Genomic DNA, 58,040 nt, shown 5'->3' with positions numbered 1-58,040 from the left:
AAAAACTAGTTAAGTGTGTTTGAGGGAGGTAGCATATCATCTTCTCTAACTTCACAAAGAGAAGGAAAGAATGTCCATCAGTCCAATTCTATGAGGTCGCCTTTCCCCTCCCCCCATTATTTTAATTAATTTCAATGAACATTTACAGAGATTTTGGATTTCTATTCATTCATCCAAACCCTTTTAAAACCAATGCTAACATCAAAGCGTCCCTCCGTCAGCACTCTCAGCATCTTTATATGTTTGGTCATTCATTGTAATGGCCACAGAAAACTCAGTTACAGAGTAAATTTTCTAGAGAAATTGTTGCTATGAGCAATCAAGTCAGAACTGAATCATAAGGAACCCTGCAGTGGGTTTTTAGAGGCTATCCTAAATGGAGAACAGATCATTCAGGAGGCTTGACTTTATTATGAGGAGGAATGTGATATCAGGATTGGAGGAAGGCTTGTCAACAACTTGCATTATGCAGATGACACAACCTTGCCAAAATCAAAGAGGATCTGAAGCATTTGCTTCAGAACGTCAAAGACTGTAGTGTTCAATATGGATTAGAGCTCAATATCAAGAAGAGTCTCACCACTGGGCCAAGTGGCAGCACCATGATAGATGGGGGGAAAACAATTAGGTTGTTAACAATTTTAGCTTGCTTAAATCCACAATCAATACTCTTGGCATCAGCAGTCAGGAAATCAAAAAACAAATTGCACTTGGAAAATCTGCTGTCAGGGAACTCTCCAAAGTGCTAAAGAGCAATGATGTCAGCCTGGAGACTGAGGTTTACCTAATTCAGGCCATAGTCTGTGCAATTACTTGCTGTGCATCAGAGAGCTGAACAATGGCTAAGGATAACAGAAGAAGTGATGCCTTTGAGTTGTGCTACTGGAAAAGAATATTGAATGTACCATGGGCTGCCATGAGAAAAAACAGGTCTATCCTAGAGACAGTGAAACCAGGCTGCTCCTTGGAGGCAAGTATTTTCAAGTTCTATCTCACATACTTTGGACATGTTTCCAGAGTGGAAAAGTCTTTGGAAATTGATATCATGTTTGGAAGAGGGGAGGTACAGGAGAGGAAGACCCTGGATGAGATGGATTGACTCAGTTACTAGGGTAATGGGGGCAGGTGTGTTGGAGACAGTAAGACTGGGTCCAGATAGGGCTGGGTGCAAAACTGTTATACACAGGGTCGCTATGAGTCACAGGTAACTTGATGGCACATCACTGCAACAACAACAATAATTATGCCCAAGTAATCACTAAGGTAGACTGATGTTATCTCTGGAATGCTTCCTGAAACTTCTGTCACTGCTCTAATTTAAGCCCTCCTTTCGTGCCTTAACCAATGCAGCATTCCCTAAAATTTTACTGGCCTCATTCTCAAAATCTTTTATACAACCATAGGATAGGGGTGTTAAGGATGAATGAAAACACTGTAAACTTACTTAAAATTACAAAAACTAGTTGGAGGGAATAAGTCTACCCCTACTTGATGATTCTCCAGTACCAAAGCTGTCAATATTGGTTTTCAGTGTCTTCATGGATTGATCTAAATGTACCATTCAAGTTTGAACACCTTTTATGGAAACTACCCCCCTGAAATAACAATGTAATTCCTTGAACATGTTTGTGACCATTCTGCTCTATTGGATATATCCTATCTTTTTTTGTTAGGGAAACCCTAAGATGTGGAAAGCAAGTCAAACTTCTCAGCTGAATAAAGTAAACTTTACACAAATCAATGCCTTTTTCCTCTACAGTGTTCTGCAAATCTATGGTAAAACATCAAAGAGATAGACTACTATTCCAGAGATTTTTGTTTTCTCTTGGGTGTACTACTGGGGAGCTGTTGTGACCTAATGGGTAAGAGTTTGCACTGCCAACGCAAAGGTAAGCAGTTTGAAACCATTAGCGGCTCCACAGAAGATGGACAATTGATTAACAGTCTACTCCTGTGCGATTTACAGCCTCTGAAAAACCGCGGGCGAGTCAGCTATGAGTCTGTTCTTACTCGACGACAATCATTGATGCTTAAACTGAGGCTCAGTCTGGGAGTGCCATATTCTAGATATTTCCTAATTTTATCTGTTTCAGACTTCCTCAGCTGCATGAGTACTGGAAAGCTGCTCCCGGTTTCGGGAATTTGTGTTTCGGCTTGGAGGAATCCGAAGTGTCAAAAGCTCACACGTTGCGCTTAGAAGACAGATTAACTTCTGTTGTATACACCGAGTCAACAGTGGGTTTTCAGAGGCAGTAAATCGCACGGGCGCAAAGTACCCATCTTTCTCCCAGGGAGGGAGAGGGTGAGCCATTAGAATAGCGTTCCCTTGGGTTCTTTGGGCAGCTTCTTTCTCCTCGATCGCAGTGTCTGCCGGCGGGGCACGCTGGGAAATGTAGTCCTAAACTCCGCCACCTCATGGGAGTTGTAGTTCACCAATCTTTTAGCATTCCCCTGAGGACAGAGTAAAAGTAATTAATCCAAAAGAGAGGAAAAAAAAAGAGGGCTGCCGAAAATACCATGCAAGCGTCCTAGGCGAACTTCTCCGGCCCTCGAGCAGGAGGTGAAGCAGTTAGGACACCGATCCGGAAGGGCGGGGAGACGTTACGTTGACGCCAGCGTGACACTACCCTGTAGAGGGTTTGGCGGGATTTCCGAAAGCCGTAGGCCAGGAGCGTGTTGGGAGACCTGGGCAGAGCTGCGGTGTCCCCGAAGCCTTGTAGTTGAGACCCTCGCTCTATCTGGGTTTTACGCAGAAAGCTTGACAAAAGTGTAGTGCAGTGCAACGGACGTGAGGTCGTCCGGGGGACACCAGGGGGTCCGCGGACGGAAGTCTGAGCGCGAGGTCCGCCTGAACGAGCTGTGCGGAAGGCTGAGGTGAGTGTGTAAGCGGCGGACCCGGTCCCTACCCTCCGCCTTGGACCCTCCCTGCGCAGGATCGCGCTCTTCCTGTGCTGCGGTCCCGGCGAATGCTTCTCCGCGCCGAGGAAGTCGGTCATGGCCGAGCGGGGACATGTCGGGACAATCGTCTTCGGCTCCTCGTAAACAAGCCCACCCCTATCTTCAGAACTGGGAAGAACTTTAGACGCCTTCATATCCCACATGCATTTTGTGGGTCGGGAAGCAGACACAGAGGTGTACCGTGTACACGACTGTTTAATGTCAGAGCAGTTTTCCGGATTCCTCTTAAGTCTTCCTCCCATTACATCATGCTTCGTTTACAGAGTACCAGCCTCTTGTTTATTAAGTGTCCTAGAGTCGAGTGCGACCCATCGCACCTCTGTGAACAACAGATCTGAACCCTGTCCTGGCCTCTACCAGCCTTTAGTTGCCAAAAAACTCAACACAAAATCCCATTATTTGATAAGCAAGAATGCTCACGTGATGCCTAGGGATTGATCCAAAGCTAGATTTTCCATTCCCCATCGTTTTCTGACTGGTACAGGAGGAGGTTTTCCCTCCTTCTCCAGCAGAGCATCTGCTGGATTCGAACCGTGGATCTCGGGGATTTCAGTGCTGCTTCTTGCCACCAGACCCCGCCTCCCCTATGTTGTTGTTGTTGTTTAATGCTGTCGAGTCGTAGACGACTCATAGCGACCCTATGAACAAACAGCCTGAGCACTGTTCGTACATAGTTTCCAGAGGCAAGCCATTTTGGAAGTGGATGCCGCTCCTGCTTCCAGGCTTGTTTTAGTAGGGAAGCTTCAGCCAACACTGTCCACCATGGGTGCCCATTACCACGATTGCACTGTCACAGGCTTCAGCATCACAGCAACCATGAGTTACCTCTGTACAGCAACGCACAGACCAGTGCTATACCACCTAGAAGAATGTTTGACGAGAAGACAATTTGAACCTGGCCGAGGGCCACAGATGACAATCGCCTCCCCTATAGTTTTTCTTTTTTATTTTATTTTAATGAACATTTACAGAAATTTTGGATTTCCATTCATTCATTGCTGCACTTCTCTCCCCGCCCAGCCGCCCCTCCCCAGTTCGCTGGTATCTTAGAAGAAACTATAAGAACATGTAGATCACAGGGATTTACAGATCTGTGGATTTGTGAAAAATGAATGCTTTTATGATCACAAACCAAAAATCTGTCCAGTTATCCAGTTATTTAGGTGATGAGTAACTCTCAGTAATAGGTATGTAGTTGGTTGTACAGGTCAGTAGGTCACTCAAACATGATTCCTCTCTCCACTTACTAATTGAATATTTCATTCTGCCACCGGGCACTTCCCTGCTGGTCAGAGAAGTGCAAGAACTGACTCATAGCTGACATTCCAGTAGGTTTTCAGAGGCAATAAATCGCATGAAAGGAGATTGCCCATCTTTCTCCTACTGAGCAGCTGGTGATTTGAACTACTTACCTTTGCATAGGACAGGATTCAGATCTCTGTTCATAGGGTCGTTTGTGACTGAGGCGATGGCACTTCATAACAAAAACAACCACCTTGCCAGTTGTCCATATGCACCAATTATTTTTGGTGACTCTGTGTAGTGCTTCTGTCTTCTTTTCATGTTTCCTGCATTGTTCAAAATTTTGCCCTTGGACTCCTTCAGCAACTTGAGACTTGAATTTGTCTTTCAATTCTTCCAGCTTGAAAAAGAATTGTGTTCTTTTCGTTTTCTGACTCTAGGTCTTTGAACATTTTATCATAGTACCTTTCTTCTTGAGCTGTGTTTTGCCAATTTCTGTTCAGCCCTCTTCATTTCTCTTCCGTTGCTCTAAATTGAAGAGCAAGTTTCAGAGTCTTTCTGACCCACCTCCTCTTTGGTCTTTTAATGACTTTTTGCTTTTTTAATAAATTATGTTCTTGATATCCTACAATTTGTCTCATAATCAATTGTTATAGTATTCAGTGCATCAAATCTGTTGATTTTTAAATTCAGCTGGAATAAGCTTAAGATCACATTTGTTTCTATGAACTTTAATTTTTTAAATGTCCATATATAAACTTGCATTTGACTTCTTAAAAGAAGGAAATGAAAATATGCACCTTTTACGACAAGTCAAAGAAAAGCCAAAATTTTAGCATTTTAATTGATCTGCAAAAAACAAATACTTGGAAGTACAAACTATGCTTCAGCAGGTCTAAAAGAGATATATACTGTAACACAGTCATTTTGAAAAAATTAAAACTGATTTCAAGATTACTTTTTTTTTTGTTATTATTATTTCTTGTGTGTGTACCGTCAAATCAGATCTGACTGGTACAGGAGGAGATTGTTCCTCCTTCTCCAGCAGAGCATCTAGTGGATTTGAACTGTGCACCTCTGGGATTGCAGTACATCTTCTTGCCACTAGGCCACCAGAGCTTGCCAAGATTACTTTTTATATTTACATTTATAGGCTCTGACCAATTTACAAATATTTGCATAAATCAAAAGCAACCTGAATGTGACCTTTGTAGCAGCCACTTAGAAACGAAATACTAAAAAAAAGATATGTTTACAAACATTAAGCTTTTATGTATAGTAATTTTGGCATCTTATTTAAAACTATTTTGTAATGCCTTGTGGTCTAAAAATTCAAGTTTAGATTATAATCCTATAATTGTACACAGGGAGGAAAAAGGATCTGATACTATAAATAGGATATAATCTTAACATCTGATATTTTCATTTCTGTTGCCTCTTGTCACAGAAAAATAAAGAAGAAAGCACAGGGTTAGCAAAATTGCACTAAGCTATTGTAAAGCACAGGTACTTAATCTCTTCAAACTGACTACACTGATTCTTTAAAATAGTTCACTAAGAGCTGTAGGATACAGAGTTAAAGCTCATATTAAAGCAATGCAAAATGTTTCATTGTTTCAACATAAAATTTAAAGTTGTTGTTGTTGTTGTTATGTGCCCTCCAGTGTTTGCAACTCATAGCGACCCTATGCACAACAGCCCTAAATCCTGCTCTCCCTAAATTGTCGCACTGCCTCCGACACACCCATCCCGATTACCCCAGTCACCAAATCAATCCATCTCATAGTGGGTCTTCCCCTCCTGCGCTGTCCCTCCACCCTCCCAAGCATGATGTCCCTCTCCAAGGATCCGTCCCTCCTGGCAATATGTCCAAAGTATGTCAGATGAAGCCCCAGAATCCTTGCCTCCAAGGAGTAGCTTGGTTTAATCCTCTCCAAGATGAATCTGTTTGTTTTCCTGGCAGTCCATGGTACATTCAGTACTCTTCTCTAGCACCACAGCTCAAAGGCATCCACTCTCCTTCTGTCCTCCCTAGTCATTGTCCAACTCTCTGATGCATAACAAGCGATTGGAAAGACCATGGCCTATATCAGGTGCACCTTAGTCTCCAGAGAGACACCGTTGCTCCTGAGTACTTTAGAGAGGTCCCTAGCAGCAGACTTTCCCATCGTGATAGGCTTTTTGATTTCCTGACTGCTGGTGCCAAGAGTGTTGACTGTGGAGCCGAGCAAACTGAAGCTGTGAACAATCTCAATCTCTTCGCCATCCATCCTGACGCTGCCAATTGGTCCAGGGGTGAGAATCTTTGTCTTCTTGACATTGAGCCTCAGTCCATACTGAAGGCTGCAGTCCTTGACCCTCTGCAGCAAGTGCATGAGGTCCTCCTCAGTTTCAGCAAGCAGGATTGTCACATCTGCATAACGCAGATTGTTAATAGATCTTCCACCAATCCTAATGCTACAATTCTCTTCATAGAGCCCAGCCTCTCGGATAATCTGCTCTGCATACATGTTGAAAAGGTATGGAGACAGGATGCATCCCTGGCATACACCCTTCCCAATTTTGAACCATGCAGTGTTACTCTGCTCTGTTCTGACTATTGCCTCTTGGTCCAAGTATAGGTTTCGCATTAGCACAATTAAATGTTCTGGGATCCCCATTCTTCTCAGAGTCAGCCACAGTTTGTTATGATCCACAGAGTCAAATGCCTTTGCATAATCAATGAAACACAGATAGACATTCTTCTGGTATTCTCTGCTTTCAGCCAAGATCCATCTAACATCAGCAACAATATCCCTAGTACCACGACCCCTTCTAAACCCAGCCTGGACTTCTGGCAGTTCTCTGCTGATGTGCTGTTCTAATCGTTTTTGGATAATCTTCAGTAGAATCTTGCTTGCATGTGAAATCAGTGTTGTTGTTCTGTAGTTTCCACACTCAGTTGGGTCACCCTTCTTTGGAATGGGAACAAATATAGATCTCTTCCAGTCAGTTGGCCAAGTGGTTGTTCTCCAGATTTCTTGGCACAACTTGGTGAGCACATCCAGGGCAACATCTCTATCTGAAGTACTTCAACTGGTATACCATCTATTCCTGGGGCCTTATTTTTTGCTATTTCCTTCAAAGCAGCTTGAACTTCTTCCTTCATCACCATAGGCTCTTGCTCATATGTTATTTCATTAAATTCTTCTGTATCTGCCAATTCCTTTCTATATAATGACTCAGTATATTCCTTCCATCTTCTTTTAATACTTCCTGGATCATTTAATATTCTGCCGAAAGCATCCTTGATTATAGCAACTCTAGGTTTGAATTTGTTCTTTAGTTCCTTGAGCTTGAGAAATGCTGAGTGAGTTCGGCCCTTTTGATTTTCTGACTCTAGCTCCTCGCACATTTCATTGTAGTATTTTGCTTTGTCATTCCGAGCTGCCTTTTGGAATCTTCTGTTCAACTCTTTAGTATCTTGAATTCTTATATCAAAAGCTTATGAGATATAAATGAAATACTAATATAAAGAGACATTCAAAGCCTCAGTCTATCCCAGTGAGTCAGTTATTTTCTAACTGAAAGTTTATAAAGAACTTGGGTTTCTAATAGTTCATTATTGTACATTTTCCTCCCTACCTCCCTAATTGCCTTTTTCTTTGGGAAAAAAGTTCTTTCATTGTTATACAGTCTCTCTCCTCAGACTACTTTACTATGCAGCTCTTATTCTGGACTCTTGTCATGCCAGTAATACCTAATTATATATTCCTTTTATACAGTTCTCTCCCTCGTCTGTCTCAATGCCATTTAGATTATTTATCCTCTCTTCTTAGTTTCCCTAGACCCTATGTCAGTCCTGTTTTATTACAGTGGCATTATGCTGTATTTATCTTTTTGTGACCAAGATATTTCACTCAGTATAATGTCTTCCAGGGTCACACATTTTGTATAATTCATGAGTTCCTTGATTTTCAAAGCAGCATAGTTAATGTACCATCGCTTCTGTATCTGTTTGCTGATGGGCACTTATGTTGTTTCCAATTCTGTGCTATTGTAAACAAAACAGCAATAAACACAGGTGTGCATATATCTACTTGGGTGGCAGTTACGGTTTCTTTAGGGTAAATTCCCAGTCGCGAAATTGCTGGGTCAAATGATATTTCTATTTCCAATTTTTTTGAGAAAGCGCCATTTTATACTCCCACCAACAGTGAATAAAGGTTCCAGTTTCTCCACAACCTCGCCAGCATTTGTTATTTGCTGCTCTGTTAAATTTTGCTATTCTTACTGGGGTGAGATGATATCTCATAATTGTCAAAACAGTGTTAAAACTTGGCTGAGCCATGATGCTTATTGGTAATTATGTAATAATATAATTAAGCACTATGATGTCAATTTGTTGTAAAGAGATTGGGATGGAATGCAACACATTTAATCCAGTCATAACCCTCATAGGATGTAAGAGGAGTTTTCCCTAGAGTGTGTCCTTTTATCACTTTTGATCTTATAAAAGGTAAAAAGATTAAAAAGCAAACAAGAAAAAGAAGAAGGGAAAAAAAAGCAAACAAGAAAGGTGAAACCTACTACCAAGAATAAGAGTGAAGGAGTGCTGGGAACTTCTGACACCTGGGAGAAGAGTAATTAGTACCAAGATACATGACAATCTCCAAGGTGTACACCACATCTACAAATACTGAAAGACGACACACAGAACAGAAAGAAAGCCTTCTGCTGGAGCATACACTCTAAATTCAGACTTACGGCCTCTTAGAAGGGAGCATTTGTGGTCTAGTGGGTAGAGAGTTGTGCTGTCAGCCCAAAGACACATGGTTCGAATTCACCAGCTGCTCCACGACAGAAAGATAGCCAGTCTCCTCCTATGTGATTTAGTCTCTGAAAACCTGCTAAAGGATCAACTATGAGTTAGTTCTGATTTGATGGAAATGAAGTTTATTTCATTAGAGTCTCTTAACTGGAGAGAATAAAATTTCTTTGTTAAAGTTACACACTTGTGGTATTTCAGTTCTAGACATACCAGGAAACTCAGTGTCTAAAGGATTATTTACTAGGTTTTTAGTCTAAACATTGACCTATTCATTGCAGGGAAAAAAACCCCAAACCTTTCACAGCCTCCTTCATCTATGCAGGCAGCTAACTGGTTAGTTTTATCAGAAAGACTTCAGAAGAACTAAGACATCCTTGCTTCTTAAAAATGTGAGCTTAACTGACTATTCCCCCTTACTCCCTTGCTTTATATTCCTTGAGAATGGGAAGCAAGTTTTATTTATTTTTTATATATATTCCATTGATAAATAATAAATATTAGGTGTTTGGTAAATGAGTGCAGATTTTGAAGGATTCTACTTTGAGAATTATGATTACTGTGTGTGAAAAAAACCATTTATCCCTAGTCGCAGCTTCTAAGCGAGCACCATCTCAAGGGATATTGACACAGCAGCCACGTTCCTTAGGGCTGGAGCTGCCATGGTTGGAGTAGCTCACTCTGGAGCCAGGATTCGGACTGTGTTTGGGAGCCTCATCATTGGTTATGCCAGGAATCCTTCACTGAAGCAATAGTTCTGGGCTTTGCCCTCTCAGAGGTCATGGGGCTCTTTTGCCTGATGGTGGCCTTTCTGATCCTCTTTACCATGTGAAGGAGCCATCTCCATCTCCCATAGTTTGTTGGTTTTCTGCCCCCATGTCTCGTCTACCCTATGTGTTCCTTTCCCTGTAACTCCCCAGGCAGCCTGGGAAAAGTGATTGGCTCAGGGTTTTGACTGAGGAAAGATGAATACTGTTAATAAGCTAAAAAAACAACAACAGAAAACAAACATTGTTTTGGAAGACAATTCATGAAAGACATTTATGGCTAAACTTACATTTACAGCTCTGTACTTGATATTTATGTAGTGTTTCCTGATGGCCCCCTTTATTTTTCAGAATAGAATATTCTGTATAATGGCTATGCAGATGCAACTCGAAGCAAATGTGGATACTTCAGTGGAAGAAGAAAACTTTGGCCCGCAGCCTATTTCAAGGTTAGAGGTATGTGTTTTCTCAACAATTTGAGAATTATGTTGCTGGTCTAGAGTCTTTTCATGATGGAAGCAAGCAGCCAGTGTGTAAGCAGTTGCTTTTCTATAAGGTCATGACATGAAATAGAGTTAGCAGGAGATTTGTAAAGGATCTTGTGGAAAGGCTAAGGTAGGATCCAAACATATTTGCTAAGACTTTTTTTTTAAAGATATTTTTTTTTGTAACTTATAATTTTTCTTTCTCAAAGCTTCATTGACAGAAGCTAATAAGTTCTAAAATAGTAGAGTGAGTCCTCTGCTGTCTGTACTTCACATAAAAGAGCTGTTCAGAGAATTCTAGTGGCATTGGCCTGTTGAGGAGAGAGGACTAACTTTCCTCTATTGACTAGATGTGTGCTCAAGTTCCTTACAAGATGGCTGTCATAGACAAGGAGAAAGGGGAAGGGGAAAGCCAAGCTCTAGTCTTGAATTCTACATAACATCAGGCTCTAGAGCTAAGGTCTCACTTTTTTGGGGGGCAGGGGGGTAAAATATTAAGGATTTATTACAAAGTTACATCTCCGAAGGGGTGGACTTCCCTCCTTGAAATGTGGAGAGGAGACCAGTCTCACTCTTTTTACAGTGGCTGCAATGTATTGCTGACTTGGCCTGAAACAAATGTGAGGGAAAGTAGGAAAAGATTTGATTCTTTTTTATGACTCTTTATATTCAGAGTCATAAAATTGGGAAACACTGTACTTAAGTAGGATTGCTGTAAGTACAGTCAGTTCAATGACAGTGAATTGGTTTGGTTTATTTATTTTTTTAGGACACAGATTTTCAAAACTTACTTAGAGTCACAGTCATAAAAGTTTGGAAATTACCAATTAAATCCCAATGCACAATAAAATTCCATTTTCACAGACATGGCTTTATGCTAGTTAAAAACTTGACTTTTACAGTAAAAAGTTGATGGTTTATTATTTATCCATATGGTCAAGTCAGTTTCAACTCATAAGGACAATAGGATGGAGTAAGATCCCATAGAATTTCCAGGGGTGTAAAATGTTTGGGAGGAGACTGCCGTATCTTTGTCCCAAGGAGCAGCTGGAGGAATTTGTTATTAAATACACCACACATAGGAGTATACTTTTCAAAGTTTTGTGTATATCACATTTCTTTGAAGCAACTCTATAGTAGGCAAGACATAAGAGAACTAAAGCTTAAGATAACCTAAAATTTTCCTTTCCCTGTAGCAATGTGGCATAAATGCTAATGATATAAAGAAATTGGAAGAAGCTGGGTTCCATACTGTTGAGGCTGTTGCTTATGCACCAAAGAAAGAACTAATAAACATCAAAGGGATTAGTGAAGCCAAAGCTGATAAAATTTTGGTAAGTACAACACGTGTTGGGAGGCGCTAGTAGGAATAGCGCCAATGGTTTTACAGTGAAAGGTGGTCCTCTTTCCTCTGTCCCTTGTTCTCTTGCCATGTTGTTCCCCTTTTCAGAGATAACCACAGTTAGTAGTTTATTATCATTCTGTGAACCTCCCTTCATAAGTTAAATTTTATTTTTTTTTCAGAAGAGTATTTTTTACATAGAGACATGCTCCAGATAAAAGAAAGTAGGCTATCATTGATTTGTGTAGCATTGGTGGTATAAAGTATTATGCTAATAACCAAAAGATTCTATTAACTTTTCTTTGGGAGAAAGATAGACAGTCTCCATTAAGATTTACAGATTCAGAAACCCAAAGGAACTTTGTTTTGAGTCAGAATCAGCTTGTCAGCTGTGGATTTCTTAGGCATATCTATGGCTTAATTTTGTTTTAAAAGGTGGATATGTATATTGGGCATATCTACTCCAAAAGACCTCTTTAGAGTGTTAAAAAGCTAAGATGGCACCTTGTGGACTCGAGTGCCTCTGACCCCAGCCATAGTACTTTTAGTCCTCATGCATATGAAAACTCGATAGTGACTAAGGAAGACCAAAGAAGAATTAATACTACTGAATTCCTGTGTTGACAAAGAATATTTAATACACCATGGATTGCCCGAGAACTGAACAAATCTGTCTTGGAAGAAGTACATCCAGAGCCAAGGATGGCAAGACTTCATCCTTGTACTTTGGAGAGATGTTACCAGGAAGGACCAGTTCCTGAAGAAGGTTATCATGCTTGGTAAAGTGGAGGGTCAATTAAAAAGTGGACAACCTCAATTAAATGGATGAACACAGTGCTTGCAGCAGTAGCCTTATATATAGCAAAGATTTTAAAACTGGCTTAATGGTGAGAATGTTCTGTTATATGAGGAGTCATGTAGGAACTACTAGATGCTAAATCAACAGGACATTCTCTGTGTGAATAGAACATAAATTGGGGATAAATGTACTGAAATAATTTACATTGTTAATTCTGAATGGTGGCAATGTAAATAATTTTTCTTTGCCTGTATATTATGAACTTTCTACATTTCCTATATTACTTTCAAATAGAAAACTAATTTTTATTGTTTCAGTATTAAAATTCTATATTAAGCCCTCTGTATAGTGCATCAGTCAGTTTATCACAGGCAGAATTCTTTAATAATGGTAAGAAAATGTGATTTCAGATCTTGCATGTTTTTGTTTTTATTTAGACAAAATTATACCAACTCAAGTGAATATGAAGTAATGAGTTAATTTTTTTAAATTTTTTTTCTACATTATAGATATGAAATCTCACTTTCACATACATTCTCACTTGACCTTAATGATGCTGAGCCAGTATTATCTCTTATTTTACAGCTCAGGAAACTTAGGCACAAAGGTTCAATTATTTCTCTAAAGTCATGCCAATAATGGCAGAACAAAGACTAGAATATAAGTATTTTCATTCTGTTATACTGTTATTCTTCCTCACCCCTTTCCAATGTTTAATAACTACTATTTTTCTTTCAACATATATTCATTTTGCACCTAATTTCCCAGGATTATACTCCCTTATAATTAGATTTACCTCTAACTTTTTAAATAGTATAAAGCAAATATTTATAAAAAAGAAGTTTCTTAATTTGGGTTGATCTTACTGATTTCAGGTATTTTATGAGTTTGTTCTAAATAAAGAATATGGGTTATTTGCTTTTGAATATTATCTAATCATAGCGACTCTATGTACAACAGGTTAAAACCTCGCTCAGTCCTGAACCATCCTCACAATCTTTGCTATGTTCAAGCCCGTTGTTTTACTCACTGTATCAGTCCATATTTTCAGTGTCTTCTCTCTTTCACCCAACCACCACCTTTCCAAGTATAATATCCCTTTCTAAGATTTGGCCCTTGAGAACATAACCAAAATTTTTACTGATCTTCCACTTGACCTAATTTGATATCCTTCCCCAGGGAGTAATCCCTCTTGATGCCTAAAATATGTGAGACCTTGCTTCCAAGGAACATTCTGACTGGTAATTCTTCCAAAATGGACTTGAGTTGTTGGGAGGTTTTTTGAGGGTAAATATAGATTTATTAGAAAATAACATCCCCAAACTGTTGGGTTACTGTGCTGATTTGGGGTGTTCTATTTTTATATGTGAACCTGTGTGTTATAAATTGACTCCTGAGTACTGCTCATGCTATACCATAAAAATTTTGGTATGTGGACTCGCCGCCCCTCTGCAGTGCAGGGGCTGGCGAGCCACGCACCGCAGAGCAGGCCAGGGCTGCCCACGGGGACCGTGTGCGCGGCCGGTCTGGGATCCGAGCCGCTGCTGACCCTCTCCGCACCCCGGAGCCGGAGCTGGGTGCCCGCGCTGGGACCAGAAGGGGCCCCGGCTCTCGGTCCCCCTACTCCACGCCCCCGCTCCAGCCACGTGGTGGGTGGGTCAGGGTGGGTCTGAGCCCGTGACCGCGCAGTACTTTGAGACCGGGTCACAGTCCAGGGTGGGCGCCGCAGAGGGAACACGGTCTCCAGCGCCGGACAGGACGAGCTCTCCTTGCGAAACACCATGGCCAGCAAGACCCCAGAGGACGAGCACTCTTCGGTGACACTCTTCCGCCAGTACCTGCGCATCCGCACTGTCCAGCCTGAGCCTGACTATGGGGCTGCTGTGGCCTTCCTTGAGGATAGAGCCCGTCAGCTGGGCCTGGGCTGTCAGAAAGTGGAGGTGGCACCTGGCCGTGTGGTGACAGTGTTGACCTGGCCAGGCACCAACCCCAAGCTCTCCTCCCTCTTGCTCAACTCCCACACGGATGTGGTTCCTGTCTTCAATGAGCACTGGAGTCATGACCCCTTTGAAACCTTCAAGGATGCTGAGGGCTACATCTATTCCAGAGGAGCCCAGGACATGAAGTGTGTCAGTATCCAGTACCTGGAGGCTGTGAGGAGGCTGAAGGCTGAGGGTCACCGTTTCCCCAGAACTATTCATATGACCTTTGTGCCAGATGAGGAGGTCGGGGGTCACCGAGGCATGGAACTTTTTGTGCAGCGACCTGAGTTCCAGGCCCTGAAGGCTGCCTTTGCCGTGGATGAGGGCCTGGCCAACCCCACCAGTGCCTTCACTGTTTTCTACAGTGAGCGGAGCCCTTGGTGGGTGCGGGTCACAAGCACCGGAAAGCCTGGCCACGGCTCACGCTTCATCGAGGATACGTCAGTGGAGAAGCTCCACAAAGTTGTGAGCTCGATCCTGGCCTTCCGGGAGAAGGAGAGACAGAGGCTGCAGACCAATCCCCACCTGAAGCTGGGAGCTGTGACCTCGGTGAACTTGACTAAGCTGGAGGGCGGCGTGGCCTATAACGTCGTACCTGCCACCAAGAGTGCCAGCTTTGACTTCCGTGTGGCACCTGACGTGGACCTGAAAGCTTTCGAGGAGCAGCTGCAGAGCTGGTGCCAGGTGGCTGGCGAGGGGGTCGCCTTCGAGTTTGCTCAGAAGTGGACCAAACCCCAAATTACCCGTACTGACAACTCAGACCCCTGGTGGACAGCATTTAGTGGGGTCTGCAAGGACATGAACCACACTCTGGAGCCTGAGATCTTTCCCGCTGCCACTGACAGCCACTATATCAGCGCCGTGGGAGTCCCAGCCCTGGGCTTCTCACCCATGAACCAACCACACGCCGGTGCTGCTGCACGACCATGATGAACGACTACACGAGGCCGTGTTCCTCCGCGGGATTGACATATACACCCGACTGCTGTCATTGTGGCTTTGTTCACAATAGCAAAGAGTTGGAAACAATCCAAGTGCCCATCAACAAACGAATGGATAGAGAAGCTGTGGTATATTCACACAATGGAATACTATGCTGCATTGAAAAACAGGGAACTCAAAGTATTATACAAAATGGGAGACCCTGGAAGACATGCTGAGTGAAATATCTCAGTCAAAAGGAACAAATACTGCATAGTGCCACTGTTGTAAAACAGGACTGACATCGAAGTTGGGGGGATTCTAAGAAAAGAGGGGATAAATTATGTATACTGCATTAAAACAGATGAGGGAGAGAACTGTTTGAAAGGAATATATGATTAGGTATTATTTTCATGACAAAAGTCCAGAATGAGAGCTTCATGGGGGAATAGACTGGGTAGTGGGATTGTATAATCAAGGTTTTTTTGTTTCTTGTTTTTTTACTTTTCAAGAGAAAAACCAGCTAGGGGGAGGGGTGGGCAGGGAGGAAAATGTGCAACAGTGAATGAATGGAAATCCAAAGTCTCAATAAACTTTCATTAAAATTTCAATTTTTTTAAAAAAAATTAGCTGAGGAGCCTCCTACCACTGCATAATCTGAGGCAGTGTGTACCCTTAAAGTTGGAAGACTCTAGAGTGAGCTCCAAGCCTGAGCAACTCTTAAAACCAAAGCTGCTGAGTTCCATTTGAGAGTTCCTGCCAGTTACTCAGAATGCCACTTGTAGCTCAGAGCTGTGGGTGGCCATACTCCTAGTGTTTGGGGAGCAGGGGAGCTAGATAGATATAGTGTGTCAAAGGGGTCACTACAGCCCACCAGGACAAAATGGGGCAAGTCGTGGTGGGGAAGTTGAGATAGGGGTTGCGGGGAAACCCTTTTCTGGCCACAGTTCACTGTGGTGTGGGCAGTACACATTAATGATGAAACCAGCTTGAGACCTCTTTTTAGATCCTTCTCAGAGTCACTGTTTCTACCCATCACCCTATAGGCCTTCCTCTTGGCATGCCCTGAGCTGGGATGATTAATGTTCTGTACTTGGCCCTCTTCCTCAGCAGTTACTCCAGGATGGTAGATCTCTCTCTCACTTGTAATTTGGTTCAGCTTTCACACTAGACCTGTCTGCTCTACCTCTGTCGCAAGTGGGTATTCCATAGGATTGGTTTCCCCTTGACCATGTTATGACCTCAAACAGAAACTCAGAGCTCCTTAAACATTGTTCATGTATTTTTTTAATAAACCTATAGACCAATCGTGGAAGACAGGATCACAATAAAAGTATAATCAGTGATAGAATAAGAAAAGCAGACTTCAGGATGTGGTTGAGTTTTGCACTGTATTGTCACCTCTGTAGTAAATCAGTGGGAATATGTATACGTGTGAATTTAGTAGTGAGAGGGAGATATAATTTAAAATTTTTGTTTTTAATCACACATTTGTGGCTTGAATTGGTGATTAAAATTTTTTGTGGAGCTTAAAAATTTGTAAATTGTTTGAGAGAAAAAGCAACCTCTGAGCTAGGATTGCTGGTATTTTGATGACTTTTTAAAGATAAATTATTTTGAAAATTGTGTTAGATGCTGTCTCTTCTCATTATTTTCCTAGTTCTTGTTTTAAGAAACAGTTTTTTTATTTAATATTCTTTTTTCTCAGACAGAAGCAGCTAAATTAGTTCCAATGGGTTTCACTACTGCAACTGAATTCCACCAAAGGCGATCAGAGATCATACAGATTACCACTGGTTCCAAAGAGCTTGACAAACTGCTTCAAGGTGTGGTAATTCCTTATCCCTTGCTGTGAATTCTATTTAGGAAAGGATCCAGGTCATAGAACAAAACTATTTTGGATATAGGTTATAAATATTATTAAGAGATGTGGAACTTATCCACAGTGAATAAGGAAAACTTTTAGAGGACATGGTGTGACTCATTAAAAAATAAAAAACAGATAAGTAAAAAGTCGTACAAATTAAATAAATTTAATATGCGTTTGGACTGCTAGCTCTCTCTGCTTAAGGAAATAACCATCATTATAGTCTTTTACTCTATCACAAGGTTGAAAATCCAGCGATTGGTTAAAACACTTCATGTTTAAATATTCATTTTATCTATATAGTTACCATTATTTTGAAGACTTCTAGGACAGCTATAAAGTTTTTGAACTTTTAAAAAATATTGCTGGGGGGGGCCTGGGCAGGGAGAGAAGTGCAGCAATGAATGAATGGAAATCGAAAATCTGTAAACACTCATTAAAATTATTTAAAAAACTATTTAAAAAAATCTTGCTATTAGGAATTCTAGCCTAGTGGTAAGAACCTGCACTGCAATCCCAAAGGCATATAGTTCAAATCCATCAGCTGATCTGTAGAAGGATGCCTCTAAAAACCTGCTGGAACGTTAGCTATGCATTGGTTCCAACTCGAAGGCACACAACTACAACATCCTAAATTAAGTAACGTTAAATTTGACTCCCATTACTCTACTCCCCACAGATATTTTAATCATTCGACTTTTTTGTTCTTTATGTTGCATAATAGCACTTTTCCATTAATAGCACCAGGAAGCTCTGATGGCCTGGTGCTTAGAAGGTGCGCTGCAATTTCCTAGGCACAAGGTTTGACCCACCAGCTGCTCCGCAGAAGAAGGATGGGCAATCTCCTGTGCAGTTAACTGCCTCTGAAAATTGCTGGAGGGTCAACTCTAGTTCAGTTCCAACTCAACAGGACATGACAAAATAGCATAGGTTCTGGAGGATGATATGCTTGGTTAAGTACAGGGTCAGCAAAAATGAGAAAGATACTCAGTGACTACAGTATGAATAAACACAGCAGAGATTGAGAGATGTGAGGATGACAAGGTTCAGACGAGGTTTTGTTTCGCTGTACAGAAGATCACTGTGAATCAGAGCCAATCCGCAGCATCTGACAACTAACAGGCGTAGAAATCATTTTAATATTAGATTCCTGTCCAGCACCTCTCTCCTCTCAATCTCCACCCCAGCCTTTATTACATGGAGTCAGGCAATTTAACATCTTTATTCCTCAATGCACTGCCATGGAGTCAATTCTGGTAGTATAGTCTGTAGGGAATTGCATTGCTAACCTAAAAGTGGCATGTTTTGGGGGGGGGGGTGTGTGTGTGTATGTTTTTGTACATGTATATATATGGGAGTTCTGGTGGCTTAGTTGTAAAGAGCTGTGCTTCTAACCCAAAGGTATGTGGCTTGAATCCACCAGCTGCTCTACAAAAAAAAGATAGGAAGTCTCCTTCTGTGTGATTTACTGTCTTTGAAAACCTGCTGGAGAATCAGCTATGAGGCAATTCTGACATGAGGGTACACAACAGCAAAAAATACCTATGATTGTAGCTTATAAAATGTATATTATACTAAGAGGTGTTTCTTATTTTTCTTTTAGGTGGAATTGAGACTGGATCTATTACAGAGATGTTTGGAGAATTTCGAACTGGGAAGACCCAGATATGTCATACATTGGCTGTAACGTGTCAGGTGAGTTGTTAGGGTAATCAGATCAGTAAGAATTAGTTGCTTCCAGATAATCTTAAGTTAGTCCATTAACATCTGAGTGTTGACATAAAAGGCACTTCCTCTATTAAATGTGTATATCTTAAATTGAATGAAAGAAAAAGCAGTGTAAAATTAGGGGATGATCAGCACAATATCTTTAAAGAAAGAGAAAACATGAAGATGTGCATAAGAACTGCCACTAACAAAGGGAAACACACAAGGGAGCTCTGGTGGCCTAGTGGCAAGATGCTGCACTGCAATCCCAGAGGTATGCGGTTCAAATCCACCAGATGCTCTGCTGGGAAAGGAGGGGGCAATCTCCTCCTGTACCAGTCAGATCTGATTTGACGGTACATGTAAAAAATAATACAATAAAAATTTAAAAAAAGGGAAACACACAGAGAATTCTTGACCTAGAAGGTAGACTTCTAACAGCTATGATATATCATCTTACCCCAGTAAGAATAACGAAATTTAACAGAGCAGCAACAACAAATGCTGGTGAGATTGCGGAGAAACTGGAACCCTTATTCACTGTTGGTGGGAGTGTAAAATCGTGCAACCACTATGGAAGGCTGTATGGCGCTTTCTCAAAAAGTTGCAAATAGAAATACCATTTGACCCAGCAATTAATTCCTCAAATGGGAGTATACCCTAAAGAAAACATAACTGTCACCCAAGCAGATATATGCACACCCATGTTTATTGTGGCTTTGTTGACAATAGTAAGGAGTTGGAAACATCCTAAGTGCCCATCAACAAACGAATGGATAGAGAAGCTGTGGTATATTCACACAATGGAATACTATGCTGCATTGAGACACAAGGAACTAATGCAATATTATTCAAAATGGGTGAGCCTGGAGGACATTATGCTGAGTGAAATATCTCAGTCACAAAAGGACATAACACTGCATAGTGCCACTGTTGTAGAACAGGACTGACATCAGGCTTTGGGTGAGACTGAGAAAAATTGGATAAATTATGTATACTGCATTGAAACAGATGAGGGAGAGAAGTTTAAAAGCAATATATGATTAGTATTTTTGTCATGACAGGAGTCCAGAACGAAGGCTGCATAGTGGAGTGGACGTGGGTGGAGGGGTTATAAAACAATGAAAGAATTTTTCTTTTTCTTTTCAAAGAGAAGAGTGAACTGGGGAGGGTGGGGTGGGCAGGGAGAAAAATGCTACAATGAATGAATGGAAATCCAAAGTCTCTCTCTATAAATGTTCATCAAAATTAATAAAATTAAAAAAAAAAAGGTAGACTTGTATGGCAGTATTCTTCTGCCTGTCATTGTGGTACAGCCACACAATGGACCATTTAGACCATTGATTTAAATACTTAGTTAACATTCACTAGGTTTCTGGTTTCACCTGCCCTCACATATAGTTTCTCATATTAAAATCATGCCAATACAAATGCTCTCGGTTTACATCCCCACCTCAAGAGATACCAGCCTTAAATACACTTCATTTTTTCTTTTTCTTGGTACCTATGCCCAAATAGTTGTTCATACTGAAGAAAAAGCATGTTGTAAAACTGATTGGCTTCATTTTAAATTGAAGACAATAAAGTTTAGAGTTAACCTTTAATACTGCCTGGCAAATTTCTGTTTCTACATTTTTTGTACTTAGTTCATATGCTAAATAACATACTTCTCCCTCTCTCCTGAAGGCTTTCATACTCCTTCTCAAACCTCATTCTCACTATTTGGGGTCTGGGTACTATCTCCTGCTACCCTCTTAATGACTCCTCTTGCATTTTTCACTCCACCTTTCTATTAGATGATTATTCTCTGTATACAGACATACCTGTTATTTCTACCAATTAGAGAAGCCTTTTTCGGGATCACTTCAGCTTCCTCTTCTATAACTATGCACCCCTTTTGGGGGCAGACTTAGAACCAAGACACAGCCCAAGGTCATGCAGCATTTTATAGATTCGTAAATCAAAGTTGATGTCAGAGCCTTAAAACTTCTTAAGATTACCAGTCGTGGAATTGCTGGGTCAAATGGTATTTCTTTCTCTAACTTTCAGAGAAAGCACCAGCCGCCTTCTGTAGTGGTTGTATCGTTTTACAGTATGACCAGCAGTGAATGAGAGTTCCAGTCTTAACCATCCTCATCAGTATTTGCTGTTTGCTGCCCTTTTGAATTTCTCTATTGCTGCTAGAATGAGATGATCTCTCATTGCTGTTTTGATTTTCATCTCTCTAATAGCTAAGGATTTTGAACATTTCTTCATGTGTTTGCTGACCATCTGAATTTCTTTGGTAAAGTGTCTAATCTTATGCCCATTATGTCATTGATTTGTTTGCCTTTTTCTTGTTGTCTATAAATTTTAGGTATGAGTCCTTTAACATAGAAGTAATTTCCAGATATTTTTTCCTAGTCTGAGGGTTCCCTTTTTACCTGTATTGGGTAAGTTTTTGATGTACATAGAGATTTTATTTTTAGAAGGTCCCATTCATCTATTTTATCCTCTGGTTGTAGGTTTTTCGTTATGGCTTTAAGTCTGTTCATGCTATAGGTTAGGGCTTCTAGAGAATTTTTTCTGGTGAACTTTATGATTTTACTCCTAGGTCCCTGATCCACCTTGAGTTGATTTTTGTGTATGCTGTGAGGTTTCAGTTTTCTGCAGATGTTAGAATAGATGCCCCTAAAGAAATCCAAGTCATGACACAAACAGATGTATGCACACCTGTGTTTATTGCAGCATTATTCACAATAGCGAAGAGATGGAAGCAGCCGAGCTGCCTGTCACTGTGGTACATCCAAACAGTGAACTTGTAAAACACTACACAATATGGGTATGTGTGGAAGACATTTTGCTGAGTAAAATATCTGTCACAAAAGGATGGCATAAGTCTGCTGTTATGAAATAGGATTGATGGGGGGACAGGGTTCTAGGAGAATAGGAAGATAGTGTATAGATAATGAACACTGCACTAGAACAGAGGAAGGAAAGGAATGCATAACAACATTTTGGAACAAGATGTGCATTACCAAGTTAACTGGGGTGCAGGGAGGGAAGAAAATGTGCATCAGTGAATGAATGAAAACCCAACTTTCCTGCAAACTTTCATTAAAATCACAGTAAATTAAAAATTCTCTGAGATCTTTATAGACTAAATTACAAGCTCATAATAAATCTCAAACGTGCTTGACATGAGTTCCTTTAAAAAAAAGATTAGGGCCTAAAACTGGCATATTCTCTTCTGTATGACTAGTGCCTGAGTCCAAGGTTGGCACTCAGTAAGCACTCAATACTTGAATGGATGGATGTCTTGACTTCAAAATAAGTTTAGGCTTGATTTTGTAAAGAGTGACTAAAATGTCACCATTTGTTAGAGAGCCAAGTTAGGATTCCAGGAACAAGTAGACCTGAGCTATTGTTGCCTTTCTTTATAAATGCTTAAGGAGGAAAGAGTAGGGATGGAAAGCATAAGAACTTTTAGGATAAAAAAGTGGTGGGGCACAATGAGTGTTTAAAAGAGGATGGTATGCTGTGGAAGCTATTACTATGGCCTGAGTGCCCATGGGAAATTGGTGACTGAAAGTATTAATGGGTCATGGGAACCTCAACTTCCATGATCTTGAGACCAGAAGAACCAGATGGTAACCTGTCAGTTCTGGAAGGGATCTCAGTAGGAGACCCTGGATACAGTAAGGAGAACTGTAAAACAAAATGAGGGGGAGACCATGCTTACTAGTCTGTTGGAGAATGAACCTTTGAGACTGTGGACCTTAGTTATCTATTGAACCTGGAACAAACCCTCAATTCTCAGCCTAATAACAGATAGGCTTATAACGTGATTTTTAGAATAACCCACCACATAAGGCCAAAGAGCAGCATTTACCCAAAGATGAAGCTCAGAGGCAGGAAAAGTGGGATAGAAGGATTAATGAGAATGAGAAAGAAGGGTAGTGGTAAAAGTACCATTGTGTTGTGGGTTTTGCCACTAATGTTAACAAAACCAGTTAGTTGTACTAAATATTTACAAAAACAATATGTGTAAATGGTTAGATGGAAAACCAGTTTGCTTAAACTTTCACTCAAATAACAATTAAAAAAAGAACAAGTTTACTAAAGGAAAAGAAGGCTATTTAAAATGCTACCCTAATAGGAACTATTGGTTATGATGGATGACCTTTTTAAACAGAAATGTCCTACCCCTGTTGTCTTGAAGGATGTTCATGTGGAATACATATTTGGTCTGTAGTACATAGTATTCATAGTTCCCTTAATAACTCTGCATGTTGTGCTGATGTTCTTTTGACAACAGAATCCAAGTCTGGGAGTGTTTATTGTCTATCAGATAATGCCAGTAAACAAAAGCGTAATTCTCAAATAAACATATCCTAGCTATAAAGATAATTCAACAGTCATACAAATCTTTGTTATTTTTTTAAAGAAAATTAATTTAACTTATTAATAGTGGAAATAGTTATAATTTACCAAAGTAGACCTTCAATTAGAGGCATAGCGGATATGTTAGTTTTCTAAACATTCTTTGCTCTGATTGTTTAAAATCTAATTATTTAGATTTTTCTCTTAGTTAAATGAAACTCCACAGTAAGTTAGTTTGCTATCTAATAGTGAAACTATAAAGTTGAGAGCTACAGTTAGATTAGGTTATAAAAATAAATAGCCTATACTACTTCTTTATGGTATTAATTTAAAAATTCTGAGAAGACAGTTTAAGTTAAACTTAATTTTAAATGCACTTACCCCTTGATTAGCATATTTTCTGTAAGAGTAAATTAAAACGAAGAGAAAGTTTTTCATATACTCAAGGATAAATACATAAAAGACTATACCATGGCATTACCTCTGAAAATCTGCTAACGGGTCAGCTGTGTGTGGGTTCTGACTCCGTGGTACACAACAACAACAAATCACTATATAATAGAAGGAAGAAGGGAGCTCTAGTGGCAAAGAAGTTGCGCTGCAATCCTGAAGATGCATGGTTCAAATCCACCAGATGCTCTGTTGGAGAAGGAGAGGCAATCTCTTCCTGTGCCAGTCAGACCTGATTCGACAGCACACAACAAGAAAAGGGAAAATAAATTAATAAATTCATTTTAAAAAAATAATAGAAGGAAGAGTTAAATTATGGTACAAAGTATCTATTTAAAACAGTTGATTTGACCAGTGTTCAAAGAAGCATTCACCTTCACAAGAACATGGAAACAGCCCAAATGTCCAACCACAAACGAATGGATTGAGAAAGTATGGTACATTCACTCAGTGGAATAATATGCAGCACACAGGAGCAGTGATTTTGTAAATTATTACCTAACTTGGGAGGGACTGGAGAGCATTACGCTGAGTGAACTAACTCAGTCCCACAAGGATAAATATTGTATAAAACCATTATTGTAGAATAAGTATAAGGATCCAAGACTGGTGGGAGAGGCTGGAATCAAAAGGATGAAGATGTGCAAGGGGAGGGGGGACTAATCATGGGGTTGTATAATTTGAAGGATTGGGGGGGTGAGGGAAATTCAAAGAATCTGTTCTTGAAAACAATGTATTTTGATTTTGTAAATAAAGTAGTGTAATTTTTTTTTTTTAAAAAAACAGTTGATTTGGTAGCATCCTATCCCAAGTAGCTGTAGTGGCACTGGAAAGGCAAAAAAAAAAAAAATTCCCCCCTTGTAACTAATTCTTCAGTTTTTTCCCCACCCACTGGTAAGCACTGGATCCATACAATATTTGTCCATTTGTATATGGCTTATTTCACTTAACATGTTTCTTTTCAGATGAGTAACCATTCAGAGCTCTGGTGGTTTAGTCAGTAGGGAGTTGAGCTGCCAACCCAAAGTCCATGCCTCTCTATTTGAATCCACCAGCAGCTCTACAGGAGAAAGAGAAGTAATTCCCGCCCCTGTAATTTACCACCTCAGAAACTGCTGGAACGTCAGCTGGGAGTGTAATTTGATGATAATGAGTTTAACACTCTATTGTATGTTGCTATCTAATTTATCCATTTATCTGTTGGTGGACACTTGAGTTGTTTCCATCTTTTGGCTGTCATGAATATTGTTGCCATGAACATTGGTATAGATATGTGTTTGAATTTTTAATATAAACATACAGAACTTTGGTAATTTTGAAGAAAATTTTCAAAATAAACGTTTGGTGCTACAGGGCCCTTACTGGGAAATGTTTTCGTGTAGTGAGATTCCTCAGAATTTAAAAGTAAATTAAAATCAGGGAAAAAATGAGCACTCTCCTGTGATGTACAGTCTCCCAAACTTTGCTGTGAATCAGCTCTTACTCAGAGGCAATGAGTGAGAGATGCAGATGAATGACATAGAAACTGCCCTACCATCATCCACATAAAATCTGTAGACCTCATAGGTGGCTGTCATGGAATGCGCAGCCTGAAACAGCTATCCCATAACAACCCAAAAGATACTTCTTCCTTTTTTTCTTTCCCCTTTTTTTTTCCTACTCTTACTTTCTTCTACTCTCTTCCCTGTGTTCTTAACATCCATATACACTACCAGAGCAAACACCTTTTCTATTTTGCACACACTTTAAACTTTCTAGAGACACCTGGAGGCATTACCAAGCCCTCAGAAATTTATTCTGCTTAGTCAATTGAAGTATAAAATTTGGTATGGACATGGTATTATATATAACATTCCCTTATTGATAAAGCTAAAGTAAATGACTCCTTAAATGTTATCACTTTTGAGAGAACTGCTCAGTCAGTCTTACTAGTATGTAGTCACAGAATTTTATGACAAATTTGGACTATATTTCTAAGCACTCCAACTCTGGGAAGATTCTAACCTTACATGCTAGGGGACATGATGAATTTTCTCTTTACCATACAGATAGAAACTATATTTCTATCAAAAAGAAATGCTTCTTTTATACCTCTTATTGTCATTTTGAAGAGCACTCTGGTAGCTTAGTGGTAAAGAGTTGTGTTGCCAACTAAGAGACACATAGTTTGAGTCCACCCGCTGCTCTGCAAGAGAAAGATGGACAGTTTTCTTCCCTGTGATTTACTTGTCTCTAAAACCCATTGAAGGGTCATCTACTCTGAGTTGATTCCAACTCAAAGGTAAATAAAGTTATTCCCATTAAGTGTTTTTCCTATAACTGTTTAAGTGACCATAGAAAACTTGGTCAGTCATGTCAGAAGTTGTTTCATTTCCACTGTTGTTGTGTTTTTGTTTTGTTTTTCTTTCCTCTCTCCAGCTTCCTATCGACCGGGGTGGAGGTGAAGGAAAGGCCATGTACATTGACACTGAGGGTACCTTTAGGCCAGAACGGCTGCTGGCAGTGGCTGAGAGGTAGGTTACTGGATTAGGTGAGAAGAATGTGCCCACACCTGTCACTGGCAATTGCCAGAGTTGGTATGGCTGGAGAGTGTCTCTCTATCCCTTAAGGTTTCATGTGTTTTCTTCCCAAAGTTGTATCTGTTAAAAAAATAACCTTCCTTAGTGGAGAAAAGCATTCTTCTTTAGTTAATAATTTGTGAGTTCTCATCACAGTAAAAAAATAACATCAAACTATATGTTGTATTTCAGAGAAACACTTTAGATGCAAAGACACAAATAGCTGAAAGGGGCAAAAGTAGGTATCCCATGCAAATATTAATCTTAAAAGAGCAGGAGTAAACTCATGCCAGTCAGACAAAATCACCCTAAGACAAATATAATGCTAAAAAGGGAGACGTTTTAACAAAAAGACAAGTTGTCATGAAGATAAAACAGTTATGTATCTATTTGTTTTTTATTGACTACGCAAAGGCAGTTGACTATGTTGATCTAACAAACTAATTAACAGCATTTTTAAGTGTAATCCATATTCATGGCTGTCAGTACTTCACGTCTTTTTTACTTTCTGTAAGCAAGGTTTGTGTCATTGGCATGATTAAGTTATTGATGAATCTTTCTCCACTCCTGACACTACATTCTTGTTCATATCCATATTGTCCACCTTCTCAAATTATTTGCTTAGTATGAAGATTGAATAATAGCTATGGAGAAAAGATACAACCCTGACACACACACACCTCCTGATTTTAAACCATGCAATATGCCCTTGTTATGTTCAAAAGACTGCTGCTTTTTGGTCTATGTACAGGTAGTATATGAACAGACTTCAGTATCCTGGGATTCTTACTCTCTTCTCAGTGTTATCTGTAACTTATTAGAATCTACATAGTTAAATGCTTTTCCATAATAAAACACAGACATCTCTCATGTGTTTTCTGCTTTCGGCCAGGATGCATCTGACATAGCAGTGATCTTTCTTTCTGAAGCCTTTTAGGAATCTAGCTGATACAGGCCATAGTCTTCGCAATCACTTGTTATTCATCAGAGAGTTGGACAATGACCAAGGAGGATAGAAGGAGAACTGATGCCTTTGAGCTGTGGTGCTGGAGAAGAGTACTGAGAATACCATGGACTGCTAGGAAAACAAATAGATTTGTCCTGGAGAGGGTTAAACCGGGTGGCTCCTTGGAGGCAAGGATTCTGAGGCTCCGTCTAACTTACTTTGGACATGTAGTGAGGAGAGACCGGTCCTTGGAGAGGGACATCATGCTTGGGAGGGTGGAGGGACGGCGCAGGAGAGGAAGGCCCTCTATGAGGTGGATTGATTCAGTGACTGGGATAATTGGGATGGGAGTGTCAGAGACAGTGCGATTGGCACAGGACAGAGCGGAGTTTAGGGCTGTTGTACATAGGGTCGCTATGAGTCACAGGCGACTCGACGGCACATAACAACAACAACAGCTTTAATTTCTAGCACCTCGCTGTTGACATACTTACTGCTTCAGTTATGTTTTCATAATCTTCAGCAAGGTATTGCTTGCATGTGATATTAATGATATTGATAATTTTTCTATTCTGTTGGATGACTGTTTCAGTTTTTCTCTGGGGGGAGAGGTGGAATGAGAACAAATACTGATCTTTTCCAGTCTGTTGGTAAGGTACCTGTCTGCCAGGTTTCTTGGCATAAACTAGTGAGCATATCAAAGACGGTGTCTTTTTGCAAACTCTAGGTGTCCCATTGTCTTATTTTTTCACCAATACCTTCAATGCAGCTTAAGATTCTTCCTTTGTACCATTGGTTCTTGATCATATCCTGCTTCTGACAGCATCTACCAGCTCTTTTTGGTACAGTGGCTCCATATAGTCCTTCCATCTTTTTTATGCTTCCTACATAATTCGATATTTTTGCCCATTTACAATATTGTAACAGAATCTTACAGTATTGCAACTCAGGGCTTGAATTTTTCCTTCTTTATCTTGAGAAATGTTGAGTGTTACTCTCCTTTGGTTTTCTAACTCTAGGTCTCTGCACATTTTAAGACTTTGTTTTCTGAACTGCCCTTTGAAATATTCTATTCAGTGCTCTCATCATTTCTGCCTTTTGCTTGAGCCTTTCTTCATTCAAGAGAAGCTTCAGAGTCTCTCCTGCCATATGTTTTCTTCTTTCTTCCTTATTTTTTCTTCTTCTTTTTTATAAAAAATAATTTTAATGAGCATTTACAGAGATTTTGGATTTCCATTCATTCATTGCTGCACTTCTCTCCCTGCCCATCCCTCCCCTCCTTGTTTTTTTAATGACCTTTTTGCATCTTTCATGCATGAGATCCTTGATGTCAGCCTACAAATACATCAGAGCTGTTCTTGCTATGGTTGTGTTTTGGTTTGTTTTTCATGTCAGACAGGTAATGTGCTGATGTCCTAACAAGGTTTAAGGATGGCACATGTCATACAATAGCATGAACACCCAGTCATCATGCTCACGATTCTGAAAAGGATCTAGAGATGGTTTTTAAATTCCAGTGTGGTAAAAGCGTTTTTAAATTCCAGTGTGGTAAAAGCAAGGTCATATTTTGTCTCTTGTGGACTTGTTTTCATTTTCTTCAGCATAGAACTATTGCCAATACTACTTCTTACCTATCCAGATAATTTCAATGTTAGAGATAATTTTTCATCTCTCAGAGTTCTAATCCCAGGCTATAAATGTTCTCTCATCTCATCTAGATACGGTCTGTCTGGTAGTGATGTCCTGGATAATGTAGCATATGCTCGAGGGTTCAACACAGACCACCAGACCCAGCTCCTTTATCAAGCATCAGCCATGATGGTTGAGTCCAGGTATGTACTCGGAAGAAGGCTTGAAGGCACTGAGCACAATCACAGGATCGTTACCCTTGATCTTCTATCAACTATTTGGCTACATTGATAGTTGTGAGGATTAGAAATGTAATTTTGGGGGGGGGGTTAATTTTTTTATATTGTGCATACAAAATTTGTATACATTGTGTTTCATCCAGTCATTCCCATTATGTTTTATAAAATGAATCATCATTGAACTATGCCCACCATTATCCCCATCTTTTTAGATCCCCACCTGTTCTTTCCTATATCCTTTACCCCTTCCTTCCACCCAGCAAATCATGCAGCCCTGTGATTTCCGTCCTTGGGCCCTCATACATGTCTTACTAGTTATCCTTCTATTTTTATAATATTGACCTTACATTATTGACTTATGAGACTGGTCACTCAGAATAATGCTCTCCAGACTCTCCCAGGTTATGTAGTAATTTTCAAAATTGTTACTCCTGATAGAAATGTAAGTTTTAGTTTTATTTTAACAACCTTGCTCTGTTATTTAGACCCACTCACTTTTAAAACTAACCGCCAAGTATGCAAACCTGTTTATTCACATTAGCAAAGAGATGAAAGCAGCCCAATAAATGAATGGATAGGGAATCTGATATGTCAACACATTGGGATATTATGCAGCATTGAATAACACTGAACTTGTAAAACACTATATAACATGGATGTGTCTGGAAGACATAACGCTGAGTGAAATATCTCAGTCACAAAAAGGCAAGCTTTATAGAGCAAACTCGGGAGAGGGAGGGGTGAATGAATAAAAACCAATTTCTTCATAAATTTTCCCTAAAAAGACAATAAAAACAAAAAACCCGTGAAGCCACAATCCACCTGCATTTGGAGTCTTACATTGAATGCTGTACTAATATTCATCTTGTTTCTTTATTACAATTGTTCATTTTATTGGAACATGTATATACAACTATGAATATGAGTTTTATAGTAATGAGGAAGAGAGTAGAGTCTGTCATAGGCTGGAAATAAGCTGCAGAGACTCTATGCTGTCTGTAGGTATGCACTGCTAATTGTAGACAGTGCCACCGCCCTCTACAGAACAGACTATTCTGGTCGGGGTGAGCTCTCAGCCAGACAGATGCACTTGGCCAGATTTCTGCGGATGCTTCTGCGACTTGCTGATGAGGTAAGCTGAAGGGCAGGGATAGGAAGTGCCTACTTCACCCGCTGTAAGTATCAGAAGGCTTGCTTTAAAGCCTAGTAGCATGGAGCTGCTAGGAGCTGGCAGTTTGGAAGAGAGGCTTCTGGTTTGTGAAAAAAATGGGTGGTGGCAGTGAGATCCTTGGAATGTCTGTGGCCACAAAAGCGATACTATCTTTTCCCTGTCAGTTTGGAGTAGCAGTGGTGATCACTAACCAAGTGGTGGCCCAAGTGGATGGAGCAGCCATGTTTGCTGCTGATCCCAAGAAACCTATTGGAGGAAACATCATTGCCCACGCTTCAACAACCAGGTATGCTTGTGACAATACAAATGAATTCTTGGATTGTCTATTGTGAAGTAGATATAAAAAGATTTCTATTAAAACTACTATCACATGCAGGTAGATACTTAGGCACTATTGCTAAACCTAATTTTCAAGCTTTGGTTAGTACACGTTTGCCTCTAGTTCACTCATAAAAGAGAAATGTCATCAAGTTGATTCCAGCTCCTAGCACCCCTGTAAGACAGAGAAGCACTGCCCCAGGAGGCTTCCAGGACTGTAATCCCTGTGGGAGCAGACTGCTGCGTCTTTCTCCCAGGAGGGAAGCTGGGCATTTCAGACTGCCAGCCATTCAGTTAGCAGCTGAGCTGTGAACCACTGTGTCCCCAGGACTCTCTTAAAGTAGTTAAAAGACCCCAAATATGGAAGTATGAGTATGAATAATTTATATGCCTCTCCTTGATTAATGAACAAAATATTGTTTCAGTCATTTTGGTTTTGGAAATCTAAGAGAAATGGCAGGGAAGAAATGGATTCCTTCAGGTTAGAAGTGTCCTTTTCTGGATGCCTAAGGAATCCAGAAAGGTCTCCCAAGTCCTCTAAGATACAGATATGTATGTTTGTAAAGATTTAGACTTACTACTGTTAAGTCAGGAATGCAGTTTTTAATTGCAGTAACCTTGGTGTGTTTGGCCTGTGTCTTTGAGTCAGGCTGTACCTGAGGAAAGGAAGAGGAGAAACCAGAATCTGCAAAATCTATGACTCCCCCTGTCTTCCTGAAGCTGAAGCTATGTTTGCCATCAATGCCGATGGAGTGGGCGATGCCAAAGACTGAACCGTTGGTGTGTTTTAAACCTTACATACTGCAGACTGATGGAAAGGACTGCTCCCAGTGTTTCTTTACTGTCTTCTTCCTGTTGTAACTTCCAGGAAAGAACTTTTGGGAAAAAAGCACCATTGTATCCGCTTGTCTGATGGTGTAAACAGGATACAGTCAGAGTCACAACTTATCTGAAATGTTTATTCCTTCTGGAGTATATTAATTTCTATGTTATTTCTTTGGTTTTGGAGGGGAGATAATGACTTTGGTAAGTGTTTGGGGGTCGCCCAGTACTAACAGCTGTCTACTGGACAGATGGTCTTATGTTTGAAGAACAGTAAAGCTGAGGAGACTGAATAATGATGAAATAAAACACCTGAGCTATGAGACAAGGAACGAGGTTCTTTTTCTCTCAAACAGTAGACTTTGTCCTATCAGTCAGCAACAAGTGTGTGTGTGTTTGTCTGTACTATTTTTCATTAAGGAGTCCTGAACACTACCTGTTAGGCTTTCCAGCCTTTCACTGTCTACTTGCTTGGTCTTTGTTGCTTAGGCCTACTCAAGATAATTGTACGATCTTGAGTATCTCAGATTATCTAAGTAAACTTGGTATTAGGCTGGTAATAAATCAGTTTTATTTGTCGTGAGTGCAGGTTAGGAACTAATTTTACACAACCCAAATGTTTCAAGACATGGACTCCATATTAACTTTTTGGCACTGCTAGAATTAATCAGTTTCTGTTGCTTTTAGAGTTCAAAAGATGGTTGGATGTAAAAATATTTCTGATTTAGAATCCAGCATGTAGATGATTAAGCTTATTTTCAACCTAATGTTATATTATAAAGAGACTATTATAAAAGTGGATATAGCACAGCTTTCCAATGGCCTTTTATTCCAGAAGCCTCGTATGATAAAGGTCTGGTTCTTGCCCCAATTGTTCTGCTTTAAAGATTTGAGATATTTTTCTTCATTCTTCTATTTAGAATGTTTTAATCAGCTTTTCTATCTCCACTGGGCCTCTCAGTTTTGAGATAGCAGCAAAAATGTGCTACTGCAGCCAATGTTGGTCCCTCTACATTAGGAAGATAAGAGGACCAGTCAATATAATGCAGCTGTTTTGAAAACAGTGCTTTAAGGACTGGAGACTGAAGTGAAAGAGGTATTGTCATTCATTGTCCCTGACAGTTACCAAATAAAATGTTTAAGAGTTTATAAATTTTTGTCCTTTACCTCATTTCCCCGTTTTCCTTATGTACAATTCCATCTTTGCTGCTGAGCCTTGCAGTCAAGATCTTCCATAAGCATTGATCAGTTTCACACAAAAATATCAGGTAAATTTTAGACACCCACCCACCCAAACAAGTCCCTTCATCTTCAGAATTGAGTGCATCCTGAGTCTTCTCTGCTTCTAAGTCACAAAACAACCCAGGATGTTCTAGCAAAAGCCACAATGAGATTCTTGGGATGAAAACTTGGTTCTTGTATAAAAAAATCAGTGTTACAATAAATTTAAGTATTTAAGTGACTTTACCTGGAAATTCATATTGTTAGTGCTAACTGAAGTTGAACACAGGCGGGGAACACCTTAGTTGCAGTGGGCCTTGTAAGGCTAAATATAATCAGGCCCTGCAGAACTAAAATTTCCATTGGCAATAGTGTTAACCAAAGAGCTTACTCTAAACACTGCTGGACACACTGTAGACTTGTCTACAGTAGCTTCTATACGAGGAAACAATTCTGGAATAAGAGTAAGGAACTAATAATTAAAACATTAAAGAGGAGATTAAAATAACTTCCAAATCAAATATGTTTATTTCAAATATGTGCGCCATAATGCAGTCCAAGTAACTCGAGACAATCATTTCACAGTATCATAAACCTTTGCTGCTGCTGTCATCCCAAAAGCTGCCAGGACGCTGTAAATCAGCCCCTCAACCCAGGAAGAGTTAAGAATCCACATGATAGGTGATAAGGGGACAAGATCTGTGTTCTTCCCTTGCCCTTTCTCTCATTCTGGTTGATAGAATATGATCTTGAAACTATGTACATTGATATTAAATAGTATTGAGTAAAAAATTATTATAATTTAATATTCCCTGTGCTTTGTTCTGTAGCGCTCTGTAGTTAACCTACCTCACTAGCATCTGACAGTGTCACTGTTTTGGCTTCTTGGCTCTAGAAGGCTCTCAAGGCTTCATCCACGTGTAGCCATAGGCAGGTGCTAAACTAGTCTTGATTTTTCAAGAATGCACTTGGGGGAGAAGGAAGAAACCTAAGCCTCCTCTACTTCCCCTATTTCCAATTAGGTAAAGGCTTACAATAAATTAACTGGTAGACAACAAGCAAGAAACTGAAGAGTAACAGCAGGTGGTGGTCACACCCAGGAGTTAGGACACACCCTAAATCAGCCTTGCTTGGTCTCCTGAGCTAAGCAGGTCGACAAAAGAAGCCTTGATATTTCCCCCCTCCCCTTAACAGTGGTATCTTTCAGGTTATAAAGGTCACTGGAATGTGATTATTCTCCTAAAACTACTTGCAATTCTTCCAAGTCTTTCTGGAAAGCTGAATCCTAAGGAGACAAAAGAGAGAAACAGAATAAGGCTCGAGCTCAAAATCCTGAGCCACCTTTTCCCAAACTACTGGTACCAGGGTCTTAATTTTCCCAGCTAGCTCAAAGCCCACCCACAAGTTCCATCTTGTCCCCTGGGAGAAATGTATACAAAAGCCTACAAAAAGGGAGACTTTCTTTCCTAGAGAAACATGAGCTCAAGGAAAAATTTTGCTGAGATGATACAGAGCCCAGAACTTAGAAAAGAGTATTACCTCATTAGTGACATTTGGTAGTTCCAGGGCCAACTTTATCCACCGTCTAGCTTCAGAGTTTTTTCCTAGTTCTCTGTAGCACTGAAAAAAACTAACAGTAAAAACCTGGCAAAAAGAAACCAAACTAGAGAAGGATGAGTATATGTGCTTTTAGGAGTTCCTAGAAATTTTATTTCTAAATTTTCTCATCTGTAAGGTTGTCAGATGCATTTACCTTAGAAATATATATCCTTCCTGCTTTGGAAAATCCTGGCTGTAGTTCTTCAACCTAGGAAAAGGAGGACGACGTTATTTCAGTAAGAGGATCCCAAATTCAAGTCAGGCTGGAGTTATTCCTGTCCTCAGACTGGAGACTGATTGGAGGGATCTTGAAATTTTTTTTTAATTCTCTTTAGGTGATTGCAATTTTAAACAGAGCTCATAAACAAAACTCTCTTACTGGAAGCCCTCCCATTAAGGCTCCCAGTAGTGTCTAGGAGGAATCGGGTCACCTTGGTGTCTCGGGCTGCTGTCTCCTGCCCGTCCGCCTACCTTGAGGAAGCTCTGTAGGGCGTCCTGCACGGTGGCACAGAGAGGACTCTCTAACAAAGCAGTAGCAGTTTTTTTTTCTAGCCAGCTAAGGTGGGAGACCTGCCAGGAAAAGATTAAAGTGTAAATGAAAAGTCTGAAGAAGTAGCTGTAGGAACATAGAGCATTCTGTGCTAGAAAGAAACAGGGTCAAACCGCTGGCTCCCAAACATCAATACCACAGGCATCCAGAAGCTGGTGCCTGGCTGAGGAAGCCGAGGGCCCTCCCCTCCCCAGCAGGGTCAGTGTCACAGGACACTCATGTCTGGCCTTGGAATGCTCACCTGATAGCACCACCTGCCCAAGAGAAAGTGAGCCATGGGGTTTTCAGGCTGGAGAGCAATGGCTTTGTCCACATGCTCCTGAGGCAGAAAAATGTAAAACACGACATCAGACACAAGGCTGCTAAAAGGAAGAGAGCCAGGCCACTGAAGCTGTAGGAGAGCCCTCGGAGGAAGCTCGGGGCAGCCAGAGTCTGAGCTAGACCAGCACAAGGAGAAGCAGACTTTCCTCACCTTGAAGCTAAAGCCACTCTGGATGCGCCTCTGGATGCCCTCATGCTCAGCCAGCTGACCACAAAGCACCGCGTACCTACGGAGGGGAAGCAGCGGCAAGCTTAGCAACAAGGGCTCAGCAGCAGCACCTCCAGGAACAAGCTTCCCATCTGAGACTCGGCTGCCTCTGCCCTGCCACCCTCCAACCAGAGCTGAACACGCACTTTCTATGTATAATTCCCTCTTCAGAGATCTGCCGTCTCGCCTAATAGTCGTTTGCCAGTATTCTGATAATCTCATAACTTTCCAAAATATACTAGGTAAAAAAGCTCCCCTGAACCTAAGAATATTCAGGCAAGGTCTCAATCCAAATCCCCGGTATTAGAAGTGTCCCTTTTTCATAAAGACAGTCACAGATGTTATAAAAACTTGAAAAGGAGATCTCTGATTGATCAAAAGGCCAAATTAGATTGTTTTGTCTCCTGAATAAACTGTAAGAGTGTCATTGGCCTTGGAACTATACATTGAGATTTGAAAAGCCATATTTTATGACAGTGAAATTGTCACTATACTCAAGGAATTTCTAATGTTAACTTGGGAATGAAAAGAAGAGTGACCTTCACTCCACCAGCCAGCTTCCTATCCTGTCTTCAAATACAAGGTGTCTTACTACCATCCTCTTAGAGGTACATGTTCCTAGAAGAAGTACATTTGACAGAATCTGAAAACCAAGATCAAGTTTCTTTTTCATGTATTTATCAAACTCTTGAGTATTTGTCTTAGAACTTCCTGGTACATGTTCCTAGAAGTACGTTTGACAGAATCTGAAAACCAAGGTCAAGTTTCTTTTTCATGTACTTATCGAACTCTGAGTATCTGTCTTAGAACTTCCTGGGGATGAACTCAAATCCAGTTTTACTCATGCAAGCCAAGCAAAGAAGCCAAAGTCCACTCCCAGCCAGGGACTGCAGCTTGGGGAAAGAGTTATGCAAGAGAAAGGAGGAGCAAATCATCTCCCTAAAAACCCCACAAGTTTTTTAGCTAGGATGACTTTGAAAATGTCATTGTAGGGGAGCTCTAGTGGCAAGAAGCTGCACTGCAACCTCAGAGGTACACAGTTCAAATCCACCAGATGCTCTGCTGGAGAAGGAGGGACAATCTCCTCCTGTACCAGTAAGATCTAATTTGACAGTACACACACACACACACACACACACACACACACACACACACACACAGAGAATAATAATTTAAAAAAAAAAAAAGGAAAATGTCATTGTAAGGGTGGTGGTGGGACCTTCCTTACCTCACATGAAGGTACCTTCCCAAAGAAAATTTGCCCTTTCTGACTGGGAGTGGAAACGAGTTTGTGGACGCAAAGGTCAGAGCCCCCACTCCTGGTTCTTCTGGCAAATGCCTTTGTGACTAGAGCAGAGCCCCCCCCTCCAGACCCACACAGGTTCTTCCAGGGACCCTGCAGATTATTACCACTGGTGACACTCGGCATTCTTGTCTCCTTTCTCCAGAGCGGCCTCTGCTGCTTCTTTTCCTGTAGGGAAACGGTGGGCCAGAAGTTGATCAGGGCCCCTGCACACCCTTCCACAAGACAGGCTGCCAGAAGAATAAACTGCTTTAGCTTTTACCCATCCACTTAGCTGGAAATGGTTGGAAATTTGGGCCCAATAAAGTCACACAGTTTCTCAGCGATGAATTTGTGTAACTTGCTTCACTTCTGCCCCCTATCACTTTGTCATCAGCTTCCACAACTACCATATTTCAAAAATGACCTTACGTTCTTAAAGCAGGTTTAAGCATTTTAAACATTAAGAACCAAGACCCAAAGGCTATCAGAAATTGTCCCACCAGACCTCACTCTGGACGGCTTTTAATTGGTGGAAGAGCTGTGGATATCCATGAATCCCTTTTAAGTTGTATCAGATTTTTGGTATAAATGCATTTACCTGGGAAGAGGATCCACATCTTTGATTAAATTCTCATGCTAATTATTGTTCCAGGTCCAAACTCCCCTCACAGAGCCAAAACGACTCAGGTTTGACTAGGGATCATTTTTGTGGAGAAATAATTTAGAGATAATATACCCCAGTTTTCTAGGCACAACGACTAATTTACATGAAAGCTGTTGATAGGAAACCTTAGAGAATCAGGGCTTGGGGCCTGCAGTCATCCAGGCCAAAGCATCACACCTGCACACTGCGAAAGAGCAGTTAGCCACTAACTAAAGCTGAGAGGAGTGGAAGTGAACATGGAATGTGTCTAGGTGATAAGCTGGCTACTCTGAAATCTTCATATTTGAAATAATGGTAATTGTATAATATACATATGACGCAACATTTTTTTATTATTATTTTGTGAGTGTACCATCAAATCGGATCTGACTGGTACAAGAGGAGATTGCCCCTCCTTCTCCAGCACAGCATCTGGTGGATTCGAACTGCATATCTCGGAGATTGTAGTGCAGCTTCTTTCCAGAGCTCCCTGATGACACATTTTTAAGACAAGTGATGCTCTGAAGGGCTCAGCATGCCAAAGTTCAAGGAAATGTGGCCCTACTAGAGATGGACATCGTCTCTCTTGGGGAATTACCAATGTCCTTTTCAAGAAAGACAGATTTTCTCATTAGAAAAGTATGAGTAAAGAATGGACAGTCAGTTCCTGCCAAATATTCTACCCTCATTAATTTCTAGCTTAAACTATGAAGTTAGCATGATATCTGCCTAAGATCCCCCAGAGTGGCTGCCCCTGCTTGTCCAGGTTCTAGGGATAGAAATGAAGACCTTTAGGCCCAGCGAGAGTGGTCTTAAAAGACTCTAGTCCCAGAGCAGGACCTTCAAAGACTGCCCATAATCCTTACTTGGAGCAAGAACAGATCTGTCCAAGGGTGCTACGGTTGGGGAGCCAGATCAGAACAGTGCTGACTGAAGCTGCTCTTCTATCTACACCCCCCCCCCAGCCTCCTTCAGGATTGGTTGCTGCCTCCTGGTATAAGAGATAGGAACCAAAAGGACCAGAAAGGTTGATAAACAAGAATTTTAAAAAAAGCAGTCCACAAGCTTATCAGGATCCTTACATAAAGTTTAGGAGAGAAAGCAGAACTTTTGAAGCAAACTAAGCAAGGACCTTTTGTTAAAACTTTCAGAGACTTTTCTGAAAGCCTTCTTAAACATTCAATTCAATTGGCCTGTTCTTTTTATGTTAGCAGAATTCTGCAACAAAAATAAATGTTTAGAATAATGGCCTTGAAGTATTACTAGATTCCACATTATCAGAGATTCAATAGTGTTTGCAGGGCTGTACTTATAAAAGTGGGAAAGTGCCCCCTTTGTCAGTTGCTGCTAAGGTGCTCGGTTCTCCCCAGGAAGCTAAGGCCACGTAGGGGTGAGGTCCTCATTCACCCAGACGAGCACTGCAGCCGGCAGCACTAGCACCACCCAGCACTACACTGGTACTCCCTAGCACTGGCTGGTTCAATGTAGCACTGCTGCACCGTGGCCTCTGTCTCTGAGCTCACCTGCTTTGACTCAGCCCTCATACTGCACGATGATGAGGTGACTATCATGGAAGATCAGATCAATGCCCTCATTAAAGCAGCTGCAAATGGAGAATCTTTCTGGCCTGGTCTGTTTGCCAAAGGCCCTGACCAACTTTGGGAGCTCCATGTGCAATGGGGATGCTGGTGGACCTGCCCCAGCGGTGGGCCTCCCCCCTCCTCTGCTGCTGCTCCAGCTAAGGAGAAAGTGGAAGCAAAGAAAGATGGATCTGAAGGGTCAGGATAACATGGGATCTGGTCTTCTCTTTTTATAACATGTTCATTAATGCTGAACTCTCTGCTGTTCATCTTGGGGCGGGGGGAAGTAGATGAATCTATTGTAGATAATTCTGCAACTTTAGATAATCAATTAACTAACTATAAGCCTACAGATGTTTCACTAAAGGTGAATGGCCAGGCAATACATAACATTTTTTTCCATAAGACCAATCTTTTTCAGATCCCTGTGTTTCTTTTTTTTTTTTTTTTTGGGGGGGGGGGGTTCCAGTATCTTGAGGCCAGACAAAGGACAGGCCTGAGCCTACCATAGATAGGTAGGGTGCATCTCCGGGTATCTGAGGTTTATCATTCAAAATTGTCTTTCCTAGCCAAAAGACTAACTTTGTTTTATGCTGAACTAATTATTGTATTAAGGAGAAAGGATGGTCTATGGATGGGCAGGAATATGCAAATGGGGCATGTTAGCCTACCCACAAGGGGGCTGGCCAATCTCTCCATTGAATTGAGCAAGCCAGAGTGAGAGAGACAGATCTTACCCTACGAGAGAAGAGGAAAGAAACCAGCCACCACCAGCGAAGAAACCCCACCACTTGGAAAAGGGCAGCCATGATCAAAATGGAGACTATCCAGTGTGAGATGAGACCTTGCAGGGGGCGTGGTGTGTTTGGGAGGAGAGCCAATTTTGGCAGGAACCAGAGCCACAAGGCTTGGGGCTGAGGTGCTGTTGTGCACATTTAAGAAGCTGTCTTAAAAAAAAAAAAAAGAAGCTGTCGTGACTGTATTGTATTATTAATCTTGATTATAACCTTTTTTTTTTTTATTTTGTGTGCGTGTACCGTCAAATCAGATCTGACTGGTACAGGAGGAGATTGCGCCTCCTTCTCCGGCAGAGCATTTGGTGGATTCGAACCGTGTTCCTCTGGGTGATTATAACCTTTTGACTCCCCCATATGGTTCTGTGTGTTCTGTGATCTATCACATCAGATTTTGGAGCCCAGCAAAACAGTAAGGTTGATGTCAATATGAGCAGAAAAGCGTGAGCATGAGGACATGTCTGACCTCATGAAAGTTAGTTTTGTGTTACTGGTGCTGTTGATAGGGACAGTTCTCCCTTAGTAAAGTTAATAAAGGTCATATATGGTCGTCCTCACAGTGCCCTTGCTCTTTTTTACAGCATCGTAACCCCTGAATATGACTTTGACAATGGATTTTTAAAGGGGACTCCAGGGACTTCTGTGGTGGCAGTAGTCACCCACGCTTAACCAAACACTCCCCCTGTTCTTGGGAGACCTGCCCTACAGGCCACATAACTGAAATTAGATTCCTAAACAGCAGTAAAATCCTCACATTAAGAAAGGAGGCTTTATACACACACACACACACTCTTACACTCACACTCACTCTCTCTCCACCCCTACCCCTTTGTAATTAGGGGTTGGGAACAAAAGTAACACTAATATGATACAACTACAGAAAAATTTGGCCACCTGTTACTTAAACAAAAGAATAACCTGCTTTATTCCTCAACAGGAGGAAGCAAGGGCTCGTAACCAAAATTTGTGGGTAAATGAGCTACAGCTGCTCTTGGTCATTCCTTAGGTCCCAAGCAGATAGGCCACTTCCACTCCCAGATTCTTCCCGCCAGAAACCTGTCAGCACTTACCACTTACGGCATATGACTTCTTCTCACTCATCTCCTCGGTGAGCTCACACATGTCACTGTAGGCCCGGGCCAGGCGCCAGAGAAAGTCCTGCCGGCTTCCATACTATGAACCAGACAGATGTGAGTCCTTTTTCCTCGGCCAGAGTAGGGCCCTGACACACTCCCCACACTCCTGAGTTCCCCAGTCAGTGTATTAGTCACTGAGATCAGGCCGGCCTCAGGGCACAGCCATCCTGCTGCAGGTGGCTGATCCAGGCTGGCAGGAGGGCATGCTGGTCTCCCACAACTGCCCAGAGAAGAGGTCAACTCCAAGAAGACAATGAGGAAAGTCTTTTGCCAACACAATAAATAAAGGTGCCCAAATGAAGGAAAATGAAAACTTCAGCATTTATACCTAGGTGAGCAAAAACTTTGGTAGTGAACCTGGGAGAAGAACTGACAATGGAAGCTTCATATGGGGCAGGTCACTGGGAGTTTCTGCTTTAAAGAAGAGGAGAAAGAAAAACAAGACCTGACTCCTAGTCCTTGGCAGAGGACTGCCCAGGGAGGAGGGCAGCCTGTGGGCCCCGAGGGTCAGCGCTCAGCCTCCTGGAACAAGTTGTGCAATCTGGGGGATGGGAGCCCTGTCACCTCACCCTCATTTTCCTCCCTTTCTCCCAGGAGGCAGTGACCACAGGGGCCTCCCGTCATGCCCTGGGGGCTGCGAGCCTCACCGCCAGCTTGTTGTTGAGCAGCAGCTGGAAGCCCTCCCGCTTGTCCTGCTTGCTGCCCAGGTGCAGCGCATCCACCTGCTGCAAGAGGGGTAACACGTCCTCCTGGCCAGCAGCTTCTCCGTCTCCCAGGGCACCGGGCCCAAGGCCTGACACCACCTCCTCCTCCAGGTCCAGAGACTCCTTTCTTCCCATCTTCACCGTCTCACAGCTCACATCATCTTCCCCGTCCTCACTCTCCCTGTCAGAGTCCTGCTCATAGTCAGACTCGGCGTTGGCTGTTGTGTACCTGCAGCAGAAAACAGTGAGAGGCAGGATCAAAGGAGAGAAGGGCCATTCACAAGGAGGGACTCCCTGTGGCAAAGTGTCCAAAGCACAAAATAAGCACCATTCCTGTTGCTTAGAGACTGAAATAAGGCCTCAAAAGAAAGCTTCCCGGTTCAAATCCACCAGATGCTTTGTTGGGGAAGGAGGGGCAATCTCCTCCTGTACCAGTCAGATCCGATTTGACGGTACACACACACAAAAATAATAAAAAATTTAAAAAAAGAAAGCTTCCTATAAGAAGCTGAGGATCTCATGACAGGTCACAAAGGTCACAAGCTTCTTAAAAGCTCTGCTTGGTGAACAACACCAAGTCGGCTAGAAATTTATAAAAAAAAAAAAAAAAGCCTAGAAAAGTGTAAGTCACAATTACGCTGGTAGGTCTCGGGTTAGAGGTATTAAAGGTCCTTTTCCTCTATTAGGATGTCTTTAGGTAGCTCTATTGGCCTAGTGGTTAAGGAATTGCCCTTCCACCCCAAAGGAGGGGGCTCACCTCCACCACCTGCTCTGTGGGAGGAAGATGGGCCATCCGTGCAGTTTACTGCCTCTGAACACACATTGTGAGTTGGTTCTGACTTAACAGCAATGAGTGTAAGATTTTTTTAGAATGATGTCTTCAATGAGCATGTATGCCTTTTTATAAATGAAAAATAAAAACCTTAATTTATAGGTGGAGCTGATCTCTGAGAGAGATTACTCACTGGGCTAAGGGTTTGTCAAGTTTATCAATCACTTTTGCTTTATCAGCCAAAAGCACCTGCCAAAACCAGCCTCTGAGGCATGGGCAGCACTAACACCCACATTTTCTTTCTCAACTGAAGCTGTTCCTCTGTTCCGAGTCAGCAACCACACAAAACAGTGTAAGAATAGCTCTTGGGAACCAAAGGATCCTGCTGGCAGTGGGGACTACTTTGTAGGTGGAAGGAAGGCAAACAAACCCTTTTGGGGAGGTAGGTAGCTCTAGATCTGCCATCTTAGGGGGTCCTAGGGAGCCCCAGCTGATACACCTCTGGAGAGGGAACCATTCACAGCTTCCTGACCACCAGCCCAAACGTTTGAGAAATCTACTAGAAAGACAGTCCTTTCATTTAACATATTCTGAGACTTTGGAAATCAGCTAGAAACTGGCAGGGACCTTTGAAAAGGACCTATGCACACAAGAGGAATTCACTGTCCCCATGGTGGTCCAGGGACACCATGCTCTCTCTGAGTGAGGTCAGAGCTGCCCCTCTGCTGCTTAAGGATAGCCCAGTCAGTGACCAAGTGCTCAGTTACAAAGCCTCTTCTTTTGGCACTTAATTTCTTTTTTCACAATCTCCTGAACTGTGAGACATTCAAAGAAGACAAGACATCAGCCCTGAGCCTGGAGAGATAAGAGTCAAGCTGAAAGAGCTGATAGATGCCCAAGGAGGAGGGATGGTGAGATTGATGGGATGCCTGGGAAGGTTTCCTGGAGGAGGGGATGGTTAAAAGCAAGTTGGGTTCTTAAAGGAGATGATTCTGGCTCTGCCACATTCAGTTGGTCTGGGAGCTCAAAGTTGCAATTGCATTTGAGAGAAGTAGAGAACATAGTTTTCATATAACCCATTGATCTAGATCCCTTCAACCTCAAAGAAACCCTCTTTCCCTGGCCAGTATTTGTGGTCTCCTACCAGATTCACCCTTGACTTACATAGCACTGATCATGGCAAAGAGAAGTGTCACCCATGACCAATGCCCCACATACTAACCAGCCAAACCACATTGCACCACCACTGGCCTCCAATCATGTGGCTGAGCCTGCTGGAGCGATAATCAAGAACGCCACCCCTTCCCTAAGCCCCATTACAGGTAGCTGGCATGCTGTCCTGCCCTGGGTGGCCTTAGGAGCCTCAGTGGGCACCCCAAGCAGTGAAGTACCCACACACTTCCCTATTTAGCCACTCTTGCTCTTACTAACCTCAAAAGTTTGTACATCTTCTTTACACCTCCTTGAGGCCTCTGAGTTCTCTGTCCTGATTTTGAGCAGAACACAATCTCTCCTATCAGACCCTCTTTCAAATTTCAAACATCAATTACCCAAGTGGCCTGCTTACTTGAATTCCACAGATGGAATCTGTAAGCCTCTGTTCACTATAACCTACCTCTAGTCTTTCTCATCTCTTTGCAATCCAAATATATGTTAAATATTAATTTCATTTTGCCTCTACCTCAGCCCTTTAGAAGCATCTCTCAGCCCAGAGAATAGAAAAGGGTGGCTCCTCCTAGTCCTTGAGACTGTCATGACTCAACCCAGCAGTTATCGACATGGATACATAACTAGAGCTCTTCACCAAGACTTCAAGTAGGTCAAGAGACACCTGAGCAACAATCAAAGCCAGTACAGGTGCTCAGTGTCACTGATGTGGAAAAGGAGATTGGTAGTATTTTCAATTTTCTTAGAAAGCTAAGTGAGGACAACAAAGGGCATATAATGGCCCAAACAAGAAGCTAGGCTGAAATTACTTAAGCAAGACGGGCTGACCAAACAGCACTGTACCTCAGTTCTGCCCTTGCACTGCACTGAAGCGACAGCCAATGGGCAGACCTCCCAAGGACCACAAGCTGCACATCTTCCTGAGGGACCCTCACACCAGAGGACCAAGCCATGTCTCAGGCCTCATGCCCTTACCCCTGCAGAACCCAGTTTTCTGAGAATGGACCTCAGTCAGAGGGGCTGCATCTGCACGGTGACTCCCATTAGAAATTGTATAACAACGGGCAGGGCATCAAATCTTAATAAGTCTCAAGATCTCCATCGGAAAAAAGCTGCTGTTAGGTGCCATCAAGTCAACTGACTCACAGTGATCCTACACACACGATAGAAACCTTGCTTGGTCTTCACCACCCTCACATTTTCACTGTGTTAAGCCCACTGTCAATCTATATAACTGGTAAGAGAATTTTCTCTCTTTCAATGACCTTCTACCTTTCCAAGCAAGATGTCCTTTCCCAAGCACTGGCCCATCCTGACAATATGCCCAAAACATGTGACACAAACTCAGAAAATCTTTGCTTCTAAGGAGCACTCTGGCTACATCTCTATTCCAAGGATAAATATAAGATCACTATTATATTATTAATGATGATCTAATATCACATGCAAGTAAGATTCTGCTGAAAATTATCCAAAAACGACTAGAGCAGCACATCAACAGAGAACTGCCAGATGGGCAGGCTGGGTATAGAAGAGGCTGAGGTACTAGGGATATTGTAGCTAATGTTAGATGGATCTTGGCTGAAAGCAGACAATATCACAGGAATGTCTATCTGTGTTTCATTGATTATGCAAAGGTGTTTGACTGTGTAGATCACAACAACTGTGGCTAACGCTGAGAAGAATAGGAATCCCAGAACACTTGATTGTGCTAATGTGAAACCTGGACCAGGAGCCAGTTGTCAGAACAGTGCAAGGAGACACTGCATGGTTCAAAATTGGGAAGGGTGTATGCCAGGGATGTACCCTGTCTCCATACCTTTTCAATCTATATGCAGAATAGATCATCCAAGAGCCTGAAGTCTATGTGGAGGAATGTGGCATTAGAATTGGAGGAAAACTCATCAACAACCTGTGTTATGCCGATGACACAATTCTGCTTGCTGGAACTGAGGAGGACCTGAAGTGCTTGCTACAGAAGGTCAAGGACTGCAGACTTAAATATGGATTGAAGCTCAACATCAAGAAAACAAAGATTCTTACCACTGGGCCAAATGGCAACATTATGATAGATGGTGAAGAGATTGAGATTGTTAACAGCTTTAGTTTGCTTGGCTCTACAGTCAACATTCTTGGTACCAGCAGTTGGGAAATCAAGAGAAAAGTCATTGGGAAAGTCAGCCATCAGGGATCTCTCCAGAGTACTGAGGAGCAACAACATCAGTCTGGAGACTAAGGTGTGCCTGATCCAGGCCATGGTCTTTGCAATTACTTCTATGTGTCAGAGATCTGGACATTGGCTCGGGATGATAGAAAGAGAATTGATGACTTTGAACTGTGGTGCTAGAGAAGAGTATTGAATATACCATGGACTGCCAGGAGAAAAGATAGGTTTCTCCTAGAGAGGGTGAAACCAGGCTCTTCCTTAGAGGCAAAGATTCTAAGGCTTCATCTGACATTCAGTGACTTGGGTAATGAGGGTAGGTATGTCAGAGACAGTAAAGTTGGCACAGGATAGAGCAGGTTTTAGAGCTAATATACATAGGGTCGCTATGAGTCACAAGCCACTCAAAAGCACCTAATGACAACAACATTATAAAAAGCTAAAGAGAGATTCATATGCAGAAAGATTCATTCTTTGATGGTTAGTAGGGATGGGAAAGGAAAAAGAGAAGCGTGACAATTAATTAGTAAATAGATAAGAGATAGAAATTGAGATGTGGGGGGGGAAAGGCAATATACAATAAGGGGATAATCAATATAATACAACTGAAGACACAGGTCCATATGAAATCCTGTCAACAGCAGATGTACAGGCAGACAGGCAAGATGCACAGGTATGGGTAGATGAAGGACCACACCCATGGCCATACAAGGTCTGGCAGATGATATTTCTAAATTCATTTCAGTGTATACTATAAAAACATCTATGTATATAGCAGATCCAACAGGGACAATGCTTTGTAAACTTCTTAATCATAACCTAACCAAACACTTTGAGGGAAGGAGTTGCCAGTTCTGGGGCCTGGAGATCATAATCCTGGGGGACATTAAAGTCAACTGATATGTAGCCCACAGGGACCGTGTTCTTCGCACGACCTTGATGGTTTGTGACTGGGATTGCAAGAGCTTGCAATCAGTCATCTAAAGTTCAACTGTTGGTCTCTCCCTGTTCAGAACAAGAGGGAAGAAAAGAAAAATGTACTGAAACAATTCATTAACAGGACTAATGGTCAAGTGAACCTAAACGTCTGTGGCCCTGAGACCAGAAGAACTAGATGGTGCTCTGCAACCACCACTGACCACTCTAAAAGGGATCACAGTAGAAGATCCTGAACAGAGTGGGAGGAATAGGGAAATAAAACTCAAAACCAAACACAGACCAGGACTGCTGGACAAGAGAGACTGGCAAAACCCCGAGACTATGCTACCCTCCGAACTGAACCTGGAATACAACTCAACTTTCAGCCAAGCAATTTGTTGTTGTGGTTGGTTTTAGGTGCCATTTGGTACAACAGACTGAAACCCTGCTGGATCCTGTGTCCTCTACAATCCTTTAATGCACATAAGTCCATTGTCACAGTTTATGTACCAAACAACAGACAGTCCTATAAGGTAACCAGTAACACAGGGTGGTACTCCCCTCTGAAATACAATAACCACCCTTGTAAGGTCAAAAGGGCTGCATTTGCCCAAGGCTGCAGTCCAGAAGGCAGGAAAGAGTAGGATGGAAGGTTTAATGGAAATGAGAATTACAGGAAGTGGGAAAAGTGTCATTACATTGTGGGTATCGTAATTAATGTTATAAAACAAAGTGTATATGAATGGTTGAGAGAAAAATTAATTTTGTTTTGTAAACTTTTACTCAAATCACATTTTGGAAAAAAGTTTAGGACAGTGGGTAGTACATGGAGAATGGTGGCAGTGGTGGTTGTGCTGGTGGTGCACCGCAGAGTCAGAACCGACCCTGAGCTGACCCTCTGGCAGGTTTTCAGAGGCAGTTAATTGCACAGGAGGAAACTGCCCATCTTCCTCCCGCACAGCGGCTGGTGGCCTCAAACTGCGTGCTTTCCAGATTGCAGCACAGCTTCTTGCCACTGGGCCACCAGAGCAAATGAAAAGAATGGTAGCAAATATAACAAATTGTTTTGGGCAAAGAGGCCCAAACCCACACAAATCATCCTGAATGGCTGATTTTCTAGTTTCTCGTGCATGGTCATCACCATGACCTTGTATAAGGCTTGACTGTTGGTGATACTAATCTTTGCCCTGAGGAGGGGAAAAGGTTAGCAGAGGAGGGTCAGCCTCTGAATCCTGCAGGCCCCTCGGATGAACGAGCTAGCAGTGGACAAGGCCGACGCTGCACTGAGCAGCAGGTGCACAAGGAACAGATCTTCATTCAGACTCCAGCCTTGGGATGAGTTTCAAAAGGGGGCTAGTGATTTAAAATAAAAAAGCATTGGCCTGGCCCGGCTTAGAAGAAAGCAGCCCACTAGATCCTGCCTGTGGCCCTACCTCACAACAAAGCTTTATTCAAACCTGCTGGGCCATCGAGTACTTGGCTCAGCCACCTCCCACTGCAGAGCTGGCGGCATGTAGAGCCTCCCTCATGGGAAGGTGAGAAGATCCAGGGCAGAGGGCCCGTCTAGTGCTTGGAAAACTCCAGACCTGGCTCACACACTCAATGAAAGAAATTATGTCAACAAAACAATTCTTGCAAGTTCTTGGGATAACATCGAAAAATACCCAAACCAGTGCTACAAGAGAGAAAAGTGTATATTATGTCATTATGTCTGCATAACAGAAACTGGATAATTTTTTGTTGTTGTTGTTCAGCTACTCTGTATGGGTTTTTTTCCTTGTTGTGTGCCGTCAAATCAGATCTGACTAGTACAGGAGGAGACTGCCCAGCCTTCTCTAGAGGAGCATCTGGTGGATTTGAGCCTTCGGGATTGCAGCACAACTTCTTGCCACTAGGCCACCAGAGCTCCCTTCAACTGTTCTGTATTTTATTTACTTATACCTATACATTGTTCCAAAAATTATTTAGAATAGATTGGTCTAGCATTATTTTTGAAAACAGCCTGGCGGCAGCCACCCCAACATAAAAAGAGCTGACTCACCCTCCTTCGCTCTCAGCATCTGTGAGTGTGGTTCCAGAGGTGGCTGTGAAGTAGATGGAGCTGGAGCCAGTGGAGTCGCTTCTCTCTCTGGCAAATGGGAGCCTTCGCCTCCGGGCCATTCTCTGGTGCTCCTCCATGTGGGATCTGAAAGTAGGCCCCATTCAGGAGGGTGCTGTTAGGCTCCATCCAGCCTGGCTCGTCCCTCCCCACGAGAAAGCTTCTGACCACTCCTCACAAAGGGGCTAAAGGCAGAGAAAACTAACTCTCGGGGCTCCACCTCAGAAGAACAAGAAGGGCCACTCTGGCTCCAGCCTACATGGGCAGACCAGATGGACAGGACAGACTTCCAGATGCTGTAAGAGGGTGCAAGGGCAAGGAATTTGTGCAAGGCAAGGTACGAATGCACTTCACCGTAAATTAGGAGAAGCCATAAATGAAATCAATGACCTACTTCAATACAAGTAGCAGGGGCCAGAACACACCGCAGCTAAAAAATTGGAGAGGCAAGGATAAGTTGGGGTAAAAGCAGCAGAAGGACCTGGACTCACCGGACCTCCCCGACAATCTCCCCAGCAAGCCCTTGCAGGCTGCCCCTCAGCTCCTCCACCTCCCGTCGTAGGGCCACGAGACTGTTCAGCACAAAGTCCAGGCGGTCCAGCACCTCCTCCTGCCCCTCCCGTGGAAGGCTTGGCAGCACTGCAGCATCTCCAGCCTCACCTGGGACTGGCCGCATCAGCATCACTGAAAGGAGGGAGACAGGAGACAGTGTCACCGTGGATGACAGAAAATAAGGAATCTTCACTTAGAATTCAAGAACACTTGCTTTTCATCCAAGTTGAACTTACAGAGAAGACATATAACGTTCAAATGGCATTGTTTTCATAAATAAATCATGGAAATAGGGGGGGAGTGGAAATAAAGTTCTAATCTTTAATCTCATCCCAGCTAATAAAACCATAGGAACAGGCAGAAATTGGGGGAAAGAAATTAAGGTTCTAATATCAAAGGGAGCTCTGGTGGTCTAGTCTTAAAGAGCTGTGCTGCCAATCCAAAGACACATGGTTCAAATTCACCAGCTGCTCCAAGGAAAGAGGATGAAATTTACTGCCTCTGAAAACCCACTGGAGGGCCAGGTATGGGTTGGTTCCAACTTGACAGTACATAACAATAACAACAATAATCTCTAAACAAGAACCCTCCGTTTCAAGAACCCCAGAACCCATGAGCAGTGTGGCATATCACAGCAGAGAAGGTGAGATGTTTGCAAGAGTGTACAGTAGAACACAGAACAGCTACCCTACTAGAGTGAAAGAAAAGCCTTGATCTGACTAAATAATAACCAGGCACTTGTCAGTAGTTGTGCTTCCAATCCAAAGCCAGATGATTTGAACCCACTAGCTATTTATCAGGAGGAAGATGGGCAATCTCCTCCCATGCAATTTACAACCTCTGAAAACCAGTTTCATCTATGTATAAGTAATTTTCTACTCCATCCCAACTCAATGGCACATAACAACAACACGCAGGTAATACTAAACATGCAGCAAAATGAAAATGAAACACATTCAAATTCCAATATTTCTCAAAACAACTATGAGGTATCATCTCACTCCAGTAAGAATAGCAATATTTAGCAGAATAGCAAACATCAAATGCTGGTGAGGTTGTGGAGAAACTGGAACCCTTATTCATTGTTGGTGGGAGTGTAAAATGGCGCAACCACTATGGAAGGCTGTATGGTATTTTCTCAAAAAGTTGCAAATAGAGATACCATTTGACTCAGCAATTCCACTACTGGGAATATACCCTAAAGAAACCATAACTGCAACTCAAGCAGATATATGCACACCCATGTTTATCGTAGCTTTGTTCACAATACCAAAGAGCTGAAAACAACCCAAGTGCCCATCAACAAACAAACAGATAGAGAAGCTCTAATATATTCACACAATGGAATACTATGCAGCATTGAAAAACAAAGAACTCATGAAATATTACTCAAAATGGGTGACCCTGGAGGACATTATGCTGACTGAAATATCTCAGACACAAAGGGACAGATACTGCATAGTGCCACTGTTGTAAAACAGACTGACATCAGGGTTGATGGAAGACAGAAAAGGAGGTGAGGAATGTTGTATATTGCATTGAAACAGTTGAGGGAGGGAACTGTTTAAAAGGGATATATGAATGGGTATTCTTGTCATTACAGAAGTCCAGAGTGAAGGCTGCATAGTGGAGTTGACTGGGGAGGGCAGGGGAGGGAATTGCATAACAATGAAAGAATTTTTTTCTTTTCAAGGAGAAGAGCAAATTGTGGGGAGGCAGTGGGTAGGGAGAAAAGTGCAACAATGAATGACTGAAAACCCTAAGTCTCTGTAAACTTTCATTAAAATTAATTTTTTAAAAATTCTAGTATTTCACAAAGAATAGCAAAAAAAAGTCTCTGAGCTCTTCTCAAGTTGAGAGAACAGGCACACTGGGAAAAATCCATACAGATCCCACAGGGAAAACTCCACACCAAGTCCTACTGATCCAGTCCTGAGCCGAATTGCAGGTGGGTTTCAACCAGCAAACTGAGAACCAACCAACTAGGCAAATGGACTAGAAAGTGTGAAATGGAGGGGGAGGGGAGATCATGAAGGCAAAGCACACACTCAGACAAGCATAAATAATTTGTTAAGAAAACCTTATAACCTGGTACCATCCCATACTGCCCACTCAACAATATTCAAGAGTGGTCTGTTCCACAATCAGCTCCTGGCCTAGTTTTCACAGCTGATATTGAGCTTCTCCAGCGATTTTTTCCACAGATGTAATTGATCTGATTCCTATGCATACCATCAGGTGAAATCCATGTGTATAACCTGCGTTTATGTCTCTTAAAAAACGTATTTGCAATGAATAAGTCATTGTGCAAAATTCAATCATTCTATCTCCAGCTTCATTTCTGTCACCAAGTCCATGTTTTCCAACTACTGATTCTTCTTCTCTGTTCCCAACTTTTGCGTTCCAGTTGCCCGTTATTATCAATGCATCTTGATTGCATTTTCGATCTATCTCTGACTGCAAGAGTTGGTAGAAATCATCTATTTCTTCTTCTTTGGCTCTGGTTGTTGGTGCATATATCTGAATGATAGTGGTGTTCACTGGACTTCCTTGTAAGCATATGGATATAATCCTATCACTCACAATGTTGTACTTCAAGATAGATCTAGAAATTTCTTTTTTATCTATGAAAGCAACTCCATTTTTCCTCACCTTTTCATCTCCAGAATAATATATCATATGATTATCTGACTCAAAATGCCCCATGCCAGTCCATCTCATCTCTCCAATGCCTAGTATGTCAATATTTATGCGTTCCATTTCTTTCTTAACAATTTCTAATTTTCCTACATTCATGGTTCTCACATTCCATGTTCCAATCACTAGTGTCTGCTTACAACTGTTCCTCTTCCTTTGTATTTCCATGCTTGAAAGTTCTTCCTAGGTTGAGATTGTTCACAGCTTCAGTTTGCTTGGCTCCACGGTCAACACTCTTGGCACCAGTAGCCAGGAAATCTAAAGATGAATTGCGATGTGAAAGTCTGCTGTTAGGGACCTCTCTAAAGTACTCAAGAGCAGCGGTGTCTCTCTGGAGACTAAGGTGTGCCTGATACCGGCCATGGTTTTTGCAATCACTTGTTATGCATCAGAGAGTTGGACAATGACTAGGGAGGATAGAAGGAGAATTGACGCCTTTGAGCTGTGGTGCTGGAGAAGAGTATTGAATGTACCATGGACTGCCAAGAAAACAAACAGATTCATCCTAGAGAGGGTTAAACCAGGCTACTCCTTGGAGGCAAAGATTCTGGGGCTTCGTTTGACATACTTTGGACATGTTGTAAGGAGAGACAGGTCTTTAGAGAGGGGTATCATGCTGGGTAGAGTAGAGGGACAGCGCAGGAGGGGAAGACCCTCTATTCAGTGACTGGGGTAATCGGGGTGGTGTGTCAGAGGCAATGCGATTGGCACAGGATAGAGCAGGGTTTAGGGCTGTTGTACATAGGGTCGCTATGAGTTGCAAACGACTCGACGGCACATAACAACAACAACAACAACAAAGCAAGAGTGAGCCTTGGGCCACCTTCTCCCAACTTCAGAAGACATTACAAACAAACAAAACTCAAGAAAAGGCAATGAACAGCAAGTACATCTGCAATCCTGGGTTACGACCAGATTATAAAATAGTGCCAGTGTGGTATAATGGGTCTACTGTTCAAAATGGCTTCCCGAGGCCATTGTCCTCGACTTTGCCACATGGCTGGGTGGAAACATGGAAATAGGATGTTAGTCTATCTACAAGGCGATTGGCTAGTTTTGCCATTCTACCAGTTTATATTAAGCCGTTTGAGTGGCAAAAATCTGAGACTTTAACTTCCAGCAGGAAAGAAGCAGAAAATGCAGTACACATCCATTGGGGCCAGAGATTCCTGCATCATCACAGATCAAAACCTACAGTACTTTACCCCCAGTCTGCAACACTACAGGAATGCAATAGCAACCACAGCAGAGACTAAAAGACCTGATGTGAGACACAGCTCACCTAGGACTGCTGCTTCAGAATCAGAGCCAGCGGACTTCGTCCAGGCTTGCTGGAGGCCTTGGGGGCAGTGGGGAGCAGTGGGAAATGCTGTCAGCGGTAGAATTAAAGAGCTTTGTAACACTGGCCTGAAGGCTGAAGGGTCTGTGAGCATGCTTCAGAAGAGCTGTCCTGACAGAGAAAGTGTATACTGTTGCCTCTCTGAATTATAATCTGTTAACTTCCCTAATATTTCCCATAATTATAAGTACGGTTCTGTGAGGTCTGTGTAGATATTACAATGGATTTTGGACCCAGTAGGGCAGCAAGATTGCTGGTGGAACTGGTCGAAATAGATGAGGGAGTATGGTGGACATGTCCTAACTCATGAGAATTGGTTTTGTACTGGATGCTATTGATGGGGGCATTTCTATTTTATGGAGTTAGTAGAGGTCAGACATGGCCATCCCCATGCTGCCCTGTCCTCACACTTAGTAAAGGTGGTCATTTTTTTTTTTTAATTTTATCATTTATTGTGCTTTCAGGGAAACTTTACACAGCTAATTCTATTCCCTTTTGACAATTTCTACACAAATTATTTAGTGACAGTAACATTTTTCACAATGTGTCAACACTCTTTTTCATTGGATTTTGGTTGTCTCTTCCCAGAACTCTAATTCCCCTGCTCCTTTATTTTCGCTTCAGGGTAATTGTTGATATTTTGGTCTCATAAAGACACTTTTTTCCAACTCATGGATAATATTCATGTGCTTTGGCGTGTGTCTTTCTGTTACTTCACTAAATGTTGTCTTCTGGGGATTGTTTTAGTTGAAGGTTAAAGATTACCTCAGGGCAAGTCTCAGGAACCTTCTATTCTCAATTGGTCTACCAAATCCAGGCTCTGCTCCATGTTTTCTCCCATTCTAACAGGAGCCAAATATTGTGCTCTGGAGTAGAACAGTGGATAGTGATAGCTGGGCATTATCTACTTCTTCTAGTCTTGGGATAAAAGCAGTCATGGCTCATGTAAGGCCTGTAAACCTGCCTCTTCTCTGGGAATTTGGTTTCTTTCTTACTCTTGAAGAGCAGAGACCAATAGTTTTATCTTAAATTCAAATTGTCTTAAGACTTCAGATTCTACTCACCTCATTAGGTTAAAGAAAATAAACTTTTTAAACTATTTTATGCCAACTGATTACATTATTACATGAGACTCAAGTTCTAAGCCTTCAAAAACAGAAAACTAATCTCAAAAGGTGTTTGCTTATGTCCGAGAAGTGTCTGTAACTGTGTCCTCTATGGAAAAAAAAATGCCTTCACACAATAGTACAGATAATATGCCTTGCTGTTGACAGGTGCAATCAAGTCAACCATGAGTCACAGTGACCTTGTTGTTGTGTGTTGTCAAGTCAGAACCAACCAAAAGCTGACCCTCCAATGTGTTTTCACAGGCGGTAAATCACAAGGGAGGAGACTGCCCATCTTCTCCCAAGGAATAACTGGTGGATTTGAACTGTATGCCTTTAGGACTGCAGTACAGCTTCTTTCCACTAGGCCACTGAACTCCCTCTTAGTGAGCTCACAAACAAGTAAAACGTTGCCCTATCTGTGCATTCTTTTTTCTGTCTTTTATTTCTTCATTGTTATACATTTCCTGCCTCCCTTCTCCATGCCCCAGTGCACCCCGCAATGCACCCGTTGTTTCAGATTGTTCTCAAACATGTAATGAATAATCATACATTCCTTTCAAACAGGTCTTCCCTTCATCTGTTCTAATGCAGTTTCATTATCTATCCACTCTTTCCCCATTCTCTCCCTCTGTCTGTCCTATTTTATAACAGCAGTGTTATATGCAGTATTTGTCCTTTTACGGCTGAGATATTTCACTTAGCATAATGTCCTCAAGGCTCCTTCATGTTGTATAATGTTTTACTATTTCATTGTTTTTCAGCGCTGCATAGCATTCCACTGTGTGGATCTACCATAGTTTTTCTATCCATAAGTTTGTTGATGGGTATCCTGTGTATTCTTACATGCTCAAGCTCATTGTTGTAGTAAATCCATATCATTGAGGACCTTCCTCGTTCACTGACCATTTCTCTTATTTTTCCAAGCAAATATATGGCTATACACCTACATATGTAACTATATACTAATTTTTTGGTTATTGTCAAATTATATATGCCACATTCGTTAGCACAAGCTTCCTGTCTTACTGGCATGATTTACTTTGGCCAAGCTGTGATCATTATACCACATTCTGTGCTATCTCTCCCAACACTAAAAACAACAGATACCATTTAGAGTGATTCCCACCTCCTCCCCCACCTATGTCTAGTAATCACCAATGATCACTGGATCCTATATATGTATGTGTATATATTGTATATATTCATTTTTGTCTTCTTATAAAAGTGGAATTATTTAATACTTGTAATAACTCTCTAAAGGCTGTCCTCCAAAATTAAGTTTTCCAGGCCAACATAACAAGTCAGATCTGAAATCAGTAATCTGAGAAACCATAATTAATATGGGATAAAAAGATCTAATCACTATTCCATGAAAATGAGGAAGGAGCAGGAAGGTTTACACTATCAGCCCTAGATTCTTTATTCCAATGAGTCAACATGAAAGTTTTGCAAAACTGAAAGTACCATTTCAGCTGTGGCTTGCTTCCAGTCACGCTGAGCTTCAACTGCATTAAGTGAGCTCCCTGACCTGTACTGTGGAAAAGTCCAGTGGACCAGGTGATCAGGCCCAACCCTGCCACTTAACTACTCCATGATAACCTTAGAACAATTACTCAATCATTTGAATTTTGATCTCCTCACAAAGACAAAACTAATGAACTATATAGTCTTCAGGGTCCCCTTTAAATTCTACAGACTTACTTAAAATAGTTTAACTCTTCTTATAAGATTAATTATTCTTTTTGCCTCATTTACTACATGCTAAGCCAAACTATACCAACAGTAAGTGATTTTAACACACACATGCAGTCAAAACTAAAAGCGAAAGCTAAAAGGTCTTATTCACAATACACTGTCCTGAAATTATAGGGAAGAATGAAGAGGATTGCTTTCCTTGTCTGTAAGCGTCCCAAGAGGGTGAAAGCCGCAAGCACCTCAGGCTCTCCCTGTCCCACAGGTCCATCCATCTGCAGCTACCATGACCGGGCCGTGGGGGGCGTGTGTCCTACCCTGACGTCCTGGCTCTGAAGTCCGCGTGTAGTCCAGGGAGTTGGGTAGGCTCTGGCCTTGGCCATGGCGCTGAGTTCGTTTCCACCGCTGGATGTAAAACGCCCAGAGGAATCCAAGGCCCGCAGCGGTGCCCAGCAACAGTCCCAGGCCGGTGCGGGCGCCACCCAGGGCCCCCAGTCTAGACATGCTGTCCCTGCAGCCGCAGGAGACACGGGGAGAAGGGAGGGGGTGAAAAGTTGGGACAGGGACAGAGATTGGAGAGTCTGACCCACCTCCCCGCAAGGCCGAAACCTTAGACATATCTCCTTGTCCAGACCCTTAGCTCCAGACGACCCCCACCCGAGTGCGGACCCCAAGGCTTTGCCAGTCCGATGTCCGAACTCTTCGTCTTTACTCAGCCTGGATGTAGCCTCCACTCCAACACACCCCCTAGCCCAGGCTCCGGCTCCAGAGCATTCAAGCTCGGCTTCAGCCAAACCACTCTGAGGTCAAAGACCTCGCCACGCGACCCACAAACTGCCCGCCTCCTAGCGCTCGGGCCGGGTAGGACATCATCTGGGACCCCCAGTCTCTTTCTTACCTGCCCCCTTGCCACCATGTCAGCCTCTCCCACCACCGCCTCCACACGCTGTCAATGACCGTGACGTCATCAAACCGCGCCTCCAACTCTGCCCGCCGTAAGAAAATGAATTGAGGCGATGGCTCGCGCCAGGATGTGGGGGCGCGGCCACATATAGGCACACCCCTTTGTGGGCGTGGTCCGATGGGGTGAGGAATGGAAACTTGGAGAGCTGAGAAGGGTTCCTGGAGGGAGAAGGCCCACTATCACAGAGACTTCATTGGTGAAAATCTAGTGACCTTCACGGTCGGCTCAACTGAGGTTCCATTTCCTTTCAGTCACATTAGATTACTTGCGGTTCCTCGAATATAACTCAGCATTTTTACACTTGCTACCATTGCTTCTCTGAGGTAGAGCCCAGATTAGAAATCAAAATGAGGAGAAACAGGTGAAGTAATCTGAATGTGGAATGTATGTGGCATGAATGGAGGAAAACTAGAAGTTGTCAAAAATTAAATAGGACGCCTGAACATTGACATTTTAGGCATTAGTGAGATGAGATGGACTGGCATTGGCCACTTTGAATCAGTCACATGATATACTATACTGGGAATGAAAAACAGGAAGAATGGTGTTGCATTCACAATTAAAAATACTATCAAGTTCCATCCTAAAGTAATTGTAATAGGATACTACTCATACACATACAAGGAAGACCTGTTAAAACAACGGTTAGTCATATATATGCACCAACAGCTAACGCAGAAGAGAAGAAACTGAAGATTTTTAACAAATTGTGCAGTCTGAAATCGATCAAACATGCAATCAAGCAGCGTTAATGATAATTGGTGACTAGAATGTAAAAGATGGAGATAATGAGGAAGGAATGATAGAAAGTACAGACTTAGTGGCAGAAAGGAGGCCAGAAACTGAATTCTCGAAGTTTGTATATTCAATGATTTTTTTCATTGCTAATATCTTTTCTAAAAAACACAAATTGACTACGTACAGACTTCACCTGATGGACTGTTAAGAATCAGATTGACTACATTTGTGGAAGGAATCATTGGAGAAGCTTATTATCGCAGTCAAAACTAGGACAGAGGGAGCTCTGGTCGCCTAGTGGCAAGACGCTGCCCTGCAATTCCCAAAGGCACGTGGTTCAAATCCACCAGACGCTCTGCTGGAGAAGGAAGAGAACTCTCCTCCTGTGCCAATCGGATCTGATTCCACAAGGCGCGG

The 58,040-nt window shown here is 42.0% G+C and overlaps 2 protein-coding genes and 1 pseudogene across 3 annotated transcripts; 2 read left to right on the top strand and 1 right to left on the bottom strand.

Moving 5' to 3' along the window:
* The first annotated feature begins 10,141 nt into the window (after window positions 1-10,141).
* Window positions 10,142-31,567, top strand: RAD51 (RAD51 recombinase). Of its 2 annotated transcripts, XM_006883013.1 has the most exons (10): window positions 10,142-10,230; window positions 11,456-11,593; window positions 14,569-14,575; window positions 17,019-17,129; window positions 18,774-18,865; window positions 26,108-26,202; window positions 28,912-29,025; window positions 30,064-30,193; window positions 30,397-30,518; window positions 31,200-31,567. In XM_006883013.1, exons 1-10 carry the CDS (start codon window positions 10,144-10,146, stop codon window positions 31,321-31,323), a joined length of 1,020 nt encoding a protein of 339 aa, XP_006883075.1. In that variant the 5' UTR covers window positions 10,142-10,143; the 3' UTR covers window positions 31,324-31,567. The 2 variants fall into 2 exon arrangements, with proteins under 2 accessions (XP_006883075.1, XP_006883076.1); XM_006883014.1 differs by lacking the exon at window positions 14,569-14,575 and having other exon boundaries at window positions 10,144-10,230; window positions 17,012-17,129; window positions 31,200-31,323.
* A 2,257-nt stretch (window positions 31,568-33,824) lies between these two features.
* On the bottom strand, window positions 33,825-56,443 carry RMDN3 (regulator of microtubule dynamics 3). The gene is made up of 12 exons (XM_006883012.1): window positions 56,239-56,443; window positions 49,024-49,216; window positions 48,476-48,619; window positions 41,357-41,642; window positions 40,644-40,746; window positions 36,682-36,742; window positions 35,215-35,290; window positions 34,984-35,061; window positions 34,664-34,762; window positions 34,347-34,400; window positions 34,133-34,213; window positions 33,825-33,878 (listed from the first exon to the last, which is right to left on the bottom strand). The coding sequence occupies exons 1-12, from the start codon at window positions 56,423-56,425 to the stop codon at window positions 33,825-33,827; spliced, it is 1,416 nt and encodes a 471-aa protein (XP_006883074.1). The 5' UTR covers window positions 56,426-56,443.
* On the top strand, window positions 37,457-39,015 carry LOC102850243 (annotated as a pseudogene).
* Window positions 56,444-58,040: the final 1,597 nt, after the last annotated feature.

The sequence above is a fragment of the Elephantulus edwardii genome, unplaced genomic scaffold (assembly GCF_000299155.1).
Source record: "Elephantulus edwardii isolate Elephantulus edwardi_28Jun2011 unplaced genomic scaffold, EleEdw1.0 scaffold00026, whole genome shotgun sequence".
In the NCBI taxonomy this organism is placed as follows: domain Eukaryota; kingdom Metazoa; phylum Chordata; class Mammalia; order Macroscelidea; family Macroscelididae; genus Elephantulus; species Elephantulus edwardii.
The sequence above is the reverse complement of the archived record's forward strand: the minus strand, read 5'-3'. Positions and strand labels throughout refer to the sequence as shown.

Excerpts from the sequence above, each read along its gene's own strand:
- RMDN3 (XM_006883012.1), bottom strand. The coding sequence starts at position 56,425 with ATGTCTAGACTGGGGGCCCTGGGTGGCGCCCGCACCGGCCTGGGACTG. Across the intron at positions 36,743-40,643 it reads GAAGTCATATGCCGTAAGTG|GAAAAGAAGCAGCAGAGGCC; the intron begins GTAAGTGCTGAC and ends GTTTCCCTACAG. Across the intron at positions 34,401-34,663 it reads CCCTACAGAGCTTCCTCAAG|GTTGAAGAACTACAGCCAGG; the intron begins GTAGGCGGACGG and ends TCCTTTTCCTAG.
- RAD51 (XM_006883013.1), top strand. The coding sequence starts at position 10,144 with ATGGCTATGCAGATGCAACTCGAAGCAAATGTGGATACTTCAGTGGAA. Across the intron at positions 30,194-30,396 it reads TTCTGCGACTTGCTGATGAG|TTTGGAGTAGCAGTGGTGAT; the intron begins GTAAGCTGAAGG and ends TTTCCCTGTCAG. Across the intron at positions 30,519-31,199 it reads GCCCACGCTTCAACAACCAG|GCTGTACCTGAGGAAAGGAA; the intron begins GTATGCTTGTGA and ends TCTTTGAGTCAG.